We start from the raw sequence: 72,089 nt of genomic DNA, 5'->3' as shown, positions 1-72,089 counted from the left end.
GCATGCCTTCTCTATCTTATGTTTTTCATTTGAGTTAGGCTGATCCTTCTCTCCAAGTTGATAAAAATGCTTCTGGGATGTCCTCTCAACCAGTTGTAGCTCTCTGTAGTCAACAGTAATGCCCCCTGAAAACCTGGTGTAAACTGTCACTTGCATTTCCTTGATTTTCCTCCAAGTAATCACTCAGGTGCCCTAAGATAAACTTTCATAATCCCCTTGGGAGTATAACTGAGCTGACCCACTTCACCAGTCTGAGGTACAAACACAGTTACATCTATTTTATTTTTTCTATTTTATCACTTAAACCCCAACTAGTCTTCCTTAGAGAACTGCATACCAAGAGACGCTGCCTTTATAAAGTTCACAAGACTCCATGGGACCCTTTCCTTAAAATATCAGACTCCTACATTTACATAACTGAAGGGAACCACTTGTAATTTTTAAAGGGTAAAAAAGTGATCCAAAGGTAACATGTTATCTCTTCCTCTATACTTAGAAGAGACTAGAATGTTAATTTTGTAAAGTACATTATTTTCATTAGCAGTTAGGGGAGGGGGCCATTTCTTCAGAAATAAGTTTCAAAAACCTTGGTTTATGTATATAGTAAAGAAGAAAAAGAAGGTAGAGATGAGGGATCTAAAAGTCTGATCAACTTTTCCATCAGGAAAAGGGGGGAAATGCTCTTTTCTTTTTCCACACCTTCCATTTTCTTTCCCTTTTTAACTTCACCTCCCAGGAGAAGCCAAGACTGAGAGGAGAGATACTGGGCTGAACTGGAATAACTATACAAGCTGGATTAGAAGAGATTAAGCTGGCCAAAAGTGTAAATCATTTTTAATTTGCAGCCTTCCAAACTAGCCCTGACATCTCTCTTCAGGCATTGGCAAGCTACTCCACAGCCAGAGAGCTACAGGCAGCCTGCTGGGAATTTTAATGACACATCACCCGCCCTCAGCCAAGTACTCTTCCACACCCTCCTACCTCCATCACACTCAACCTGGTCCCAGAGGCGCCTAGAGTTTGGCATCCCACAAGGCCCTCCCTCCCTACCGTCAGTCTTTCACCAATGGCCCCAAGCCCAAGACTCCCCTTCCTGCCCACTCCAGACATCAACAGATCTCATGCTTTATCTGATCTCGGTTAACAACTCTGGATGAAAAAATGAAACCCAGCTTATTTATATCTTAGAAAGGAGTCTGTTAACCAAAATACATTTCTTGGAAATGGGATATGATTTATTAGGCTTCAAACTACTCCACAGTGATTTTGTCCCATCTAGTCAAGAGTGAAAAATACAGGACTCCCACATTACTCAGCTGAACACAGCTGCACCCCATGATAGTTTGATAAGTGACTTACACCAATAGTGTGGGACTCAATCAAACCAAAGAACCAAACGCTTCGTTTTCACAAGTGTATGCATATGTCCAAACCCATCAAATTTAGACATTAAATATGTGCTGTTTTTGTATATCAATTATACCTCAATAAATCTGTTTTTTAAAGGAGAAGAACCATCACTTAAAAGGAAGTGAGGTTTGACCAGCAAATTCTTCAAACCCTGATGGGAAGTGTAAGGACTTCATGTGCATATGGTAATAATTATAATAATAATGGTAGCTAAACATATACACATTTATAATATACTTTACATAGATTATCTCATTAAACGTATGCAATAATCTTATGAGAAAATTACTACTATCACAATTTCAGAAAGTAGGGAATTTCTGTTTTAACTAGTCCTCTAAGTATCAATGAACTTTTTTTTTTTACATCTTTATTGGAGTATAATTGGTTTACAGTGGTGTGTTAGTTTCTAACAAAGTGAATCAGTTATACATATATATGTGTTCCCATATCTCTTCCCTCTTGCGTCTCCCTCCTCCCACCCTCCCTATCCCACCCCTCTAGGTGGTCACAAAGCACCGAGCTGATCTCCCTGTGCTATGCGGCTGCTTCCCACTAGCTATCTACCTTACGTTTGGTAGTATATATATGTCCATGCCACTCTCTCACTTTGTCCCAGCTTACCCTTCACCCTCCCCGTATCCTCAAGTCCATTCTCTAGTAGGTCTGTGTCTTTATTCCCATCTTGCCCCTAGGTTCTTCATGACCATTTTTTTTTATATTCCATATGTATGTGTTAGCATACGATATTTGGTTTTCTCTTTCTGACTTACTTCACTCTGTATGACAGACTCTAGGTCCATCCACCTCATTACAAATAGCTCAATTTCGTTTCTTTTTATGGCTGAGTAATATTCCATTGTATATATGTGCCACATCTTCTTCAATGAACTTTTAATATTCTACTCTGAGGGCTGGAAAGATGGGACTTTAAGGCCTAGAAAGACTCATAATTAGAGTGGTTGGGCCCTTTTTCCCACACACCACACCGCAGGCAGCTACCTTCCATTTCCTGCAGCAGGCAGACCCAATCACATTCCATAGATGGGACCAAATGATTTCATATTGCTTTCAGCAAATATATGAAGAGATATATGATTAAAACAGACTTTTATTCCCATTTCTCAACGACTCCCACAATACTGCATTTACAGAACTCTCCACTTGAACAATTTTCCTTTCGTTTAAACTTCTCTGCAAGAAATACTGCCTCAGACACATTGCTATCACGTGGCCTTCCTAAAATAATCCACATAGGCACAGGTATTTACTAAAACAAAGACCATATTGTCTGGTATTAAAAACCAAGGCAGGGTATGAGAATTTAATCTCCAGCTAAGTAAGGACAGGACAACACTGAACATGTATCTGCAAGTAAAATACTACATAGAACACTCCCTAATCAAACTCTTTCCTGGGTGGCAACTTTCAAGAGAAGCCAACCTGAGGTGCCTTATTATAGTTTATACTTGTGCATATGAAATTATGTCACCTGCTAATGCTGTGTATTGCCTAACAAGAAAGTGTTCATGGTATGAAGTAGAGAATCAAAGTGTCCCAATGAGCTAAACATTTTGAAGAAGAAAAAATAAATGAATAAAAAGAGGGAAGTAGGAAAACCTCCTCAGCAAAGATATTTATCTTGAGTCACATTTCCTCCAGAACTTAATTTCCATCTTCTGTCTCCTTGCAAAGGATTATCTTTGAAAGTACTTGTTGCACAGTGAGTATAAGAGATTTCTAGAGGCATCTGAAAGCAGAGTCTTGGCTGAGGAAGCTTCTTCTTCCCCTCTTTTTTCAAATTTTATTTTATTAGGGTAAGAATACTTAACATGAAATCTACCTTCTTAACACAATTATTTTTAAGTGTACAAGATAGTATTGTTGACTACAGGTACTATGTTGTACATTCCATCTCTAGAACTTATTCATCTGCTTAACTGAAACTTAATGCCTGTTGATTAGTAACTCCTCATTTTCCCCTCCACCCAGACCCTGGAAATCACCATTCCAGTCTTTGATGCTATGAATCTGACTATTTTCGATACCTCATACAAGTGGAATCATGCCACACTTTTCTTTCTGTGACTGGCTTATTCCACTTAGCATAATGTCCTAAGGTCATCCATGTTGTTACATATTGCAAAATTTCCTTCTTTTTTAATGCCGAGTAATATTCCATTGTATATAGATGCCATATTTTCTTTATCTATTTATCCACTGATGGAAATTTAGTTGTTCCATTGCAAATAGTGCTGCAATGAACATAGGGTGCTAATATCACTCTGAGATCCTGATTTCAATTATTTTGAATAAATACCCAGGAGTGGTACTGCTGGATCATATGATACTTTTATTTTTAATTTTTGAACAACCTATTTTCCATAGCAACTACACCATTTTGCATTCCCACCAACAGTGTTCCAGGTTTCCAATTTCTCCATATCCTTGCCAACACTCTTTGTTTTTGTTTTTTTCATAATACCCACCCTGACAGGTGTGAGGTGATATCTAATTGTGGTTTTGATTTGTATTACATTCCAATTGCATTTTTTGAAGAAATAGAAAAAATAATTCCAAAATTCATATGTAATCACAAAGGACCACAAATAACCAAGCCAATATTTAAAAAGAAGAACAAAGCTGGAGGCATCACACTTCCTAAATTCAAAATATATTACAAATTTACAGCAATGAAAACAGTATGGTATTGGTATAAAGACAGATATATAGATCAAAGGAACAGAACAGACAGCCAAGAAATAAATCCAACATATACAGTCAGCTGATCTTTGACAAGGGTGCCAAGAACACACAATGGGGAGGATAACCTTTTCACAAATGGTGTTGGGAAAGTGGATGTCCACATGCAAAAGAATGATTTGGACCTTCATCTTATACCACACACAAAAATCAGTTCAAAATTGATTAAACACTTAAATGTAATGCCTGAAACTCTACAACTCCTAGAATAAAACAGGTTGAAATTTCATGACATTGGTCTTGGCAGTGATTTCATGGGTATGACACTAAAAGCACAAGTAACAAAAGAAAAAATAGGCAAGTGGAACTGCATCAAACTAAAAGCTTCTTCTGCACAGCAAAGGAAACAATCAACAGAGTGAAAAGGCAACTTGTGGAATGGGAGAAAACCATATATCTGATAAGAGGTTAATATCTGAAATATATAAGGATCTCACACACAACTCAAAGAAAAAAAAGGATTTAAAAATGGGCAAAGGAATTGAATAGATATTTCTTAAAAGAAGACCAAAGTTGCCTCTTCTTGCTCTACCTTTTATATTAGTGTTGAGCCGTAAGCACCTACAGGGTGAAGCATTAAGTGGTATTTTAATGTCTGGAGAATCCCTTAGGCTTTGACAACTGCCAGCTCTTTTAAGACATAAACTTTATCCATCTTTCTCATCCCCAGGCCCAGCACAATGCCTGACACTCAGGGAGGGGACAATTATTTGATTAACCTACTTGATTCAAAATTAATACCCATCTGATCTATGACCCTGCCCAGGAAGAGAAGCCTGTTGGGGTTAGGGAGTCAGCACAGTAGTAAGAGACCCAGAAGAACTGTCACATCCTTCCCAAGCAGCATGAGTAGAATGTTATTAACTAATAACACTAGACATGAAATACTTCTTGCTCTAAAGACAAGGGAAATTATTTTCCAAAAAACAGCAGAAAACAGAAAACAAATAATTAAGATAATTGTGCACACACCAAGAGAAGGTTAACAGTTAAGTTCTTTGCTGCTGAGCAATGTGAACTCATGAGGTCAATAGAAATTTGTTACTGAATGTTTCAGAACTGGTCCAAAAAGAAATCAACAACATCTCTGGAATCTAGAAAACTTGTGTGTTCTACCTGCAGGATAAATCTAGTCGTTTGGTTTTGTTTGATTTTATTCTTAATTTTAAAGAACGCCATTTTAGTCATTCTGGGCTTAATAATAGCTGAAGCAAAGAGCCATCCTTAGGAAAGGGGGAACCAGTTTCCCTCTCCAAGCTTCCTAGTTTGAGGAAGACAGCTTTTGCTGGAACACAAGGACATATATTTGGCATACCTTTCCTCAACCTAAAGTCTGGAATCTGTGGGAGGTCTCTCTCACTATTCAAGCAAAACGAAAACCTTTCATTCTCTTTTCATGTTTGCCCTTCCTCCCGCTCCCACTGCTACTTTGCAAAACCTGGTCCTCATTACCTCAAGAATGAGTCTGGCAACAAGACTTCTGGTTGCTCCAGATTTTTCTCCCAGGCTTCCCCTGTAGGTTACTTGTGCTTAGATTTCAGTTCCTTAAGAGCAGGTGCCATGTTTATTCATTTGTACTTCAAGCACCTTATGGAACCCCTAACACACAGTGAGGCTCCTTTAATGTTTAATTTGCGGTAAGTGAATAAGTGAGTGAGCTTCCTAAATATTGCTCATTGTGTTATTCCTCTGCTCAGATCTCATTAATGGCTGGCTACAGCCTACCTCGCCAATATGCAGTTCATTGTCATTCAAAGATTTCATGTTTGCAAATTTGCCTACTTGCTGAAATCTATTTGTAATCCCACAGTCAATACTAAGGCACTTTCAAGATCATGCATGAACATGCGCAAAGCAATGAAAAGTTTGAGTCACCCAGTGTGCATGCTCCCAGATGAGTTTGGACAAGGTGATGCTCTGCCTTCTTATTTCAGCTCTTAGACTGTAAAAAACTGTCCTTTTGTAGCCTATTTAGTGCCATGTTTTTCATATTTATGTGCTGTTTGTTGTTGATTTTGTTGTTTAAAAGGGCCCCTAAGCAGAGTGCCGAAGTGCTGTCTAGTGTTCCTAAGCCTAAGAAGGTTGTGATGTACCTTATGGAGAAAATACACATGCTGGATAATCTCTGTCCAGGCATGAGCAATAATGCTGCTGGCTATTAGTCTGATGTTAATGAATCAACAATATATATTAAATTTGAAGTCTTTAAACAGAAACACACCGAAAAAGTTAGGAAGAAAATGTTGTAAACAGAGGCTCACAGGAATAACACTGTACATCCCCTATGACAAACACTTCAGTATTTGCTAATTCATTGTTCATGATGACTTTATAGAACATATTTGCCACACATAATTAAAGTGGCATTTAGAGACAATTATAATTGTCTCCAATTGCTTCCCAGGGACCTGGCTGTGATATCCTTATTACCTCAGCCCTTCCCTTCCTTAGCAGGCAAGATGCTCCAGTCACCTTGACACCACCAGCCCATGCTTCTGAGGTCTGTGGTTCCTCTATGCCTTCTTTCATGTTGTTCTACCATGTGGACCACCAAAGTCCTCTTCAGACTGCACCTTCTCCATGAAGCCTTTCCTACAGAGTTCAGCCTCAATTAATAGACCCGTCTTAGAACTTTTAAAACTTATCTACATCACAGCATTTAGCATTTAATCATATGCAATCTTGATTTATTCCCTACTTAATTAATGTTATTTGCTACCCAGCTTGATTATAATCACCTTGAATGCAAGCATCCACCTCATATTTATATCAATTCCATTTATTTATGCTTATCTATGCATATACTTCCTACCTGATATGCCTAAATGGTTTTAAGCTGCCTTTTAAAATTATTATTATTATAGAATGGTAGAGCTATAAAGAGACTTAAAACTCCTCTATGCCACCTCTCTAATTTTATAGATGAAGAAACCAAGACCTAGCAAGTGATTTGCCCCAAAACATGTCATTTTTATGAAGTAGGTGTCATGATTCCCAAAGCTGGGCATTTTCCCCTCCTATAACTAGCTATAATGAAACTCTTTCCATTGCCATGTGTTTTATATAAATAAATTTTGCAATACTTACATTTATGAAAGTGAAAAATAGGAATTAAATGAATGCTGAACTCAATCTCATTCTAGAAAATATCCATGATCATCTATAGACACATAAACCAACTGAGGCAAAAAATAAACAGCTCCATGAGAGATTCATTTCCAACAAGATTTTACTTTTATGTTAAATGATTATGTTTCAATTTATTTTTGTTTTGGTCATTAGTATGCTATTTTTTGCATTCAAGTCTTGTAGTCACAGGAAACTTTAAAAATAATTTAAGCTCCACGGGGCTTCCCTGGTGGCGCAGTGGTTGAGAGTCCGCCTGCCGATGCAGGGGACACGGGTTCATGCCCTAGTCTGGGAAGATCCCACATGCCGCGGAGCGGCTGGGCCCGTGAGCCATGGCCGCTGAGCCTGTGCATCCGGAGCCTGTGCTCCGCAACGGGAGAGGCCACAACAGTGAGAGGCCCGCGTACCGCAAAAAAAAAAAAAAAAAAAAAAATTTAAGTTCCAGTGTATATTTTTGTAACAGAAAAGTGTGATAAGGTAATTAAGACAAGACTTTCAAAAATAAGACAATATATTAGCATAAACATAGGAAGGAAGAGTGGAATAGAAATATAAGTCCAAGAAACTAACAAAATAACATCAGACAGAAGGAGGGCCCAAAAACGGTGACATAGGAGGCTCCTGAACATCCCTCCTCCCACAGATGCAGTGAATGTACAGCTACATAAGGAGTATCCCTCTGAGAGAAATCCAGATACCAGCTGAGTGATTCTGCACGTTGAGCAAAAGAGAAAATACCCATACTGAAACAGGTAGGAAAGGCAGAGACACACTCTCACCATAAACCCCACCCCCAGAATAGAGTCATACAATTGAGACTCCTAACTTCTCCCTGAAGAGCAAAGGGTTTAGACCACACACCTAGTCCCCCTACTTTTATTACTACCTCATGAGAGATGACCCTCAAAACACTTAGCTCTGAAAGCCAACCAGGCTGGATTCCACAAAACCCTTAGGACTAGAGCAAACGAAGAAGCAGTTCCTAATGGCCATGCATCACATTTGGTATCCTGCCCGGCTCAGTGTGAAAGGAACAGGCAAAAATGCCTATCTTCCAGGCATTCTAGCCTTTCCCTGGAAAGGAAAAGGCTACTTTACAAGCTGCAGCCTGAGGGTCTGACTTCCAATTAGCATGATACTGGAAGCTGGCTACTATTCTTCATGGACCCCAGGGGAATCCAGTGGGCACTTCCTCTGCCTTCTCCCTTCAGCTCACTCCAACAAAAAAACCCAGTTCACTAGCATCTCTAAAAGAAGCTTGTACAAGTCTGGTGTCCCAGCTTTTGCATCTGTCACCAGAGAAACAGGCCCCCAGATTGCCTGGCCCTGATAGCCAAAGGGGCTTGTGTTCATGAATGCCACAGGACTATAGAAAACAAAGCAGCAGTTCTCAATGGACATGCAAGCACTCGCCAAAGCTATCCCCCCAGGGCTCAGCACAACATGAGCAGGCGAAAATGCCCATCTCCCATTCATTCACTGGAAGGGGTTTGATTGCATATTTCACAAGTTACCGCTTGAGAGTCCAGCTTCTGATTCGCACACAATTTGGTGCTGACTGTGATCCTCCCTGGAGTCCAAAAGAGTCAGTGGGCACTTTCTCCACCTTCTCCCTCCTGCTCACTCCAACAAAAACACCAAGTCACTGGTACCTCCCTATAAGGAGCTTGTACACATGTCTAGCACCCTAACTTTTACAGCTTGCACTGGAGGGACTGGCTCTCAATTTACCTAGCTCTGATAGCCAACAGGGCTTGCATTCATCAGTTCCACAGGATTATAGCAACAAAAGCAGTCTTTAAATAGATGCACCCCCAGCAACTATACACTCAGGCTCAATGCAGAGGTAACTCGCAGAAATACCCATCTCCCAGTTTCCCAGCTGCTGCCTGAGGGTTTGGTTTCTAACCAGCTTACATTGAGTTGCTAACTGTGACCCTCCCTTTTGGGACACTAATGGGTCTTGGCATACCCTCTACTATTCAGAGCTGCTAAGAACAAAGATGGAGGATTGGGCCATCACAAAGATTTGAGAGACAACCAGGAGCTTGGTCTGGGCTAATTGATGAGGTTAATCTACACAAGACTGGGAGAGGTGGCTGTTTTATCTAATGCATAGAAACCAATGCAGAGAGTCAAGGAAAATGGAGAAACAAGGGAATATGTTCCAAGGAAAAGAACAAGATAAATCTCTAGAAATCAATCTTAATGAAGCAGAGCTAAGTGACTTACCAATAGTTTAAAGTAATGGTCATAAGGATACTCACCAGGGTAAAGCATTAATGAACAAAGTAAGAATTTCAACATAAAGATAGAAAATATTAAAATGTACTAAAGATACCATAGAGCTGAAGAATACAATAACTGACTTAAAAACTCAATAAAAGGATTCAAACAGCAGACCAGATCAGTGGAACAAAGAATCAATGAGTTCAAAGACAGGGCACTGGAATTCATCTAGTCAAAGGAGCAAAAAAAAAAAAAATACAGTAAAGATAGCTTAAAGGACTTATGGGACAACGTCAATTGGACAACATCAACTGGATCAATATACTCTTCTCCTAGCAGAAGAGAGAGAGAAAGGGGCGGAAAGGTGATTCAAAGAAATATGGCCCCAATCTTTCCTAACCTGGGGAAAGAAACAAACATCCAGATCCAGGAAGCCCAAAGATACCAAAAGAGATGAATTTAAAGAGACCCCCACCAAGACATATTATAATCAAATTGTCAAAATTAAAGACAAGGAGGGAATCTTAAAAGCAAGAAGGGAAAAATAATTTGTTAAGTACAAGGGAGCCCCCAGAAACCTATCATCAGATTTTTCAGCAGAACTTTGCAGGCCATAAAGGAGTGGCACAGTACATTTAAAGTGCTGAAAGAAAAAAAACTGCCAGCCAAGAATACTTAAAGTGGCAAAATTGTTAAGAATTGAAAGAAAAAGAGTTTTCAAAACAAGCAAGAGCTGAAAGAGTTCAGCACCACTAGACCTGCCTTATAAGAAATATTAAAGGGAGTTCTCCAAGCTGAAGATGAAAATCCTTGAAAGTATATAACTCACTGGTAAAGGTAAATACACAGTTAGATTCAGAATACTCAAAGATTGTAACAGTAATGGGTAAATCACTTAACACTCTAGCATAAAACTTAAAAGACAAAAGTATTAACTATAAGAATTTTTTAATACAAAATAAAAAAGATGTAAATTGTGGGGCTTCCCTGGTGGCGCAGTGGTTGAGGGTCCGCCTGCCGATGCAGGGGACACGGGTTCGTGCCCCGGTCCGGAAGAATCCCACATGCCGCGGAGCGGCTAGGCCCGTGAGCCATGGCCACTGAGCCTGCGCGTCCGGAGCCTGTGCTCCGCAAAGGGAGAGGCCACAACAGTGAGAGGCCCGCGTACCACACACACACAAAAAAATGTAAATTGTGACATCAAACACATAATATGTGGGGAGGAGAGCGTAAAGACAGAGCTTTTGAATGCATTTGAAGTTATCTTAAAATAGACTGTTAAAACTATAACAGTTTAAAATGTCAGTAGGTACAACACACTAGAAATTATGTTTGCAACTACTAAAATATATGACAGATTGTGGATATCAACTTCAAATGTATGATGAGGTACCTAGATTTACCCAAGTATTTTAAGGGGTATGTGAGCAAAAACATTTGACCACCATTGCTCTAAGCTGTTTAAAGTTGTATCTTGACTAAAGGCACTCAAATTGTCTATCAGATGCAACTTGTTTGATGCCACCTGTTGCTCCTGCTCCAATATCACACCTCCCACTTGCCTCAATGCATTTGCCCTCTGCAGAACTGCTCACCTGAACTCACCCAGATTTCAGGAGTAACAGCAGAGGAAAAAAAAAAAAAAGATTATGGTAATTCAGTATCCCATAACCTAGAGAGACATGAGAATGTGGGTGGGGAGATTTCTGAAAGGAAGTGGGATCTGGATGTCCCTCTAAAAACCTGAGCATCTTGTGCCTAGCAAGTGGGCTCTCATGGTTACAACAATAAACCTCGTCTTTAAGGACTATTTTATGAAGGGTGCCTTGCACCCAGCTGATCAAGACTTCTGAGATCAGGAAGTAGGATGGAAAACTCAGCTCTTCTATCAGGGAAGATCACAAGGTGATGAAGGCTTTGAAGTTTCTCAAGGCAGGTAGTGTACAATCTTGGAGCAAACTTAGGGCCTCCTTTTCGAGGCACAGAAATTGGTTATGCAAGTGATGATTATAAAATACAAAATCATGCATTTCTGTAACTTAAATCCTTTCAATGATTTTCTGTAACTTTCAGGCTAACATTCAAACTCCTTAATTTAGCACTCAAGAACTTCACAGGTCAGCCCCTACCTTCCTCTCTAGCTTCATCTCTTAACACTCTCAGGAAACACAATGTATTCATTCCAGCCATCCCAAATGACCAGCAGATCTCAGCTGTGTCTGGCTACTGCCCCAACTCAGTGACTATACAAATGCTAGTGTGTCTGCTTGGAAAGCTCTTCCTACTTCTTCACCTAATTTCTCTTCCTTCGAGACACAACTCCAGCATCATCTCCCAGGCCTCAAAATTTGATATTTTTCCTTCTTTGTGCCCTCAAAGCAACTGTACTCCAGCATTCAGTACATTGTACTGTATTCACTCATTCATTTACTTGCTAGGTCTTCTTGTATAATTTCCTAGCAGACAAGGCCTGCTACCTTAGAGGTAAATCAATGAATGAAATAGGAAATAAATTAATATATAAATGAATAAACAAAAAGTCTATACAAGGAACAGGGAAATAGAGGGGTTGTGATTTTTAAAAATAGCAAGAAATGAGGAAGCAGGAAGAAAAGCCGGGTAGAAGTTGAAGAGACAGAGGGACAGATGAACATCACAACACACAGGCCTCTGTCCCTGCTCAGATGCCCATGGCCTGCTGTAACAGACCAGCAGGACTCACAAACCAGCCCTGCCCCACTTATTAGCTATGTGACCTGATATAAATTACTAACCCTAAGCCCCAGTTTCCTCATCTCTGAAATGGAGATAAGTATATTAACCTCCATCATAGAGTTGTTATGAAGATTAAATCAAGTAATGCTTATGATACAAGTGTGGTGCACATAATAAGCACATGACAAATTTTAGCTGAAAATGCATTTCTAGCTAATGCTGAGGAATAAAAGAAAAGCCTGTTTCTCAGGCCCAGTAAAGCACATAGCCTGGACTAGGACATTGGACTAATCTGATTTGGAATCATTCTCTGAGCTAGGACATTTTAGCTCAGTGCTGAAAGCAGCAAAGCAAACCTAAATCAGTAATGTTACCATCATTTGAATCCATTCTTTAGCTGAAAGATACATTAATTGTAAGCTTGAAGTTGAGGTCAAGAAGATTCATATATTTCTATGTTAATGATATAGTCTTAGTGTTTTGAGTTTAGAAAGAAAGCAAAAAATCATATGATATTGCCACATGAAAGATCTAAGGAACATCCAGCCCCACAGCAAAAGAAGCTTCACTTAATGGACCCTGTTCTTCTCAAGCCTCCTGAAGTTGCCAAAATATTCTTCACAAATGAACAGTCACAGTGTTTGCCTATTGACCCAACCACTGGGTAGGATTTGGAGGTAAAATATTATCCAGTTGGATTAATTATTATATCACATTGGACCAGATGCCTCTACCAGGCACCAGTTTTCTTGGTTGGTCACATATTAACAATCATCGTCTTGACATTCTAAACATTCTGCGTGATTAGTAGTTCCCGGCAGCAGTGACTGATAACAGTTACTGGAATCTCTGCTTACTGGGTGATTACGTAACATCTACACCTAGCTGCATGGCTAGTCATGATATTTTGTGATGTTTGGACTGAAGAGTCTCGTATTCACCAGATTGATCTTATTTGTTTCATGTTTTGCTTTTCCTACCTTTGTGCCTTTGCTCACTCTCTTTCCTCCACCCAAAATGACCTTTCTTCCTTCCAACTGTTCAAATTCTAGAAGTCTTTTAAGGTTCTAATCAAATGCTCCTTTTGTCTGTCAACCACCCAAGGAAAAAAATAGTTTGCTTTTGAATTCCCATTGTACTTTAATTTATTTTCTGTAGAATGCTTTTTGCTTTATATCCTGTATTTTCCTTACTAGCACAATGCCTTACCCACAAGTGTCACTAAATAAAATTTTATTGAAGTCATGAACTAGCGTTGTTCATGTTGTTCATGTTGTTAGTTATCCACTACAACTAAGGATACTATAGATTACTTGAAAATGTAAACAGACATATCATTTAATGAAAACACCTTACTCCCTGTGAGGAAATCCTGCTTTTTAACCAACAGCTAAGTCCCCTTCCTGTTCATGTGCCTCCCAAACGGTCTGGAAAAGAGATTCTAGGCAGAATAATTTCTAGAATTTCATCTCTGGCTTATCATAAAAATAGCTTGGCCTTGCTCTCACTTCTTTGATAGTGAAACACTGCTCTAAGTAGTAGCAGCAGAATTCAGAATTAGAGAAATTTGGAAATGATGGATTTAAGTTGATGCTTAAACTTAAGCTTTGGACTGAAAAAAAGAGCAAAGATGCTCTCCACTTGTTCCCCTTATTGATCTACTCATTCCCAAAACTGAGAGTCCTAGTGAGGTTACAGATGACCTAGAGCTAGAGGGTAAAATTGGGAAGATAATAGAGGATACTTATATGGACTCAGTATTAGATGATATTAAGGAATTATTTTCAAATTTGTCAGATTGAGTAGTGGCATGGAAATATAAAAGGCTTATCAGTTAGAGAGGCATGCGGCAAAATGATATGATTTCTGGGATTTGCTTTGAAATACTCAAGAGAAAAGAGGAGGAATGGAGAGAAATAACAAAATTGGGAAAATGTTAATAATTATTGAGTTGACTGATCAGTATATAGAAGCTCATTATACTATTCTCTATAGTTTTGTGTGCTAAACCATTTCTACACTGAAAGTTCTGAAAGACAAATAATCTTTTAAGGTAACAGTTATCCTCATATAGCTGATCTCCAAACTAGATGTTTGCCTAAAATGACAAATAAGGGTATGAAAGGGAGTTTTTATTATCTAGATCACCAGTCTGTGCCATTTGATTTAATCCACACTACTCCAAATCACTATTATTTAATGTTCTCTGTTAAGTCAGAAAGCTATACGTGTGTAACCTGGAAAAATATCTGTGCTTTTAATTTCAAATATACTACAGTTATGTACATTGTGTTCTTAATCAAGATTTCAGACATCCCAGTAACCCAGTTCTTTGGTGTTTTTTTGTTTGCTGTTTCTTGAAGTCACAGTTATGTTTTTTAAAAAATCAGTTATACTAAAAATGGGGGTACGGAAAGGGAGATCAGAAGTAGTCTACAGGTTAATAAATTTCCCAGCAGGATACCCTGGTAATAATCTACGTGAGCACCTAATAATTATTCAGCATATCTGACCCTAATTAAAATTTAGTTCTGAACTATTAATCAAACACTGTCTTCTGCAAAAGTTAGTTAATAACTCTGTACCTTTCTCTACCCTTATTTTTCTAACATCAGGCAAATATCAAAGAAATTCAGAACTTTTCCCCTTAGCTTTAACCAAAATAGCCCCAAATTTCTATTCACTGAGTAATCTAAGGCACCAAAGGCTTTATCGTGTTAAATGTTGCTTGCTGCCTTTTACAAATACCACCAAAGATTGGAATCCTCAGATATGTGAGGAACATATTTCTTCATTTCTATTTTCTCCTGGGATGAGCATATATTCCCCCCAAAATCTATACGTTTTTGATCCCAACTTTACCAAGTATCAAATGGTAGAATTTGGTAGAAGTAATTTTATTGATTTGTCTAATAGCACTGGCTTGAAAAAAATTAATTTATTGATTTGCTTAATAGAAACAGAATTTGCCTACTAGAACTTACTTCAGGAAAAGGAACATTCCAGTTAAAAAAAAATTTTTTTAAGCCTTAGTAAGCCCCTTTATTGTTGGCTACTTGCACAGAAGGGATTTTACAGTTTGGTGGCCTAACAGTGCTTCAACAGATCAAGGCTTTAAGAAATGGAACTGACGAAGCTAAGCTTAAAGGACCCAGCAAAAACTTTGAAACTGGTATCAGCCTACATTTTCACATTCCTCTGTATATCTCTGGCTATTGTAGACATCCAAATCCTTCAGAAAAAGTATCTAATTCAGCATTTCCTAAATATATTTATTTATAGAACTGAGATATTATTAATCATTACCTGAACAAAGGACTTCATGGTCAAGTGAAGTTGCAGAAATTCTGGGCCAAACAAAGTTCAAATATCTCTTCACTTTGGGACTTTCTAGTCTCTTTATTATGATAGTCGTATTATTAATTTTCAAGAAAGGGAATGTCATTAAGGATAGTGCAATGTTCAGAAATTATCTTGTGAAACTAGTGTTCCAAAAATATATTGATGGCTATGATCTGAAAATACACCCAGGTACACATACAAATACACACACACACACACACACACACACACTCACACATATAGATACAAACATACTAGAAGACATGAGTGAACCATTTTTTGCACTCGTATAAACAAGTATAAATCAACTAAAATTGTGTGCCAGCAAGACAAGGGATATCTCCCTTCCATTCAAAGAAACAAGAGAGATCTATTTTTCCAGCAGCCCTTCAGACTGTGGTTTTGGGCAGCTACTTCCTTCCTGCTCTAAAAACATCAAATCCAGGAACCGAGAAACTGATAAGGAAGGAGATGCCCTGCTTGCTGCTATGTCAACTCCAGGAAACTTACTAAGATCTGTCCCTGACTCCATAAAACCTGGAAATGAATTCATAGATAAATTACTTTTTTTTCTTTAGTTTCCTCAATTAGAGTAAAGCAAATCTCTCTTAGCTATCTCAAAGGCCATGGCTATCTACTCAAAGAACATTTAGTTTATACTGTGAGTAATAATAATTTAAAAAATACAAGGATGCCACAAAAAAAGAAAAAAGAAAATTACAGGCCAATATCATTGATGAACATAGATGCAAAAATCCTCAACAAAATATTAGCAAACCAAAATCAACAATACATTAAAAGGATCAAGTAGAATTATCCTAGAGATGCAAGGATGGTTCAATATTTCAAATTAATCAATGTGATACACCACATTGACAAAATGAAGAATAAAAAAATCACATGATCATCTCAATAGATGCAGAAAAAGCTTTTGACAAAATTCAACATCCATTTATGATAAAAACTCTCAACAAAATGGGTATAAAGGAAACATACCTCAACATAATAAAGGCCATATATGACAAGCTAACATCATACTTAAGAGTAAAAAGCTGAAGGCATTTCCTCTAAGATCAGGAACAAGACAAGGATGCCCAGTCTCACCATTCTTATTCAACGTACTATTGGAAGCCCTAGCCATGGAAATCAGACCAAAAAAAGAAATAAAAGGAATCCAAATTGAAAAGGAAGAAGTAAAACTGTCACTGTTTGCAGATGACATCATACTATATACAGAAAATCCTAAAGAAGCCACCAAGAAACTACTAGAGCTCATTAATGAATTCAGTAAAGTTACAGGATACAAAATTAATATACAGAAATCTGTTGCATTTCTATACACTAACAACAAACTATCAGAAAAATAAATTAAGGAAACAATCCCATTTACTATCACATCAAAAACAAAAAACAAAAACCTAGGAATAAACCTACCTAAGGAAAATTACAAGACACCGATGAAAGAAATTAAAGATGACACAAACAAATGGAAAGACATACCGTGCTCATGGATTGGAAGAATTATTATTGTTAAAATGATCATACTCCCCAAGGCAATCTACAGATTCAATACAATCCCTATCAAAATATCCATGGCATTTTTCACAGAACTAAAACAAATAATTCTAAAATTTGACTGAAAACACAAAAGACCCCAAATAGCAAAAAAAAAATCTTGAGAAAGAACAGTGCTGGAGGAATCATGCTCCCTGATTTTTGACTATAACACAAAGCTACAGTAATCGAAACAGTGTGATACTGGCACAAAACAGACACATAGATCAATGGAACAGAATAGACAGCTCAGAAATAAACCCACACTTACATGGTCTATTAGCCTATAACAAAGGAGGCAAGCATATAAAATGGGGAAAAGATAGCCTCTTCAATAAATGGTGTTGGGAAAACTGTACAGCTACATGTAAAAGAACCAAGCTGGACTACTTTCTCACACCATATATAAAAGTAAAATCAAAATGGATTAAAGACTTAAATATAAAATGTGAAACTATAAAAATCCCAGAAGAAAACAGGCAGTACACTCTTTAACACTGATCTTAGCAATGTATTTTTTCAATTTGTCTTCCCAAGGCAAGGGAAACAAAAGCAAAAATAAATAAATGGAACTACGACAAACTAAAAAGCTTTAGCACAGCCAAGGAAACTATCAATAAAATGAAAAGGAAGCCTACTAAATGGGAGAATATATTTGCAAATGATATATTCAATAAGGAGGTTAATATCAAAAAAATACAAATAACTCATACAACTCAACATCAAAAAAATGAAGAACCTAATTTAAAAATAGAGGATCTGAATAGACATTTTTCCAAAGAAAACACACAGATGGCTGACAGACACATGAAAAGATGCTCAACATCACTAATCATCCAGGAAATACAAGTCAAAACTGCAATGAGATACCACCTCACACCTGTCAGAATGGTTATATTCAAAAAGACAACAAATAAAAAGTGTTGCCAAGAATTCAGAGAAAATGGAACCCTCTTGCACTGCTGGTGGGTTTATAAATTGGTGCAGCCACTATGAAAAGCAATATGGAGGTTCTTCAAAAATTAAAAATAGAGCTGTCAAATGACCCAGTAATTTCACTTCTGGGTATTTACCTGAAGAAGACAAAACCACCAATTTGAAAAGATACATGCACCTCTATATTTATTGCAGAATTATTTATAATAGCCAAGATATGGAAGAAACCCAAATATCCATCAATAGACAAATTAATAAAGAAGATATGGCATACACATGCACACACACACAATGGAATATTACTCAGCCATAAAAAAGAAAAAATCTTGCCATTTGTGACAACATGGATAAATCTAGAGGATATTATGCTAAGTGAAATAAGCCAGAGAAATAAAAATGCCACATGATCTCACTTACATGTGGAGTCAAAAAACAAAACAAACAAGCAAAGCAAAAATAAGAACAGACTCATAGGTTCAGAGAACAAACAGGAGGTTGCCAGAAGGGAAAAGAGTGACGGAGGAAGGGCAAAATAGGTGTAGGAGATTAAGAGGTACCAACCTCCAGTTACATAGTAAATAAGTCATAGGGATGTAATATACAGCATAAGGAATATGATCAATATTGTAATAACTCTATATAGAGACAGATGGTTATTAGAAATCATGGTGATTAGTTCATAAAGTATATGTCAAATTATTATTTAGTACACACAAAACTAACATAATATTGTATGTCAACTATATTTCAATAAAATTATTTTTAATTTTTACATTTTTTAACTTAAGTGAATCTGCAAGTCATAAGTCCTAACAATTTCAAATATCGCAGTCCCTTTAAAGATTCTAAACTAGTAGTAGTCAGGACTAACTAGGAAAAAGGCATACTCAGCTAACACCTGTGGCTTTTGATGGAAAAATTCTGTTTCATCTTGATGCTGGGGTGGACAGGTACGTATGTTTACAGAGTCAATGGTGATCAGCCCAGCCCTTCACAACCTCTCTTCTATTGAAGACAAAATGACAATATATCTAAAGACATATATTGACTCATGGGTTTTCATCTTTTCCACTCTCTTTCCTCACAGTTTTACTTCTCTTCCATGCAGCCCAATGCAGCCTCTACCTGGATCATTCCACTGTAGTCTGGGTGCCAGCTTCAGCTCTACTTATACTATTGCTGAATCAGTCTAAGAGGGAACTATGTTGGCATTGGTTCCCAAGCCAACTGTAGTAGCTACTGGGGAAAGAATTGACAGTCAAATCTAAGCCCATGAAACTTAGGTAGGCAAAAGCTAGGTGCAGTCCTACAGGATGGAGGAACAGAGCTAAGGTTGAAGAGCAGAGGGTGGATTTCAACATGGCCAGAGATAAGATCCAACCATGACAACAATCTAGTACATTTGGAGAAGTGGAGATTGGGGAGGGGGTTAAAAGCAGCCAGAGACCACAAAGACCTACCTTCAAACTTGATATAACAAATGGAAACCTCTAGTTATGGCAGACCAGAGCAAACAGTAGGTTATCTGTAAGCACTGTTAAGGTATTCTTAGGCTATTTCCCCATGCTATTCTTCTAAGCAATACATACCTACAAATAACCTCTTCTAAACTTTTCTAGAATCATACACATTGAGAAAAACTACCTGGAGGTCATAACAAAAAAGATATGAATTGAATCTTTATATTTTGGGAGTAAACATCCTGATATGGATGAACTGGAAATGATTAATGCTTTTCTTCTTTCCTTGCCAAAAGACAGGCATTTGCTTAGCTGAATAGAGACAGAAAAGCCTGTTCTCTGTATATGGAATGGAATCCAAGCTATTTTTATAGGCAGAAAAATATCAAGTTCTCAGATTATCTATGGAAGTAATCCAACATTGGGTTAATACCATTCTCCTAGAGGTCTTCCATGGAAATATTTGACCTGCATTTATAACACGTCAAATACAAAGCTGGTTCAAGTGAATCCTCTGTCCCAGAACTCCACAAATACCACAGAAATATGAGGATGGGAACCACAGATAAATGTGGAGAAGCGAAAAGGAACACATAGAAGAAAACAAGGGGAAGATTTTGATGGGAGATTTAGATCCAAGGAGGACTTTTTAAATTTATTTTTTGATAGAATATTGAAACCCTGATAGAGTCTGACCATGCTGTTATGAAGGTGGCAGTCTCTGTGCCATCTTTCTGCCCAGTCTGCTTCCTTTTGTGGTCACATTTTATTCTTACACCCATGAGAATTTAATCCAACTAGACTTCTTGCATGCAACCCTTGTTTATTTAGTACAGATTATGTTAAAAATCTGTATTGAAAGAATGAGTAATTGAATTAATATATAGCTTAAATACTGTTTACCCTTTTGACTTTTCCACCTCTTTCCTTTATTTATCCTCTTTTTTCTGCAACGTTTTACCATTCATTTTGCACTTTGTAGATTGTACATGGAAAACTATTTTGGCAGTGTTAAAAAACAAAATTTAACTGAGTAAACTTTAAAGATCTTACTGGCTTTATTCAACAATTCATGAACTGGGCAACATCCCATCTAGCAGAAGAAAAGGAGCTCTGAGGAGCTATACAGAATGACAGACTTTTACAGACAGAAGGCAGCAGGAACAAGGAAGTTAGACAGGCAAAAACGTGGACTGGTTGTGGCAAGAGCACTTTCTTTTAGGGGGTGGCAGGGGTCTATCAGGCAGATAACCTCACTAGTACAGACCAGGTAATTCCAGATTGACTGGTGTAAGATTCCATTTCTGGGAGAGGATGAAACTGTAACTAATTGTCAGTTTGATGATGTGGGGGTTTAGCATAAGTGACCCCATTTGGGGGCCCATGGTCTTGTTTTTAACAGTTATATAATAAGGGAGGTTTTGTGGATTATTTGCATTCTGTGCATTCTGGATTTTTTTTGCTCTTTTTCTACCACATTCAATGAAAACCCCGAAAAAAGTGTATAGGTCATTTTATTTCTATATTTGTTAATGAAATTCAACAAACCCTTCTTTATAAATCCTTCTTTTTCCCACTTTACTTGAATTTGGAAGTCACAATAATGTCAATGTTTTCTTAACTTTAAATCTTACTCAAGAAATTTATAGCTCATTTTTCATGAATGCATATTTGATATCTCTGTTGGTTTTCGTAAACAATTATAGCAATACAGAAAAATACAAATAGCAGGATGAATATCTCCTAAGGTTCAGCATCCAGAAATTTCCAGTATTAGCATTTTAAGGAACATACACCTCAATTTTTCTCTGGGAATATACAGTTTTATATGAAGGGGATTTTTCTACTCAGGCTGTTTGAAACAATGTTTTTTCACTAAAGCATACGTTGGGCATAATTCCATATTCAAAATATAGAACTCCTTGCATCCTGCAAGGTTGAGTGTAATCTGGCCCCACCTACCTCCTGTCTCATCTGCAACTACTCTCCCCCTTACTCTTCCCACTTCTACTGACTTCCTTCTTATTCCTCAAGCACAAAAAGCTTCCTCCTACCTGAGGGCTTTTATATTTTGTGTCCTCATTCTTTTTTTTTTTTTTTTTTCTTCGGTACGCGGGCCTCTCACTGTTGTGGCTTCTCCCGTTGCGGAGCACAGGCTCCGGACGCGCAGGCTCAGCGGCCATGGCTCACGGGCCCAGCCGCTCCGCGGCATGTGGGATCCTCCCAGACCGGGTCACGAACCTGTGTCCCCTGCATCGGCAGGCGGACTCTCAACCACTGCGCCACCAGGGAAGCCCTGTGTCCTCATTCTTGTAATGCTCTTCCTCCAGTTCTTTGACAGGCCACCTCATGTTTGTTATTTAGGCCACCTCATGTTTGTTATTTATGTCTCACCTCTAATATCCTCCTCAGAGAGATATTCCATGACTTTTTCTGAAGGGGCCACCCAGTCACTCTGCATCTCATCACCCTGAGTTATTTTCATCATAGTTTTATCTCTGTTTGAAATTAACTTAATATTTTGTCAAACGATCAGGGTACTTTTTAGTGAATCCTTTAAACAGCAATTAGGAGATTAATAAACTGACCAAATAGCAATACCTCAAGCAAATCAAAACACTATCAGAACCAAGACTTCAAGGACAATGCGCATTACTGTGGAACTTACAGATCATCAACTTATATCTTCTAACAGGAAAAAAAAAGACACTGAATTTCCTCCAGAACATAGGAAGAATCATCACAGTTATTGCTTGTAAGTTAAAGCTTTAAGCCAGCTGGCCATAGCTTATATAAACTGTAGGAGAGCTGCTAAAATCTAAATTTTAGGCAACATAAGCTTCCAATCAGTTCAATTAACTTTATGTTGTAATAAATATTTAAAGCTCAGTTTAAATGATAAGGTCTCTAAGATATAAAAATAGTAATAAAATGCTTTTTTCCAAAACTCTGTCAATGGAATCTATAGCCAGATTTTCTATGAGTAATTGTAAATATAAATAATATTATCATTTGAGAAGAAATATTCATCTCTTCTATGAGGAAAAATTGAATTGTTAAAAACATTTGTAAATGATGACCTGGTTCAATTACTGTGAATACCTTGGAAATCAGATGGAAAAAGAGACCAATGATTTTAAAAGTCATTTAATAAAGAGCAATTCACTTAATTTAAAATAAAAATGAAACCACTATTTCGAGGGTTTTTTTTTTTTGGTTCTTTCTTAGTCATAAACGTGCAGGGCTCTAAGACTTATCGAGGAGTATTCATTAGTGCAGCCTGGAAAAAAAAATGTGAACATTAGGCACTAATGTCTGAAAATGTATACAATAAGAAACAAATGGTAGAAAAAAATTGCTCTAGGATTCACCACAAAGTGCTTGTAGTTCATTTAACTTAAAAACGTATTTTTCAATTTAAAAGATATTTGAAAATTAAACATTTCTTCTTCCTGCTGAATCATAATTTTTTAGGCAATTTGTGATCTGCAGTTGCTCCTGGGTAACTATTAAATATGGACTTGTTACCTCTACCCAGAACTTGAAACCATTAAGAGAGTAAAGTATTGTTAATTTCATGACTCTATAGAAAGTTCACCTGTGGAAACACCTGCTGTAATTCAAGCATTGCACTGAGCATTCTGAAATTGCCATGAAGTTAAATGGTGAGATAAATAATTTTGGAGATTGTTGTTTCGTACTCCTGGGGTGAATCAATTTTTCTGTCCTTTTACTAAGTACATTACAAGGACTCCAGTCTTCAGAGGTCTTCCCTTTACTCCCCAAATAACAATCAAAATCTCCCTTTCTACTTGCACAAAACAGTAGTCGGTCTTTTACAGGACCTTCCCTCTAAGTATTTTTAAGGGTCCCAATGTGTGCATATACACATTCCACAAATCTGTGTAGGTTATTATACATTCACTGTCAATTCAGGCAGATGCTCCAGGGATCTCTATTGCTGCACCTCTCAAAAGTCCAGGCTTTTTTACTGAAGACTAGAACATTATAAAGGGAAATTTAAAGTCAGATTAAGAAAGCTTAAAATTGGATATCAGTTATTTCTACTTCTGGAGACAACTGGTCATAGCTCTCCATTGGAAGTCTCTCACCTGGCCTGGTCCCTCTTTCGTGTTGCAGCTTGCTGCCATTTGCTAGGTCCACCTTACCTCTCATAGACAGAAGTATCACAAAGGAGCCCTCAGTTTCTATTGCTCCCCCACTTAATCAGCATATTATAAAATCTGCAGAAATACCACTCTGCCCACAACAGAGTCAAGGTTTCCTGTTATAGAACAGCTGAGCTTTTCCTTGTCCTTAACTTTTCCATTCCAGATGTTGGATTTATCTATACATAACTTGAAGAAGCATTAAAATTTTTCCCAAAAGAAAAGCACAACCTTGACCCAAAGATAAATTATGCCTCCACGCTTAGAGCAACAGAGAAAACCACTAACAGCTTTAAAATAGTAACCTGATAGTTTGAATGAATGAATTAGATCTACAATATGGATAGATCTGGAAAAAACTTTTAATGTTGTAGGATAATATATTATGAAATACTTCATGTAAATATATTTTATATAAATATGCAAATAGGCAGTAAGTATATAGAAACATGAGCAGGGAAGCTCTTCACCAATCTTAAAATATCAGTTGTCTCTGGGGAAGAAGAGAAGAGAATGGGATTGGGAATGTGATACAAATGAACCGTCAACTCTATAAGATTTTATTTTCAAAAAGAAAATGAAAACAAATATGGCAAAATATTAACATAAATCAAGGCAGTAGGTAAATGAATGAATAAATATATTTAGCAGTTCTGGTTCTGGTACTTACACAGTAACTTGTAGCAGAGAAACCCTCACATAGATACCAATCATAAACTCTGGGACAGGATATAAGACATAACTATTCAAAGTCACTGTAGAGTGACCAGAAGAAGGTAGAAAGTGAAAGAAGGGATTATACTGTGTATAATTTCAGTATATAAGGCATTTCCACTAAGGATATTCCCCAGTTTGCATGGCTTACTAGAATTCAAGCAGAAACTTACAGGCTTGTTGGTATGATCTGTCAGAGGACAGAGTTTGGCTCCAAGGATCCAGTGGAAAATTACAACTAGAAGGCTGAAAGAAATTAGTGGCTGTTTGATTTGCTGCACTCTGTAAGGAAGAAAGGTCTGAAGTCTGGAGTATAGTCTTGATAAACATCTTGGGCTTCCCACACACTCACCCAAACAAAACTGAAAACCGATCTTCTATCTACCAAACTTAAAATCAAATTTCAGTTTATCATCCAGTAATTTAATTTCTTACCATGTTATTATAACTAGACATAGTGAATGATACCTCATAGAGACTCTGGATTCTATTATCTTCCTCTGAACCATGTTGATTTGTTTTTCTAGCAGGCAATTAAATTACTAAATAAATCACCCCAGTTCCCAGGCAATCCCACAGTGGTGGCGGTGATGATGACAGCAGTGGCTGAGCAGAAAGGAGGGGGCTCCTTCTCTCTGGCCAGATGGCCTGATTCTTGTGGAGCCAAGAACGTACAAGGAATCCCATTGCTTTTTTCTCTTTATATAATGACTGCTTAACCCCAGGGGCAGAGACAATTACAGGAAATGTGCAAGAGAGCGGGGAGACTAAAGGCCTAGTTTATTGACAGAGGAATGCGAGGAGGGTTGGATATTGGGAGCCAGAAAGTATCAGGTACATTATAAAGAGGATGGAGCTAGAGAAAATGATCCATAAAGTTGTGTATGAATTTTTAGGCTCACTTTAAAGCTGTGACTCCATGGATCTAACCCCAAAGAGCACATCAAATGTTTTGATAACTAAACTCTAAGGCAGATCACTGACCAGATCACTGATCACTGACCAGGTCACTCACTGCCCACTGGTAAAACTCACACAGGACCAATCAGAAAAGCACTACACAGACTGAAAACTAACTTGACATGTAGCCATAGTCCACAGAAGGTCAGTAGGACCTGAACCTAACCAGGTTGATGTCCTGTTAAAAGAAAATAATTTTCCCATATGATTTAAATAAGACCTAGAGTCACATAACAGAATATTCAAACTATCCAAGATACATTCCAAAATTACTTAATACACAAAATGCTAGGAAAATTTGAACATCTAGAGAAGGAAAAGGCAATTGCCAGATGCTAACCCAAAGATGACATGGATGGTGAATTTCATATATCACCTATGAAGCAGCTATTGTAACTAAACTTCAAGAAGTAAAGTTAAGCACTCAAGAAACAAATAGAAATATGGGAGAAAAATCTTAGCATACAAATAGAATATGTAAAAAAATATTTAAAAACAAATGGAAATGTTAGAATTAAAAATATAATAAGCAAATTTTAAAATTCTCTGGATGAGCTCAATAGCAAAATGGAGGTGAAAAAGAAAGTCTTAATGAACTTGAAGACAGATCAATAGAAATTACCTAATATGAATAAAACAGAGAAAAACAAAATTTTTTTAAATAAGCAGAACCTCAAGGGGCTGTAGGACATTATCAGAAGATCTAATATTTATGCCATTTAAAACCCAAAAGAAGAGAGAAAAGAATAGGTACAGAGAAAAACATTTGAATAACTAATGGTTGAAAACTTCCTAAATTTGGAAAAAGACATAAACTTATAGAATCCCCAAAAGCTCAGTGAATCCCCAAGCAGGATAAACTAAATGAAATTTATGCCCAGACATGTCATCACCAAACTTCTGAAAACTAAAAACCAAAAAACTTTCTTGAAAACAACCAGAGAAAAGCAATACATTACATAGATGGCAACAACAATTTGAGGTGTCACAGATTTCTCATGAGAAATCATGGATGCCTGAAGGACATGGAAATAAAAGAATTGTCAATTAAGAGTCCTACATCCAGTGAAAATATCCTTCAAAAATGAAGAAGCAATTGAAACATTATCAGATGAAGAAAAACTAAAAGAATTTGTCAACAGCAGATTTACCCTGAAAGAAATGCTAAAGAAAGATCTTGAAGAAAGAAAGGAAAATGATATCAAAGGGAAGCTTGAAACTATGAAAGTAAAAGGAAGGTCAACAGAAATTATAGCTATCTGAATAAATACGAGACTATTTTTCTGCCAAGTTCTTTAGTTATGATGGATGAAAGCAAAAATGATAACATTGTCCCATGGGGTCTCAATGTATATCAGTATAATACACATGAAAATTACAACATTAAGGGTTCTATATGTGGTATGACTTCTACATCACATGTGAAGTGATAAAATATTAATTCTAATTAGACTATAAAAGTTAAATATATTATAATCTCTAGTGCAACCATTAAAATACACACAAAAACACACACACACAGATCAACAGAAATTACCTAATATGAAGAAAAAAGAGAAGAAAAGGTTTTTAAAAATAAGCAGAACCTCAAGGGGCTGTAGGACATTATCAGTCAAAAGCTCAATAAATAAATTAAAAGGGAATACTAAGAAAATACTCATCACAAAAGAAAACAGGAAAGTAGAAATAGAGGAACAAAAATTGGAGGAAAACAACAGAAAAAATAATAAAACAGTAGACCCATTTGTTTTAAACATATATAAATCTAAACATATAGATAATTATATTAAAAGTAAATGCTTTAAATACACCAATTTTAAAATGTAGATTTCAGAATGTACCAAAAAACAAAGACCCAACTACATGTTACAGCAAACCCACTATAAATATAATATTTATATTATTATAAATATAAAGTAAAAGAATAAAAATGGTATAGCATGCAAGTATTAACCAAGAGAAGATAGAAATGGCTATTAATACCGAGAAAAAGGAAGCTTATAACAAGTAAAAGTTAGTGGGGATAAAGAAAGACGTTACCTAATGATTCAAGGGTTAATTCACCAAGAATATAACAGTCTTAAACATGATTTATCCAACAACAAAGCCTCAAAATACATGAGATAAAATTTGATAGAATTAAAAAGAGAAGTCTCCAATTATAGTTGGAGACTTCAATGCTCTCATTCAATAATCAATAGAACAAATAAATTTTTTTAATTTAGCAGAAGTATCAAAGAATAAAACAATACTATTAATTAACTGGATCTAACTAATATTTATAAAATTCCACCAAAAGACAGAATACACATTCTGCTCAAGTGCAGATGAAACATACCTCAAGATAGACCACAACCTGGGTCAGAACACATCTTAACAACTCTTTTTAATGAAACCATATAAAATATATTCTCTGATCATAATGGGATTAAACTAGGAAGATAACTGGGAAATCTCCAAATGCATGGTAATTAAACAAAACAGTTCTAAATAACCTATGGCTCAAGAAGGGAGTTATAAGAGAAATTGGAAAATATTTTGAATTGAACAAAAATGAAAAATCAACATATTTCGTTCAATTGAACGAAAATGAAAAATCAACACTGCAGGATACAGCCAAGCAGTGTTTAGAGGAATATTTATGACTGATAAGAGGTTAATGTCCAAAATATATAAACAGCTTATGCAACTCAATATCAAACAAGCAAACAACATGATTCAAAAATGGGCAGAAGACCTGCATAGACATTTTTCCAAAGAAGACATACAGATGGCCAACAGGCACATGAAAAGATATTCAACATCACCAATCATCAGAGAAATGCAAGTCAAAACCACAATGAGACATCACCTCACTTCTGTCAAAATGGCTATTATCAAAAAGACCACAGGGCTTCCCTGGTGATACAGTGGTTAAGAATCTACCTGCCAATGAAGGGGACACGAGTTCAAGCCCTGGTCTGGGAAGATCCCACATGCTGTGGAGCAACTAAGCCCACGAGCCACAACTACTGAAGCCTGCATGTCACAGCTACTGAAGCCCGCACACCCTAGAGCCCATGCTCCGCAACAAGAGAAGCCACTGCAATGAGAAGCCCACGCACCACAATGAAGAGTAGTCCCCGTTTGCCACAACTAGAGAAAGCCCACACACAGCAACAAAGACCCAATGCAGCCAAAAATTAATTGATTAATTAATTTTAAAAAAATGTTTAAAGAACAAAAAGACCACAAATAACAAATGTTGGCAACGATGTAGAGAAAAGGGAACCCTCATACACCGTTGGTGGGAATGTAAATTGATTCAGCCACTGTGGAAAATATTATGGTGGTTCCTCAAAAAACTAAAATTCCAGTAATTTCACTCCTGGGTATATAGCTGAAGAAAACAAAAACACTAATTTGAAAAGATACATGCATCCCAATGTTCACAGCAGCATTATTTACAATAGCCAAGATATAGGAGCAATCTAAGTGTGCATCAACAGATGAATGGATAAAGAAGATGTGGTATATATACATATATATACACACACACACATACACACACACATATATACATGATGGAATACTATTCAGCCATAAAAAGGATAAAATTTTGCCATTTGCAACAATGTGGATGAATCTGGAGAGTATTATGCTTAGTGAAATAAGTCAGACAGATAAAGACAAATACTGTACGTTATCACTCATATGTGGGATCTAAAAAATAAAACAAATGAATGAATACAACAAAACAGAAACAGACTCACAGATATTGAGAACAAACTAGTGGTTACCAGTGCAGAGAAGGGAAGTGGCGAGGGGCAACATAGGCGTAGAGAATTAAGAGGTACAAACTAATACATATAAAAAAAAATAGGCTACAAGGATGTATTGTACAGCACAAGGAATATAGCTATTATTTTGTAATAACTTTACATGGAGTATAATCTATAAAAATTTTGAATCACTATGTTGTACACCTGAAACTAATATTGTAAATCAACTATACCTCAATAAAAAAGAAAAAAAACTTAAGAAATTTCTCAAATCAGCAATTTAAAAATCTACATCAAACTAGGGGAAAAAAAAGACCAAAATATACCCAAAGCAAGCAAAAGGAAGGAAATAAAGATAAGACCAGAAACCAATGAAACTGAAAACAAAAATAATACAGAAAAATGTTTTTAAAAACTGATTCTTTGAAACCAATAACAAAATTAATAAACCTCTAACCAGACTGACAAACAAAAAATGAGACAACACAAATTATCAATATGAGGGACAAAATAAGAGATTCTGCAGTCACCAAAAGGATAATAAGAGAAAACTAACAAACAACTCTACACACGTAAATTTGACAACTTAGGTGAAATGGATCAATTTTTCAAAAAACACAAACTATCACACTCACCTAATAGGAAATATATAATTTGAATGACTCTGTATAAAGAAATTGAATTCATAGTTTATAAACCTTCCTAAATTGAAAACTCTAGGCCCAGATGATTTCACTGGTGAATCTACCAAAGTTTTAAAGAAGAAATAACATCTATTCTACAAGTATCTTCCAGAAATTAGAAGAGGAAGTAACACTTCTCAGCTCATTCTGCAAAGCCAGTCTTACCCTGATACCAAAATCAGAAAAAAACAGTACAAGAAAAGAAAATTACAGACCAGTATACTTAATGGACATAAACACAAAAATCCTTAACAAAATATTAACAAAGTAAATCCAAGAAAAATATGAAAAGAATAACACACCACTACCAAGCGGGGTTCATTCCAAGAATGTAAGGTGGATTCACTATTTGAAAATCAATCAATGTAATCCAACATTCTAACAAGCTAAAGAAAAAAAAACACATTATCATATCAATTAATGTAGTAAAATCATTTGACAAAATTAAATTGTCTTTTATGATAAAAACTTCCAGAAAACTTGGAATAAAGGGGAACTTCCTTAACCTGAAAGGATGCATCTACAAAAACCCCACATCATACTCACTGGTAAAATACTGAATATTTTCCCTCTAAGATCAGGTACAAAGCAAAGATTTCCACTCTCATCACTCCTATCCAGTACTGTACTGTATGTTCTAGCAAGTGTAATAGGCAAGAGAAAGGAATAAAGACATACAGATTAGAAAACAGAGAAATAAAACTGACTCTATTTGCAAATGAAATGATTGTCTATGTAGAAAATTTGACGGAATTTTTTTAAAGAGGGGGTCTTCTAGAACTTTAAAGTTAACTTAGCAGGATCTCAGGATACAAATTCAACATTCAAATATTAATAGTATTTCTATATAGCAATGATAAATAAATAGTATTTCTATAATAAATAATTTTCAAAAATACCATAGAAAACAGCTCCAATAAATAAATAATTAAAAAGTGAAGTAAGTCAGACAAAGACAAATATCATATGATATCACTTACATGTAGAATTTTTTTTAAATGGTACAAATGGACTTATTTACAAAACAGAAATAGAGTCACCAATGTAGGAAAAAAGAACTTTTGGTTACCAGAGGGAAAGGAAGGGGAGGGATAAATTGGGAGATTGGGATTGACATATACACACTACTATATATATAATAGATAACTAATAAGGACCTACTGTATAGCACAGGGAACAGTACTCAATATTCTCTAATGGACTATATGGGAAAAGAATCTAAGAAAGAGTGGATATATGTACGTATATAGCTAATTCACTTTGCTATACACCTGAAACTAACACAACATTGTAAATCAACTACACTCCAATAAAATTTTTTAAAAAGTAAAAAAAGGAACAATTAGGTATAAATCTTAAAAAAATATGTACAGATGAGTATGCTGAAAACTGCAGAATGCTGATGGAAAAATTAAAGGAAATGTTAAATAAATGGAGATACATGACAAATACTCTTCAACAATTAAAAAGAAGGAACAAAGTAATAATGCGTGTGACAACATGGATGAATTTTTAAAACATCATGTTGAATGAAAGAAGTCAGACATGAAGGAGCATATTCTTTATTATTTCACTTATGTGATGCAAAATTAATCTATTTCTCAGAACAATGGTTGCCTATGGAGAGCAGTGACTGTCTTAAAGGAGGCATAGGGGATTTTGGGGGGTGATGGAAATGTTCTGTATCTTAATTTGTGTGGTAGTTATACAAAGGTATTCATTCATCAAAACTCATTCAATTTTACGCTTAGGATTTATGAATTTCACCATAAATAAATTTTATCTTAGGGCTTCCTTGGTGGCGCAGTGGTTGAGAATCTGCCTGCTGATGCAGGGGACACGGGTTCGTGCCCCGGTCCGGGAAGATCCCACATGCCGCGGAGCAGCTGGGCCCATGAGCCATGGCCACTGAGCCTGCGCGTCCGGAGCCTGTGCTCCGCAACGGGAGAGGCCACAAGAGTGAGAGGCCCGCGTACCACAAAAAAAAAAAAAAAAAAAAAATTATCTTAAATATTATTTAGTAATCTCTTCCCACTTCTAGGCATTTAAGCTTCAGAAATCTTAGCATCCAGACTCTAACCTTCCTGTTATAAATGCATCTAAAACCTCTGCATAATTTCTTACTGAACATCCTAAGAATATATTCTTGTTTCTTAATAACCTAATCCATTTGTCCTCCCTAAGAAGTTATATACTTTGAAAACAATTTTCTAGGCCATTATTTCCATAGAGAGAATATGTCTAATTACTTGTGTAATTAAACAGATTTCTTTTAAAGTTGGGGCTCTGGGGTCCTTCTTATATTAAAAATTTTCTGAAGTAGTTCCTCGATAAAATTTCAAACAAGTCTGGTGGCGGAGCTGTCTATGAAAGAAGCCAGAAGAGGTAGAAAGAATAGAATTAATATTTGGACCATTCGTTCCTAACTTGGGGTTTGAAAACGGACAGAACTCCGCAAGAACTCCAAGCTCCTGGTGAGCCTGTAGGGACAGTCTAATAGTGATAAGCACAGATTAGGAAGACAGCTGACAAGGATGAGTAAATGTGTTTTATTTCTTTTTTCACAACATTTCATCTTCTTTTTTGCATATAGGTCACCACTGAACCAAGGTGCTCTTATTAAAAGAAGGAACATTGGGTTTCCACTGATAAGGAAATCAGCCCTTCCATGTTAAGAGAGCATTACATATTGGTAATGAGAGAAAGAAAATGTCAGCAAAGTGTTAGAGCCCTCCTTTCACCTTTGAGATATGATCCCTTTCAAACATATCTTCATCCCTTTCAAAAAGCTTTTATGGAGTTTGCTGGCTTATGGCCACGGGTCCACTTTCCTACCCTTTCCCTGATGACTATCACCAGTTCTCTGGTCTCCCTGCTATTTAGGTGTCACAAGACAGGATTCTCCACCTCCACTGACCTCAAGACAACTTTCAGAGAGAGTTCTAAGTCATAACTTATACATAAAAACTTTAATTCTGATGCACATGTTTGTGATGGCAGGAATCTGTGGAAAATGAGTAAAGGAATAAATGGTACATGTGGTTTAACATAGTACAGAACAGAAATACCAGCTCCAGATTGGCAAGATGATTCATGATCTAAGCCAATTAGTTCATGGGAAAGAGCATTTCAGAGCTTTGGGTGACCACAAGAATGTAAGAACTCTAGAAACAGGCAGAAATCTTGGGGCAGGGGATTTTTCCATGGCTTGAAATGGTGAGCTGACAAACTTCTATCTCTAGAGTAACCATCTGGCATGGGGATGGCATGCGAAATATCACCACATTGATTTGGAGACCCTTCTAAAGATTCCAAATGGGAACCTATCTTCTGAACAACAGAAAGAATTTTCTGGCTTGTGCTGTGCTTAAAGAGATCATTTTCATTCTCATCTAGGATGCATGGCCCCCAACAGCCAGCAAGTGATTTAGGGAAATTTTCTGGTGCCAGTTAATGAGTACTTTCTGAACAGCCCAGCCTTAACATAAAACAGAAAAAAATTTATTATGCATCCCAGTAATACCAGGAAGGAAAATTCTATTTCTACGCCAATAAGTCCAACTAGCATTAAAAGAGAGGTCGTTGGGCTTGTTTGTTTGATTGATTGTTCCAAGGGTGACAGTACTTCTGAGGGTGGTGGGAAGAATGTCGTGTGGCTCCACCCTAGTTGAGGTTCAGTGAACTTGATGGTTACCCTCGTAAGCACCTTGATCTAGGCATTGATAGGGAAGAAAAACAATCATTATTCAAAATAAAAAATATAGAAAAGCTCGGGCTTCCCTGGTGGCGCAGTGGTTGAGAGTCTGCCTGCCGATGCAGGAGACACGGGTTCGTGCCCCAGTCCGGGAAGATCCCACATGCCGCGGAGCGGCTGGGCCTGTGGGCCATGGCCGCTGAGCCTGCGCGTCGCCGGAGCCTGTGCTCCGCAACGGGAGAGCCCACAACAGTGAGAGGCCCGCGAACAGCAAAAAAAAAAAAAAAAAAAAAAGGAAAAGCTTGAAATTACATATTAGGCAAAGTAATTACAGCCTTTCTTGAATTTTAAGCAAAGAAATCCCTTTCTGATAATTCTGAGTCAACATTCTCTTTTCCTTCATTTGGCTGTGTTCATCTGAGTAAAATAAGATCATGAAGGAAAAAACTAATCAGTATGGCTTACTATAGTCAATCTATTTAATCTACACAAAATTTCACGACACACGTTAATTTGCTAAATATAATATAACTTGTAATTTGTAAAGTACTTGTTACCAAAGTGATACTATACAAAGTGTGAACGAAGTGAAATGTATCTTTGGTTCCCCCACATGTTGCCTTTCTGTAATTTTTTTTCCCCATCTGGACATCACTATCCAATATGAAGGCCATGAGCCACATGAGGCTGTTTAAATTTTAATTAAAATTAAAATTTAAAATTCAGTTCCTCAGTCACATTAGCTACATTTCAAGTGCTCAGTTGTCACATATGTCTAATAATTACTGTAGTGAATAGTGCAGATAAACAACACCTTCATCACTGCAGAAAGTTCTAATGCACCATGCTGGTCTTGACTCTTAAAGTTTTTGTGATCCCCTCTGGCCAGCCTTCTCCCCAGCTGGGCCACGCCTTCCCAAGCATTTCCCCATGTTTTCCTTCCTTCTACTTTTACTCTCATAGTTTTCCTGAGCCTTCTTATGGTTCTCCATAGAAAATACTGTTTTGTAATTCCTTCTTTGAGGACCCTCCTTGAAACTTAAATAACTGGATAAACTAATCCATGCTTAAGCAATTTGTGGAGACAGAGAGTTATGTTGTTTCTCCGAAGCAACATATTTGCATTTTAGTAGAAGGCTTCTAGAGATTTCATGTATTTACACAAAGGGTTGACTCTAAAATGTGTGGCTTTAAGCACCATGGTAACCTGGAATATTTGGTGAACAAACCTCACAGTGCAAGAGCCTTTAGAGCACATTTCAAAGCATATTATCCTGTTGGCCTGCTCATCTACAATGGCCTTGGTTCACTATGTTGTTTTGTCTCCTAGGAGTGTTGGGGATCCTTAACTGTCACCACAAAAGTAGTAGCGTTATGCATCTGACAAGGAGTAGGGATAGTAGGTCAAAAGATATTTGTTTTGCTTGTAACTATGAAAATTTTTAGAGCTCAAGTTGGGGTTTGGGTACCATAATCCATTTATTCTTTGTCCATCCTGGGCTTCCTGCCAAGGCATCACACAAAAAACAATTAATAGCAAAATAAGAGAAATATAAGGTTCTTAATAACAGCTTAGCAGATGTTCCCTTCTCTCCCAACATAGGGCTCAGATAAAAACTGAACTGGCAAATGCAGCTTAGACCAGAAGACATTTTTTAAAAGAAAATACTGGATCAGAGAGAGGCAAGGAACTGGCCCCTGTGCCTGGGGCAACAGTCTTCTTTATCTGCTTACCACAAGCTGCAAGAAGTAAAAGTTAATATCCACCTCCTCAAAAGGCTTTGGTTCTCTTAATGTGTTCAAAAAAAAAAAAGGTAGAAGAGAAAAAGAGGGTAGCCAGAGCTGCCTCAGGAGCAAGTCATGTGCCATGCAGTGTTCCACTTTCTGGATTCAGCTGATTGTTTTCTTGTGGTGTCATTTAACTTGATCTCTAGACATAGAAATTTTTATATAACTGAAGTAAACTGCATCTTCACAAGAAAAATAATAAAATCAATAGCATCTCTCCAGTGTTTTCTTTATTTTGGATGTTAGGGTTTTTTTTAATATTATTTCTTATTTATCAAAGAATTAGATGCACATAGCTTTAATAGTGAAGTAATGCTAAAAGGATAACAAAAAAGCAGTACCCTGGCCTCACTGTAATCCTCCCCAGAGACTACCACTTTCATCTCTTTTTAGCTATTTCTTCTGGTAGTTACCTGAATATGTCTAAATACCCTTTTTATATTGATACTACTATCACTCTAAAAACATTTCATTATGGGAAGCGTCAAACACATACAAAAGTTAGAGTAGTATGATGCACCCACCCCACGGACCCATCACATGGCCAATCTCGATTCATCTATACAACCACCCATTTTTTCACCCACCCATCTCAACTGTATTCTTTAAATAAATACAAGATATATCACTTTAATTATAAATATCTCAATATATATCACTCAATGGACATCACTTTTAAAAAGTCTTTAACAAAATATAATCACAATACTATTATCACACATCCAGATTTAACAATTACTCCTAAATATTATCAAATACCCAGTTGTTGATGACATTTTTCTGATTGTCTCATAATTTTTTATATTTGATTTATATAAATCAAGATGCAAACAAGATTCTTTTTTTTCTGTGTCATTTAGGTCTCCTTTCTTTTAATCTATGGCAGTGGTTCTAAATTTCAGGTAATTTTGCTCCCAGGGAATATCTGGCAATGTCTGGAGTCATTTTTGGTGGTCACAACTTGGAGGCAAGGGCTTCAGAATTCCAATGACATCTAGTGGGTAGAGACCAGGGCTGCTGTTAAAAATCCAACAATGCACAGGATAACCCCAACAACAGAGAATTACCTGGCCCAAAATGTCAATAGTGACAAGGTTGAGAAACCCTAATCTATACAATATGGGATTCCATCCTTCCCCTCAACCCTGCTTATTTCTAGGTCATTTGACCCCTAGAGTTTTCCACCTTCTGGACTTTGCTGATTGCATCCCCATTTTGTCTTATAACATGTTCCTCATTCTCTATAACTTGTGTAAATTAGAAATAAAGAGGACACACATTAAAATATTAAACTGATAGAAAACATACTGAAGTATTAAAACTTCTGTGTGAAAATGTGAAGCAGGCAGTTGGATCATAGACTATTCTAAAATAGCCTAAGAAAAGGGCCTCAGAATAACGCTACTTAGTATGGTTTAAATATGAAGTTAATGACCAACAATGTAATTCTTGAATTCTCAGTGTCAGGCTGAGAAGTAGCCTGTAGAAGTCTATCGTCCTCCCATTTCCTTTTTGTGTGACCCTCTCCTGTAATAAGATGGAAATGTGCTCTTTTCCCTTGCAGGTCTACTCTTCACCCTGCTCTTGACCAGGAATGCTGGCCTGTGTACACAGCATCAATGGACTCCCTTGTCCTCTGTCTCTGGTCTGGCTCAGTCAATAAACATACCTGTTTTTCATTTGTGCTGAGAAAAAAATTCAAGAAAACATACTTAAATTTAAGGATGTCCAGAAGTTATATCACTTACATTTCTTACCCTTTCCTCTTTTTTTTTCTAGTTTTTATTATTGCTCCTCTTTAACTCTTACATCCTCAGGAATGTAGGGAATTAGGAAATTACGTCACTAACCAAAAGTTATTTAAAGGGGAAAACATTTTTCTCTATTGACTCACAACAGAGGAAGACAGCTGGAGTAACAGCTCCAGCTGGGCAAGGAACAGAGGCTTCCTTATAGTAACTGGACATGACTCACTGGCCTTGTTTGTGAGCACATATGAGACACCCCCTGAGTACACCTCAACACTTTGGGAGTCGGGGGACATTATAGCTTAATGGTGTCCTGCATTATCAGATGAGGTATGACAAAGCAAAACTGAGGTTACTTAAAGAAAAGCTCTTCTATCAGTGTGCAGTATCAAAATATGGAGCCATCTGCCTAAAGAACACTCCCTCAGAGGGGGGCACATCCTCATACCTAACCCGGCACTGACATAGAGTGGGCTCTTATAAATATTTGTTGAATTCAAATTCAATATGTCTTACTGAAATTTTTTCTCTCTCAAAAGCTTGAGGAAGCATAAAAGAGAGCCATTAATCTGTCATTCTTTCATTTTTGACTCAATTCCAGTCAAAAATGAAGAACTGCTTGGTGAAGCAGAAGTGATAGGAACATGTTAAAAAGTGAGCACTCTTTGGAGAACTGGTTGATTCCAGGGCTGGAGCAGGGAAAATACAAGAAGAGCATAAATCATCTTGAGGTCCTAGGCAATAAGGTAGTGCTCAAAAATATGCAAACATCCTTTATTTGAAGATGGCACAGGAAACTAAAAAGTACTCAACAGCCAAAGCTGAAAAACAGTTTATCAACAAAAACTAAAATTAATATAGAATTATAACCCTAATAATAAAATTAACATCCATGAATCCATCCTAACATAAATAAATAATTGAACAAATAAATAAATGAGGGAGAAGAGACAATTCTTCCTTATGAAAGCATTTCATGAAATATCACCTCATACCTGTTAGAATGGCTATTATCAAAAAGACAAGAAATGGGGATGATGGGGACAATGTGGAGAAAGGGAAAACTGATGCATTGTTCATGGGAATGCAAACTGGTGCAGCCATTATGGAAAGCAGTATAGGGATTTCCTCAAAAAATTAAAAATAGAACTCCCATATGATCCAGTAATCCCGCTTTTCGAAATATATCCAAAGGAAGTAAAAACAATATCTGGAAAAGATATCCGCACCCCATGCTCATTGCAGCATTCTGCACAACAGCCAAGACATGGAAACAACATAGGTGTCCACTGATGGATGAATGAATAAAGAAAATATTATATATATTTATATATTATATATATTTATATGTTATATAATTATATAATTCAGCCATATATCTTGCCATTTGTAACAACACAGATGGAGCTTGAGGGCATTATTCTAAGTGAAATAAGTCAGACAGAGAAAGACATATACTGTATAGTATCACTTATATGTAGAATTTTAAAAAGCCAAACTCATAAAAAAAGAGAGTAGATTGGTGGTTGCCAGGGGCTCAGGGTTTCAGGGGGTGGGGAGATCTCAAAGGACACAAACTTCTAGCTATAAGATGAGTAAATTCTGGGGATCTAAGGTACAGCATGGTGAGAGAATAAATCTTGAATGTTATCATCACACACACACAAATGGTAATTATGTGGGGGAATATAGGTGTTAACTAACCTTATTGTGCAGACTGATATTCATATATATTTTGCAATATATATGAATATCAATTACCATGTTTTATAACAAACTTACATATGTTACTTGTCAATAATATTTCAATAAAGCTGGAAAAAATATTTAGCTCAATTATATCTCCTTAGGTTTGGTTTAAATCAGGCTATTTTTTAAAAAAAGAAACATTTTAATTAACAAATAGAAAATAACAGAACACCATACTAGTAACTGCTGCAAGTAAGATGCACTGAAGGATGCCAAAATTAGTGGGTGAAAGTTTAAGCACAAACAAAATATTTGCACGTTCTCAAAGAAACTCCCACAAAACACTGAGTAATATGAAGGGGAAAACAGCAGCTTTCTAGTGGAGATCCTGAAAGACATAATCCTAGTTAAGTAATCAAAGTTAGCATCACTGGTAATAATCATATACCTCCTGATATGAAGCGCTGGGAAGGGCGCATCACATCTGTGATATCCTTTGCAACAACTCATAGCCTCAATCTAATCATGAGAAAACATCAGACAAACCCAAACATCAGACAACAACCCAAGGGTGTTCTACAAAAATAACTGACCAGTACTTTCCAAAATCATCAGGGTTGTAAAAGATAAGGAAAGACTAAGGAATTGTCACAGATTGGAAGATACTAAGGAAATGTGACAACTAAATGCAATGTATGATCCTTGATTGGACCTTGGAATAGAAAAAAAAAAAAAAAAAAGGACATTCATGGAAAAATGGATGCAATCCAAATTTTGTATTTCAGTTAATAGTAACTGAATTAAGGTTACTAAGCATTAATCTTAGTTTTGGTAATTGTTCTATGGTTATGTAAGCTGTTAACAAATAGAAGCTGGTAAAGGGTATATGGGAACTCACTGAGCTATTTCTGCAACTCTTCTTTAAATCTAAAATGATCTCAAAATATAGAAGTTTTTAAAATGTGATGAGCACATCTTGGAATTCCTAGGATAGGAGGACTGGAACACTACAAAATCAGCATACACTCATTTGTCATTGGGAAAAGAGTTTCCAAAAGTTCAGAGAAAAGACAGACATGATCTCACATCCAGAGATCCTGAAGGGAAAGTGATTCAAGAGAAAAAGTGAATTCTAATAAAAACATTAAAACGTATGAGAAACTTGTGAATCATCTTCCTGCCTCTTCCTTTCCCCCACACTCAAGCAGCCACCTAATCCTATCAATACTACCTTCTAAATGTCACTCAATTCGAACCCCTTCTCTCTATCACTCCACACTGAACTAGTTTTACTTTCATTGTCCTCTTGACTAATGATTTCCCCTCCACAAATTTTCCAAAGTCTAACATATCCTAAGTTGATGTCACCAGAATTGTTTTTCTAAAAGGAATCTATTTCCCTTCTCTGCTCAAGAACATTCAAGTTTATTCCATTTGGAAAAAATCCAAATCCCTTAGCAAACATTCACGGTCCCTCACCATTGAGCTGTTCCTTAACTTCAGTCTCATCTCTCTTCACTCACCCAAGAAGTACTCTATACTACAGCTGCAGGACTAGTTATGAAGCCCAGAATGTATCATCTGGCTTATGTTCATGTTATTCATGAATAGAATACCACATTATCCAGCTTCTCTGTCCTACAAATTCTTATTCATTCTTGCTCAAACATCATTTCTGTTCCAGACTTCTCTGATTTTGCACATCCTCCTTATGCCATTCTATATGCTCTGCAAGCAGAATTAATCCTGTCTCTCTGCTATGCTCCCCCAGAACATTGTGACTACTCTTAATAAGCATATGCTGTATTGCCTGTGGCTTGTAGTATACAAGTTTGATTACCTTAGTAGAGTATAAATCTTCTGATGACAAGGTTCATGTCTAATTCACTTAAGAATCTCCAGTCTGGACTCATGGCCTGGCACTTAAGAGTCAGTCAGCACCATTGGATGGGCTGAACCAATTTAAAATATAACCAAATCTGATTCCCAGGGATACAAAGAGAGAAACAGTTAAAGAAATATATATGGCTACATATATACCTGTTGAACTTAAATTTTTAAATGACATCAAAAAAAAAACTAGGAGGAAATAAAAACCCCATGATTGTAGATGGACATAAAAGAATAATATATTATTATAATTATTCTAACAAGAACACTAAAAACCAAAATATTCTAGGCTTGTGAAACAAAAAATGTCATTGACAACAGAAAGGACCCCATTAGCTACATCAACTTTAAGAAAAATAAGGAGAGCCAACTGTTTAGGAAAGATAAGAATAATGTCAAAGATGAAAAGTAGAAAACAAAATTACTCAACTCTTTTCTCACTTACATCTCTTTTTATCAAGGAAAATGATGTTCACATTATAAGAAAAATCTTGTTAAAGGAAATTAAACCAGGTTGATTTGAAAGAAACATTTATCAGTTATATCCCAGATTCAATATCCCAGCATTTGAAAACAACCGGCTGATATGAATCATTGACACAAAATCATTGTCAGAAATCTTAAAAAAATTATGAGTTGGTGTAGTGAAAAAAAAATGTAATTAAGAGCAAAGTGAGAGAGAGAGAGAGAGAGAGAGAGAAACCAATGTATTTCAGGAACCATGAGTCCCTCAACTTAATATTAAACTCCAATTAAATTATATACTAGTTATTAGAAAGATGGTTTGCCAGATATTATAAAGCTGTGCTGTCCAAAATCACAACCACTAGTCAAATCTTACTATTTAAATTTAAATTATTTAAAATTTTAAAAAATAAAAATAAGTTCCTGAGTCACACTAGCCACATCTTAAGTACTCAGTAGCCACATATGGCTGGTGGCTACCATACTGAACAGCACAGGTAATAGAATGTTCTATCATTGCAGAAAGTTCCATTGGACAGTGCTGTTAAAGAGAGTAGTGAGCACTGGAAGCCAGCGTCATTTACAGAGACTCTTATACTGAACTAATAATATTTCTATCATTTCATACGATTGTTATACTGTTGGAAACAGGAAGTATGTAGATATAGACTATACTGATTTCAAAAACACATCCAACAAAGCTTCTTATGAAACCCCAGTTGATAAAAATATAGAAATATGGACAAGGTATAATACAATTGAGCAAAAATTGTCCCCATAGACTGCTGATTAATAAACTAATATAATTTTGGAAGAATTATTTACTAGTTTTCTCCAAAATCCTGTCATTGGTCCTCTCTTGCTCAATGTTGTTATCAATAATTTGCTGACATATAAAAGGAAAAGCTATCAAGTTTTCAAATAAATAAATGACAGCAAGATTATTTCATAACTTTCTAGAGGACAATTTACTAAAACATATCATAACCTTTTACAATTTGACTTACTTCTTGAGTCACAGTTCCACTTCCTCAGGAAATAGTCACAGATGTTTGCAAGGATTTAGCTACATGGATGATAGCAAAATATTTGGGGAAAATCTAATTTTCAAATAATAAAAGACTAATTAAATAAACAGCAGTACGCTTGCATTGATCATCACTGTATTCCCTACAATACTATGTACTTCATGGATATTTTTAAAATATACCAAATAAAAGATGAATGAAGTGAGGGAAAAAGAAAATTATAAAATAAACTATATGGTATGATCATATGTATCATTCATATCTGGTATGGTAATAAATGCATATGTACTATATTTATGCATGTAGTACGTATATAAACATGTACCTAGAGAAGAAGACTAGACAGAGATACACTAAAATGCTAATAATATTTAATCCCTGGCAATGAGTTAGGGAACATTTTCGTGTTCTCCTTTTAACTCATCTATACAATGTTTTTTTTTGTTTTTTTTTTTGCGGTACGCCTCTCACTGTTGTGGCCTCTCCCGTTGCGGAGCACAGGCTCCGGACGCGCAGGCTCAGCGGCCATGGCTCATGGGCCCAGCCGCTCCGCGGCATGTGGGATCTTCCCGGACTGGGGCACGAACCCGTGTACCCTGCATCGGCAGGCGGACTCTCAACCACTGCGCCACCAGGGAAGCCCTCATCTATACTTTTTAAAAGTTCTGTCATGAAGAGATGATTCTTTAGCATAAGAACAACATTTTGAACAAGGAGCAATGGATAATATGTTTGATAAAAGAAGCAACATTTAAAAGGAAGAAAACACATTCAACAAACTAGAACAATGGACCAAAATTAACAAGAGGAAGGTTAATAGGCATATGTAGAAAGTCTAGTTTTTAAGTTCTAAAAATCCCCTGGAAAAACTACAGCTTGGAGAAGACTGACCTAACAATAAGTTTGTTAAAGTAAATGCACAAATTTTAAATGAATTTAGGTAGCATAATTTCCAAAAGAGTGATTACAAACCTAAATTACATTAACAGGATATCTTGCCCAGGACAGGAAGAGTGATGGTCCCTCTGTTCTTTTGGACTGATATGGCCATATCTGTTCACTAGTCTCCTTTTTTTATACAATGGAGTTTACCCAAGAAAACCAAAAATATGGGGAACCAGGAAACTGAAGGGACTGAAAATCCTACAACATAAGAAAAAGTTAGCAGAATTGGTGCTCTTTAGCTAAAATTGAAAAAACATAGGAACTCCTAGACAGCTGTCTTCACGTACAAAAGAAGGATTAGACAATATGTTAGGTCACTGATGCAGAGAAGATACAGGAGGTCAGATTTCCACTTAACATAAGGAAAACAGCAAGTTGTTACATAATACTGAGCAGAGTTCCCTGTGCTATACAGTAGGTCCTTGTTGGTTATCCATTTTATTTTTTATTGGAGTATAATTGCTTTACAATGTTGTGTTAGTTTCTGCTGTACAATGAAGTGAACAAGATATATGCATACATATATCCCCTCCCTCTTGAACCTCCCTCCCACCCCCACCCCACCCATCTAGGTCATCACAGAGCACCGAGCTGAGCTTCCTGTGCTTTATAGCAGGTTCCCACTAGCTATCTATTTTATGCATGGTAGTGTATATATGTCAATCCCAATCACCCAATTTGTCTCACCCTCCCCTTCCCTCCCTGTGTCCACATGTCCATTCTCTATGTCTGCATCTCTATTCCTGCCCTGGAAATAGGTTCATCTGTAAAATTGTGCTAGATTCCACATATATGTGTTAATATATGATATTTGTTTTTCTCTTTCTGGTTTAAATATAGCAGGTTTACATGTCAGTCCCAAACTCCCTAACTATCCCTTCCCCCCACCCTTACCCCCTGGTAACCATAAGTTCATTCTCTAAGTCTGTGAGTCTGTTTCTGTATTGTAAATAAGTTCATTGGTATCATTTCTTTTTAGTTTCCACAATATCATACGATATTTCTCTTTCTCTGTCTGACTTACTTTTCTCAGTATGACAAAAAATTTGTAAAAGAATAGATACATGTATTTGTATAACTGAATCACTTTGCTGTACACCTGAAACTATCACAACATTGTTAATCAACTATACTCGAATATAAAATAAAAAGTTAGGGCTTCCCTGGTGGTGCAGTGGTTGAGAGTCCGCCTGCCAATGCAGGGGACACGGGTTCGTGCCCCGGTCTGGGAAGATCCCACATGCCGTGGAGCAGCTGGGCCCGTGAGCCATGGCCGCTGAGCCTGCACGTCCGGAGCCTGTGCTCCGCAACGGGAGAGGCCACAACAGTGATAGGCCCGCATACCGCAAAAAAAATAAAAAGTTAAAAAAAAAAGAGCAAGTAAAAACTGCATTGAACTCACAAAACCTGCACACGAATGTTAATAGCAGCTTTATTGATCACTGCCAAAACTTGGAACCAACCAAGATGTCCTTCAATAGGTGAATGGATAAATAAGCTGTGGTACATCCAGACAATAGAATATTATTCAGTGCTAAAAAAACTGAGCTATCAAGGTATGAAAAGACATAAAAGAATATGAAATGCATATTACTGAAAGAAGACAGTCTGAAAAGGCTACATACTATGATTCCTACCATGCAACACTCTGAAAAAGACAAAACTATGGAGATAATAAAAAGATCAGAAACTTCCCTGGCGGTCCAGTGGTTAAGACTTTGCCTTCCAACGCAGGGGGTGTGGGTTCAATCCCTGGTCAGGGAGCTAAGATCCCCCATGCCTTGGGGCCAAAAAACCAAAACATAAAACAGAAGCAATATTGTAACAAATTCAAAAAGACTTTAAAAATGGTCCACATCAAAAAAAAAAAGAAAAGAAAACAAAAAAGATCAGGAGTCAGTGGGGAGGGAGGGAGGAATGGGCTAAGCACAGAGGATTTTTAGGGTAGAGAAATTATTATGCATAATAGTATAGCGGTGGACACATGCCATTACACATCTGCAAAATCCACAGAATGTACATCATCAAGAGTAAACCCTAATGTAAACTATGGACTTTGATAACGATGTCTCAATGTTGGCTCATCAATTATAACAAGTGTAACACTCTAGTGAGGATGTTGATAGTAGGGGAGACTCTGTGTATGTTTGGAGGGTGGTGGTTATGTAAAAAAAGAGCAAGTAAAAACTGCTGGGTTTTTTTACATAACTCTCTGTAAAACAGAGAGGTCCCCAGGCCTCACCAATGCTCAAGAAGTACAAATTCACACTGGTCTTAGAATACTTTAGTGGAAAATTTAGAGAAACACTTATTTGCTATGTGCCAAGAACTATATGCTCTTCAGGGGAGGATACATGGATGAACAAAGGCCCAGCTGTACCTTCAAAGAGCTGGCAGTTCAGAGGGATGACAGGCATGGATCCCTCATAGCAGAAGAACACTGATCTCTGATGGAGGAGAAACATGATTAACTTCCTGTACTAAGACAAGCATGGATTTCTTTCCTAGTTGTGGAACTAACTGCCATCCAACAGTACCATGCCAGTCCTGAGAATGTGATTTCATAAATGTCCTAAATAGGTAGCAATACCCAGGATCTGCTTTCTAGTGGGGAATTGCATGGTTGACCTTAACTGATAACTCTTAAGGGAAGATGATTTAAGCTAAAGCTTATTATATCCGTGGAAGGTCCATTCTTTACAGGTGCCATGGAAACAAACAGATATTCTGATTACTTTCCCTTTTATGCTTTCCTTTCTGAAGTATATTCATTGTCACACAGTGCGTGCTGAGGGAAAAAGAAGAAAAACAACTTATTTCCATTGTTGAAGAACTTGACACATTTTGCATATTGATGTGAATCAAAGAAAGAAAGGCAAGATGGAGTGAGCATGTGAGGAGAAGAAATGCTAAATATATAAAAATAATTGAATATATTTTGAAACCAATGGACTGTCATAAAAACTAAGGCATTTCTTTTTTTGCAGATTCACATAACCAATAAACTGAAACTAGTCAGAGATATATTCTACATGTCAGTCCACTTAAATCAAGCATGAAGACAAACTTACAAGCTAGAAACATCGACATCCTTGAGGTATCTGTCATTACACTGCCTGACACAGGTATACGTTGCCTCAAGGCTCCTCATTCACTGGACAAAGTAACTGCTCTCCCCTCCCCACTAAGTTACTCATAGAAACACTTTCCAAATGATAGCAAAATTGAGAGCAAGAAACTAGGGTCCAAATAGAACCCTGGGTTGCCAATGGCTCAAACAGGCCCAGTTTTCAAGCTCATTTATTCATTCTTCTGTTTATTTATTCAAAAAACACATACTGCGCTTCTATTACGTGCCAAGTACTGTGTTGTGTGAGTCCTTCCCCAGCTAGCTCCACCACAGTTCATTCATTCATCCTAAAAACTCTTATTCACATTGCCCTTCAGATAGCCATCTTTGACACCACAGCTTACACGGAGAAACCAAGGAAAATTACTTTTTTTTTTTTTTTTTTTGTTACGCGGGCCTCTCACTGCCGTGGCCCCTCCTGTTGCGGAGCACAGGCTCCGGATGCGCAGGCTCAGCAGCCATGACTCATGGGCCCAGCCCCTCAGCGGCATGTGGCATCCTCCCGGACCGGGGCACGAACCCGCGTCCCCTGCATCGGCAGGTGGACTCTCAACCACTGCGCCACCAGGGAAGCCCAGAAAATTACTATTTGATTCACAAAGCAAACAGTTCCAGTGCTTGAGCCTGGTCTACAATCCCAGGGCTGGGAGGCCAGCTTGGCAGGAAAGGGCATCCCGGTCCAAGACTCAGAGACTAACTCATCAGAAGCCCTCCTTGCAGAAGGTTCTGTTCATTCACACCAACAGATATAACTATATCTATTGCTTATGTCCATTTACAAAATCTTCCTAAAAGCAAATTTGATAGTGAAAGAGAACCTGGCACATCAAAAACCTAGTCACCATATTTACAGGTTCAATAGAAAGCTAAATGCACAGAATCTAGAGAATGCATGTGGGCACCTCCTTCCTGTGTCGGTCTGAGGTTTCTGTTTTTATTTTAAGTTTTGGGGGAGATGCATCTGTTTTCTCTCAATGTCATAGAAACAATTCATCTACAGGAAATCTATGGAAGTCAAGACTCCCACCTAATGAATACAGTCAGATAATAAGAAAACATCTTGGTGGGAATGTAAATTGATACAGCCACTATGGAGAATAGTATGGAGGTTCCTCAAAAAACTAAAAATAGAACTACAATTCGACCCAGTAATCCCACTACTGGGCATATACATTGAGAAAACCATAATTCAAAGAGTCATGTACCACAATGTTCATTGCAGCATTATTTACAATAGCCAGGACATGGAAGCAACATAAGTGTCCATCGACAGATGAATGGATAAAGATCTGGCACATATATACAGTGGAATATTACTCAGCCATAAAAAGAAATGGAGTTATTTTTAGTAAGGTGGTTGGACCTAGAGTCTGTCATACAGAGTGAAATAAGTCAGAAAGAGAAAAACAAATACCATATATATGCTAATGCATATATATGGAGTCTAAAAAAAATGGTTCTGATGAACCTAGGGGCAGGACAGGAATAAAGACGCAGACATAGAGAATGGACTTGAGGACAAGGGGAGTGGGAAGGGTAAGATGGGACGAAGTGAGAGAGTAGCACTGACATATATACACTAACAAATGTAAAAGAGATAGCTAGTGGGAAGCAGCCACATAGCACAGAGAGATCAGCTCCGTGCTTTGTGACCACCTAGAGGGGTGGGATAGGGAGGGTGGGAGGGAGACGCAAGAGGGAGGGGATATGGGGATATATGTATACATATAGCTGATTCACTTTGTTGTACAGCAGAAGCTAGCACAACATTGTAAAGCAATTATACTCCAATAAAGATGTTAAAAAAATTTTTTTAATAAAATAAAATAAATAAGAAAACACCTACCATAGGACCTTTCCTTATAGAAATGGTGCAGAAATATGACTATATTTCTATATTTTACCGGTGATGGGTTTGATTTTGTTTTTTGGTTTTGTTTTTGATTTTTACTATGGGAAACTTTCAATTTAGAAAAAGTAAGGCTAGAAGATGTGTCTAGTTCTTACTGAATGAAGAAGCAAGGAATCAGAATCTCCAGCAAACTTAGGATTAACTGCAAGGACACAGAACTTCTTACAGAGAATGTTCTCCTGGGCAATATGTGATGAATGCTCCCTCTTTCATGGAGGAATCAGAAAGAGTTGAGTTGTTGAAATGCAGACAGGCAGAGGAGGCCAACCTCATTACCTTCGAGTTCAAGCCCTGCAGGTATCTTTGTCTCTTTGCCTGTTTTGGGGTCTCAGCAACTGTCTAGGAGAAGGCAGGGTTTACCTGTTACACAGCAGTGGTTAAGATCAGGCCAACCGAGAAACAACAGATGCACAATAGATTACCGAGGTCTTTAGGAAATTGGCAGACACAGTGTGAGGAGTAGCTGGTTCTCTGAGGGCTTGGCAAAGATATTTTTCATCCAATTTTTCATTCACTCAAAAATATTTATTTAACATTTATTTAGCATCTTCATTGTACCTGGCCCTACCTTTAGCTATACAACAATGAACAAAATCTTTTTCCTTAATGAAGCTTACTTAGTTCTAATGGGGAAAATGAGGAAGGAGGAGAAAAAGAAGGAACAACAAAGAGCTGCTGACAAGAGTTCCCAAAGTCCTTTCAAAAAGTGTTTTCTAGTCCAGCAGATTTTATCCTGCTATCCTCCAGTTTCCAGTTTTCAAAAAGCCTATTTAATTGGTGAAAGGCTCAAACTGGCTTTTTGAGATAAAAGGCTATTTCCCAGCAGCATCCCAAAATTCATGTTATCATTTGGGAGCACACCAGTGTAACACCATTATTAATTTCTGGGCTTGCTGGGTGGTTTGTCTGCGCATCTCCATCATCCAAGTTTCTAGGAGTAGAGGGGAACAAAGTGGAACTTAAACAAGCCACACCTGCTGAGGCATTGGGAAATTGGATGACCTTGAACAGGTTACTTAATCTGAGTTTGGTCATATGTAAAATGTGGGAAATACTTACCTCATGATATGAAGATAAAATGAGATAATGTACAGAAAGTTGTAGAGTGTCTGGCACATGGCAAGTTCTTTTGAAATATTGCTGTTATTAATTGCTATTACTACTACTACTACTAACAGGGCTTGTCAGTCCCTCCTCAACAAACTACCAAATGACTTGCCAAGCAACGCCAAGAGATGCATGTGGGGCTGTGCTACCCTGGGAAAGTGAGAGGGAGTTATGGAAAACACCCTCCAGGAGCAATTGGAACACACAAGGATGGGTGTATCCAGATGTTATACCCACAGGAAGATATATATGGGTTTCAATGACCAGACCAAGATTGTGTCACCGAAAAAGCCAAATAACAATTCCCAGGAAATAAAAAGAGAATCTAGGTAATAAAATAAAATCTAACCTTTTTTCTCTTTTCCTTTGTGCTTAGTCTAGTGTCTCTTGCTCATAGGGTGCAACGTGCAGAGGCCTCGCGCAGACCTTCAGACCAGAGCTCCTCTTGCGAAAAGGCTGCAGGGACACCTCAGCTCAGCGGGCCATGCACGACACCGCAATTCAAGATGACGGCGGCAGGTTGTGTGCAGAGGTGTTGCATCAGGCACTGAGCTGAGCTTGCACCCTCATGCGAGAACCTGACCCCTCCCTGAAGAGATCCCTATAAAGCAGCACCCACCAGGGCTAGAGAGCTTTTATGCTCTAGGTTGTGAGCTCACATTTCTCCATTCTGTGCTCAAAGAATAAAGCTTCCTTTGCTTCTGAACTGAACTCAGTCTCTCTCGTTCTATTGGTTAGAAAGACAACAGGCAGAAGACCTTCAAGACGGCGGAAGAGTAAGACATGGAGATCATCTTCCTCCCCACAAATACATCAGAAATACATCTACATGTTGAACAACTCCTACAGAACACCTACTGAACGCTGGCAGAAGACCTCAGACCTCCCCAAAGACAAGAAACTCCCCACGTACCTGGGTAGGGTAAAAGAAAAAATAAAAAACAGAGACAAATAATAGGGACGGGACCTGCACAAGTGGGAGGGAGCTGTGAAGGAGGAAAGGTTTCTCCACACTAGGAAGCACCTTCGCGGGCGGAGACTACAGGTGGCGGAGGGGGGAAGCTTCGGAGCCGTGGAGGAGAGCGCAGCAACAGCGGTACGGAGGACAAAGCGGAGAGATTCCCGCACAGAGGATCCGTGCTGACCGGCACTTACCAGCCTGAGACGCTTGTCTGCTCACCCGCCGGGTCAGGAGGGGGCTGGGAGCTGAGGCTCGGGCTTCGGTCAGAGTGCAGGGAGATGACTGATAGCGTGAACACAGCCTGAACGGGGCTAGTGCGCCACAGCTAGACGGGAGGGAGTCCGGGAAAAAGTCTGGAACTGCTTAAGAGGAAAGAGACTTTTTCCTGGCTCTTTGTTTCCTGGTGCGTGAGGAGAGGGGATTAAGAGTGCCGCTTAAAGGAGCTCCAGAGACGGGCGCGAGCCGCGGCTAAAAGCGCAGACCCCAGAGATGGGGCATGAGACGCTAAGGCTGCTGCTGCCGCCACCAAGAAGCCTGTGTGCGAGCACAGGTCACTATCCACATCTGCCCTCCCGGGAGCCTGTGCAGCCCGCCACCGCCAGGGTCCCGGGATCCAGAGACAACTTCCCCGCGAGAACGCACGGCGCGCCTCAGGTTCGTGCAACGTCACGCCGGCCTCTGCCGCCGCAGGCCCGCCCCGCACTCCGTGCCCCTCCCTCCCCCAGGCCTGAGTGAGCCAGAGCCCCCGAATCACCTGCTCCCTTAACCCCGTCCTGTCTGAGTAAAGAACAGATGCCCTTCAGCGACCTACACACAGAGGCGGGGCCAAACCCAAAGCTGAGCCCCTGGGAGTTGTGCGAACAAAGGGAAAGGGAAATCCCTCCCAGCAGCCTCAGGAGCAGCAGATTAAAACTCCACCATCAACCTGATGTACCCTGCATCTCTGGAATACCTGAATAGACAATGAATCATCCCAAAATTGAGGCAGTGGACTTTGGGAGCAGCGATATTTTTTTTTTTTACCTTTTTCTCTTTTTGTGAGTGTGTATGTGTATGCTTCTGTGTGTGATTTGTCTGTATAGCTTTGCTTTTACCATTTGTCCTAGGGTTCTGTCTGCCTGTTTTTTTCTTTCTTTCTTTCTCCCTTTTATTCTGAGGCATGTGGATGACAGGATCCTGGTGCTCTGGCCGGGTGTCAGGCCTGTGCCTCTGAGGTGGGAGAGCTGAGTACAGGACACTGGTCCACCAGAGACCTCCCAGCTCCACGTAATATCAAACGGCAAAAGTCTCCCAGAGATCTCCATCTCAACGCCAAGACCCAGTTCCACTCAAAGACCAGCAAGCTACAGTGCTGGACACCCTGTGCCAAACAACTACCAAGACAGGAACACAACCCCACCCACTAGCTGAAAGGCAACCTAAAATCATAATAAGGTCACAGACACCCCAAAACACACCAACGGACTTGGACCTGCTCACCAGAAGGACAAGATCCAGCCTCATCCACCACAAAACAGGCACTAGTCCCCTCCACCAGGAAGCCTACACAACCCACTGAAACAACCTTAGCCACTGGGGGCAGACACCAAAAACAACGGGAACTAAGAACCTGCAGCCTGCGAAAAGGAGACCCCAAACATAGTAAGTTAAGCAAAATGAGAAGACAGACAAAAACGCAGCAGATGAAGGAGCAAGGTAAAAACCCACCAGACCAAACAAATGAAGAGGAAATAGGCAGTCTATCTGAAAAAGAATTCAGAGTAATGATAGTAAAGACGATCCAAAATCTTGGAAAAGAATGGAGAAAATACAAGAAGCATTTAAAAAGGACCTAGAAGAACTAAAGAGCAAACAAACAGTGATGAACAACACAATAAATGAAATTTAAAATTCTCTAGAAGGAATCAATAGCAGAATACTGAGGCAGGACAGATAAGTCACCTGGAAGATAAAATAGTGGAAATAACTACCTCAGAGCAGAATAAAGAAAAGAATTGAGGACAGTCTCAGACCTCTGGGACAACATTAAATGCACCAACATTCGAATTATAGGGGTCCGAGAAGAAGAAGAGAAAAAGAAAGGGACTAAGAAAATATTTGAAGAGATTATAGCTGAAAACTTCCCTAACATGGGAAAGGAAATAGTCAAGTCCAGGAAGTGCAGAGAGTCCCATACAGGATAAATCCAAGTAGAAACACGGCAAGACACATATTAATCAAACTATCAAAAATTAAATACAAAGAAAAAACATTAACAGCAGCAAGGGAAAAGCAACAAATAACATACAAGGGAATCTCCATAAGGTTAACAGCTGATCTTTAAGCAGAAACTCTGCAAGCCAGAACGGAGGGGCAGGACATATTTAAAGTGATGAAACGGAAAAACCTACAACCAAGAAATACACTACCCACCAAGGATCTCATTCAGATTTGATGGAGAAATTAAAAACTTTACAGGCAAGCAAAAGTTAAGAGAATTCACCACCACCAAACCAGATTTACAACAAATGCTAAAGGAACTTCTCTAGTCAGGAAACACAAGAGAAGGGAAACACCTACAATAACAAACCCAAAACAATTAAGAAAATGGTAATAGTAACATACATATCGATAATTACCTTAAATGTGAATGGATTAAATGCTCCAACCAATAAACATACTGGCTGAATGGATACAAAAACAAGACCCGTACATATGCTGTCTACAAGAGACCCACTTCAGACCTAGGAACACATACAGACTGAAAGTGAGGGGATGGAAAAAGATATTCCATGCAAATGGAAATCAAAATAAAGCTGGAGTAGCAATTCTCATATGAGACAAAATAGACTTTACAATAAAGACTACTACAAGAGACAAAGAAGGACACTACATAATAATCAAGGGATCAATCCAAGAAGAAGATATAACAATTGTAAATATTTATGCATGCAACATAGGAGCACCTCAGTACATAAGGCAAATGCTAAGAGCCATAAAAGGGGAAATCGACAGTAACACAATCATGGTACGGGACTTTTTAACACCCCATTTTCACCAATGAACAGATCATCCAAAATGAAAATAAATAAGGAAACACAAGCTTTAAATGATACAATAAACAGGATGGACTTAATTGATATTTATAGGACATTCCACCACAGACAACAAAATACACTTTCTTCTCAAGTGCTCATGGAACATTCTCCAGAATAGATCATATCTTGGGTCACAAATCAAACCTTGGTAAATTTAAGAAAATTGAAAGCTTATCAAGAATCTTTTCCGACCACAATGCTATGAGACTAGATATCCATTACAGGAATAATATCTGTAAAGTCACAAACACATGGAGGTTAAACTATACACTACTTAATAAGCAAGAGATCACTGAAGAAATCAAAGAGGAAATCAAAAAATACCTAGAACTGCCAGGTTCCCGGGAACCAGGGACAACTTCCCCGGGAGAACGCACGGCGGACCTCAGGCTGGTTCAACGTCACGCCGGCCTCTGACGCCGCAGGCCCACCCCGCACGCAGTGCCCCTCCTTCCGCCCCCCACCCCCGGCCTGAGTGAGCCAGAGCCCCCGAATCAGCGGCTCCTTTAACCCTGTCCTGTCTGAGCAAAAAACAGACGCCCTCCAGCGACCTACACGCAGAGGCAGGGCCAAATCCAAAGCTGAGCTCCTGTGAGCTGTGAGAACAAAGAAGAGAAAGGGAAATCTCTCCCAGCAGCCTCAGAAGCAGCGGATTAAAGCTCTACAATCAACTTGATATACCCTGCATCTATGGAATACCTGAATAGACAAGGAATGATCCCAAATTGAAGAGGTGGAATTTAGGAGCGAGATCTATGATTTTTTTTCTCTTTTCCTCTTTTTGTGAATGTGTACGTGTATGCTTCTGTGTGAGATCTTGTCTGTATACTCTTGCTTCCACCATTTGTCCTAGGGCTCTATCCGTCCATGGTTTTTTAAAAAAAATTTTTTTTCTCAATGATTAATTTTATTTGTAATAACTTTATTATACTTTACCTTCGTTCTTTCTTTCTTTCTTTCCTTCCTTCCCTCCTTTAGACAAGGAATCACCCCAAATTGAGGAGGTGGTCTCTGAGAGCAAAATTTATGATTTTTCCCCCTTTACCTCTTTTTGTGAAGGTGTATGTGTATGCTTCTGTGTAAGATTTTCTCTGTATAGCTTTGCTTCCAACATTTGTCCTAAGGTTCTATCCGTCCCTTTTTTTTTTTTTCTAAATATTTTTTAATTCAATAACTATATTATACTTTATTTTATTTTTACTGTATCTTCTTTCTTTCTGTCTTTTTTCCTTCTTTCCCTCCTTCCTTCCTTCCTTCCTCCCTCCCTCCCTCCCTCCTGTCTTTCCTTCTTTGCTTCTTTCTTCCTTCCTTCCTTTCCTCCTTTCCTTCTTTCTTTCCTCATACTTCTACTAATTCTCTCTACTTTTTCTCCCTTTTATTCTGAGCCGTGTGGATGAAAGGCTCTTGGTGCTCCAGCCAGGAGTCAGGGCTCTGCCTCTGAGGTAGGAGAGCCAACTTCAGGACACTGGTCAACAAGAGACCTCCCAGCTCCACATAATATTAAACGGCGGAAATCTCCCAGTGACCTCCATCTTAACACCAGCACCCAGCTTCACTCAACGACCAGCAATCCACAGTGCTAGACAACCTATGCCAAACAACTAGCAAAACAGGAACACAACCCCACCCATTAGCAGGGAGGCTGCCTAAAATCATAATAAGGCCACAGACACCCCAAAACACACCACCAGACGTGAACCTGCCCACTAAAGAGACAAGATCCAGCCTCATCCACCACAACACAGGCACTAGTCCCCTCCACCAGGAAGCCTACACAACCCACTGAACCAACCTTAGCCACTGGAGACAGACATCAAAAACAACGGGAACTACGAACGTGCAGCCTGCAAAAAGGAGACCCCCAAACACAGTAAGATGAGCAAAATGAGAAGACAGAAAAACACACAGCAGGTGAAGGAGCAAGATAAAAATACACCAGACCTAACAAATGAAGAGGAAATAGGCAGTCTACCTGAAAAAGAATTCAGAATAATGATAGTAAGGATGATCCGAAATCTTGGAAGTAGAATGGACAAAATGCAAGAAACAGTTAACAAGGACCTAGAAGAAATAAAGATGAAACAAGCAATGATGAACAACGCAATAAATGAAATTAAAAGTACTCTAGATGGGATCAATAACAGAATAACTGAGGCAGAAGAACGGATAAGTGACCTGGAAGATAAAATAGTGGAAATAACTACTGCAGAGCAGAATAAAGAAAAAAGAATGAAAAGAACTGAGGACAGTCTCAGAGACCTCTGGGACAACATTAAATGCACCAACATTCGAATTATAGGGGTTCCAGAAGAAGAAGAGAAAAAGAAAGGGACTGAGAAAATATTTGAAGAGATTATAGTTGAAAACTTCCCTAATATGGGAAAGGAAATAGTTAATCAAGTCCAGGAAGCACAGAGAGTCCCATACAGGATAAATACAAGGAGAAATACGCCAAGACACATATTAATCAAACTGTCAAAAATTAAATACAAAGAAAGCATATTAAAAGCAGCAAGGGAAAAACAATAAATAACACACAAGGGAATCCCCATAAGGTTAACAGCTGATCTCTCAGCAGAAACCCTACAAGCCAGAAGGGAGTGGCAGGACATACTGAAAGTGATGAAGGAGAAAAACCTGCAACCAAGACTACTCTACCCAGCAAGGATCTCATTCAGATTTGATGGAGAAATTAAAACCTTTACAGACAAGCAAAAGCTGAGAGAGTTCAGCACCACCAAACCAGCTTTACAACAAATGCTAAAGGAACTTCTCTAGACAAAGAACACAAGAGAAGGAAAAGACCTATAATAACGAACCCAAAACAATATAGAAAATGGGAATAGGAACATACATATCGATAATTACCTTAAATGTAAATGGACTAAATGCTCCCACCAAAAGACACAGATTGGCTGAATGGATACAAAAACAAGACCCTTATATATGCTGTCTACAAGAGACCCACTTCAGACCTAGAGACACATACAGACTGAAAATAAAGGGACGGAAAAAGATATTCCATGCAAATGGAAACCAAAAGAAAGCTGGAGTAGCAATTCTCATATCAGACAAAATAGACTTTAAAATAAGGACTATTACAAGAGACAAAGAAGGACACTACATAATGATCAAGGGATCGATCCAAGAAGAAGATATAACAATTGTAAATATTTATGCCCCCAACATAGGAGCACCTCAATACATAAGGCAAATACTAACAGCCATAAAAGGGGAGATCGACAGTAACACATTCATAGTAGGGGACTTTAACACCCCACTTTCACCCATGGACAGATCATCCAAAATGAAAATAAATAAGGAAACACAAGCTTTAAATGATACATTAAACAAGATGGACTTAATTGATATTTATAGGACACTCCATCCAAAAACAACAGAATACACATTTTTCTCAAGTGCTCATGGAACATTCTCCAGGATAGATCATATCTTGGGTCACAAATCAAGCCTTGGTAAATTTAAGAAAATTGAAATTGTATCAAGTATCTTTTCTGACCACAACGCCATGAGACTAGATATCAATTACAGGAAAAGATCTGTAAAAAATACAAACACATGGAGGCTAAACAATACACTACTTAATAATGAAGTGATCACTGAAGAAATCAAAGAGGAAATAAAAAAATACCTAGAAACAAATGACAATGGAGACACAACGACCCAAAACCTATGGGATGCAGCAAAAGCAGTTCTAAGGGGGAAGTTTATAGCAATACAAGCCCACCTTAAGAAGCAGGAAACATCTCGAATAAACAACCTAACCTTGCACCTCAAGCAATTAGAGAAAGAAGAACAAAAAAACCCCAAAGCTAGCAGAAGGAAAGAAATCATAAAAATCAGATCAGAAATAAATGAAAAAGAAATGAAAGAAACGATAGCAAAGATCAATAAAACTAAAAGCTGGTTCTTTGAGAAGATAAACAAAATAGATAAACCACTAGCCAGACTCATCAAGAAAAAAAGGGAGAAGACTCAAATCAATAGAATTAGAAATGAAAAAGGAGAAGTAACAACTGACACTGCAGAAATAAAAAAAATCATGAGAGATTACTACAAGCAACTCTATGCCAATAAAATGGACAATCTGGAAGAAATGGACAAATTCTTAGAAATGCACAACCTGCCAAGACTGAATCAGGAAGAAATAGAAAATATGAACAGACCAATCACAAGCACTGAAATTGAAACTGTGATTAAAAATCTTCCAACAAACAAAAGCCCAGGACCAGATGGCTTCACAGGTGAATTCTATCAAACGTTTAGAGAAGAGCTAACACCTATCCTTCTCAAACTCTTCCAAAATATAGCAGAGGGAGGAACACTCCCAAATTCCTTCTACGAGGCCACCATCACCTTGATACCAAAACCAGACAAGGATGTCACAAAGAAAGAAAACTACAGGCCAATATCACTGATGAACATAGATGCAAAAATCCTCAACAAAATACTAGAAAACAGAATCCAACAGCACATTAAAAGGATCATACACCATGATCAAGTGGGGTTTATTCCAGGAATGCAAGGATTCTTCAATATACGCAAATCTATCAATGTGATAAACCATATTAACAAATTGAAGGAGAAAAACCATATGATCATCTCAATAGATGCAGAGACAGCTTTCGACAAAATTCAACACCCATTTATGATAAAAACCCTGCAGAAAGTAGGCATAGAGGGAACTTTCCTCAACATAATAAAGGCCATATATGAAAAGCCCACAGCAAACATCATCCTCAATGGTGAAAAACTGAAAGCATTTCCACTAAGATCAGGAACAAGACAAGGTTGCCCACTCTCACCACTCTTATTCAACATAGTTTTGGAAGTTTTAGCCACAGCAATCAGAGAAGAAAAGGAAATAAAAGGAATCCAAATCGGAAAAGAAGAAGTAAAGCTGTCACTGTTTGCAGATGACATGATACTATACATAGAGAATCCTAAAGATACTACCAGAAAACTACTAGAGCTAATCAATGAATTTGGTAAAGTAGCAGGATACAAAGTTAATGCACAGAAATCTCTGGCATTCCTATATACTAATGATGAAAAATCTGAAAGTGAAATCAAGAAAACACTCCCATTTACCACTGCAACAAAAAGAATAAAATATCTAGGAATAAACCTACCTAAGGAGACGAAAGACCTGTATGCAGAAAATTATAAGACACTGATGAAAGAAATTAAAGATGATACAAATAGATGGAGAGATATACCATGTTCTTGGATGGGAAGAATCAACATTGTGAAAATGACTCTACTACCCAAAGCAATCTACAGATTCAATGCAATCCCTATCAAACTACCACTGGCATTTTTCACAGAACTAGAACAAAAAATTTCGCAATTTGTATGGAAACACAAAAGACCCCGAATAGCCAAAGCAATCTTGAGAACAAGAAAAGGAGCTGGAGGAATCAGGCTCCCTGACTTCAGACTATACTACAAAGCTACAGTAATCAAGACAGTATGGTACTGGCACAAAAACAGAAAGATAGATCAAAGGAACAGGATAGAAAGCCCAGAGATAAACCCACGCACATATGGACACCTTATCTTTGATAAAGGTGGCAGGAATGTACAGTGGAGAAAGGACAGCCTCTTCAATAAATGGTGCTGCGAAAACTGGACAGGTACATGTAAAAGTATGAGATTAGATCACTCCCTAACACCATACACAAAAATAAGCTCAAAATGGATTAAAGACCTAAATGTAAGGCCAGAAACTATCAAACTCTTAGAGGAAAACATAGGCAGAACACTCTATGACATAAATCACAGCAAGATCCTTTCTGACCCACCTCCTAGAGTAATGGAAATAAAAACAAAAATAAACAAATGGGACCTAATGAAACTTCAAAGCTTTTGCACAGCAAAGGAAACCATAATCAAGACCAAAAGACAACCCTCAGAATGGGAGAAAATATTTGCAAATGAAGCAACTGACAAAGGATTAATCTCCAAAATTTACAAGCAGCTCATGCAGCTCAATAACAAAAAAGCAAACAACCCAATCCAAAAATGGGCAGAAGACCTAAATAGACATTTCTCCAAAGAAGATATACAGAATGCCAACAAACACATGAAAGAATGCTCAACATCATTAATCATTAGAGAAATGCAAATCAAAACTACAATGAGATATCATCTCACACCAGTCAGAATGGCCATCATCAAAAAATCTAGAAACAATAAATGCTGGAGAGGGTGTGGAGAAAAGGGAACACTCTTGCACTGCTGGTGGGAATGTGAATTGGTTCAGCCACTATGGAGAACAGTATGGAGGTTCCTTAAAAAACTACAAATAGAACTACCATATGACCCAGCAATCCCACTACTGGGCATATACCCTGAGAAAACCAAAATTCAAAAAGAGTCATGTACCAAAATGTTCATTGCAGCTCTATTTACAATAGCCCGGAGATGGAAACAACCTAAGCGCCCATCATCGGATGAATGGATAAAGAAGATATGGCACATATATACAATGGAATATTACTCAGCCTTAAAAAGAAATGAAATTGAGCTATTTGTAATGAGATGGATAGACCTAGAGTCTGTCATACAGAATGAAGTAAGTCAGAAAGAAAAAGACAAATACCGTATGCTAACACATATATATGGAATTTACGGGGGAAAAAAAATGTCATGAAGAACCTAGGGGTAAGACAGGAATAAAGACGCAGACCTACTGGAGAACGGGCTTGAGGATAAGGGGAGGGGGAGGGGTGAGCTTTGACAGGGCGAGAGAGAGTCATGGACATATACACACTAACAAACGTAGTAAGGTAGATAGCTAGGGGGAAGCAGCCGCAAGGCACAGGGATATTAGCTCGGTGCTTTGTGACAGTCTAGAGGGGTGGGATAGGGAGAGTGGGAGGGAGGGAGACGCAAGAGGGAAGACATATGGGAACATATGTATATGTATAACTGATTCACTTTGTTATAAAGCAGAAACTAACACACCATTGTAAAGCAATTATACCCCAATAAAGATGTTTAAAAAAAAAATACCTAGAAATAAATGACAATGATAAAAGGATGACCCAAAAGCTATGGGATGCAGCAAAAGCAGTTCTAGGAGGGAAGTTTATAGCAATACAATCTTACCTTAAGAAACAACAAACATCTTAAATAAACAAGCTAATCTTACACCTAAAGCAATTAGAGAAAGAAGAAGAAGAAAACCCAAAGTTTGCAGAAGGAAAGAAATCATAAATTTCAGATGAGAAATAAATGAAAAAGAAATGAAGGAAAAAATAGCAAAGATCAATAAAACTAAAAGCTGGTTCTTTGAGAAGATAAACAAAATTGAAAAACCATTAGCCAGACTCATCAAGAAAAAAGGGAGAAGACTCAAATCAATAGAATAAGAAATGAAAAAGAACAAGTAACAACTTACACTGCAGAAACACAAAGGATCATGAGAGATTATTACAAGCAATTATATGCCAATAAAATGGATAACCTGGAAGAAATGGACAAATTCTTAGAAAAGCACAACCTTCTGAGACTGAACCAGGAAGAAATAGAAAATATAAACAGACCAATCACAAGCAGTGAAATTGAAACTGTAATTAAAAATCTTCCAACAAACAAAAGCCCAGGACCAGATGGCTTCACAGGCGAATTCTATCAAACATTTAGAGAGGAGGTCACACCTATCCTTCTCAAACTCTTCTAAGATATAGCAGAGGGAAGAACACTCCCAAACTCATTCTAAGAGGTCACAATCACCTTGATACCAAAACCAGACAAAGATGTCACAAAGAAAGAAAACTACAGGCCAATAACACTGATGAACATAGATGCAAAAAACTTCAACAAAATACTAGCAAAGAGTATCCAACAGCACATTAAAAGGATCATACACCACGATCAAGGGGGGGTTTATCCCAGGAATGCAAGGATTGTTCAATATATGAAAATCAATCAATGTGATACACCATAGTAACAAATTGAAGGAGAAAAACCATATGATCATCTCAACAGATGCAGAAAAAGCTTTCGACAAAATTCAATTCATGTTAAAAACACTCCAGAAAGTAGGCATAGAGGGAACTTTTCTAAACATAATAAGGGCCATATATGACAAAACCACAGCCAACATCATCCTCAATGGTGAAAAACTGAAACCATTTCCACTAAGATCAGGAACAAGACAAGGTTGCCCACTCTCACCATTATTATTCAACATTGTTTTGGAAGTTTTAGCCACAGCAATCAGAGAAGAAATAGAAATAATAGGAATCCAAATGGAAAAGAAGAAGTAAAGTTGTCACTGTTTGCAGATGACATGATACTATACATGGAGAATCTTAAATATGCTACCAGAAAACTACTAGAGATAATCAATGAATTTGGTAAAGTTGCAGGATACAAAATTAATGCACAGAAGTCTCCTGCATTCCTATACACTAGTGATGAAAAATCTGAAAGAGAAATTAAGGAAACACTCCCATTTACCATTGCAACAAAAAGAATAAAATACCTAGGAATAAACCTACCTAAGGAGACAAAAGACCTGTATGCAGAAAACTATAAGACACTGATGAAAGAAATTAAAGATGCTACAAACAGATGGAGAGATATACCATATACTTGGATTGGAAGAAGCAACATTGTGAAAAGACTATACTAACCAAAGCAATCTACAGATTCAATGCAATCCCTATCAAACTACCACTGGTATTTTTCACAGAACTTGAACAAAAAATTTTGCCATTTCTATGGAAACACAAAAGACCCCAAATAGCCAAAGCAATCTTGAGAAAGAAAAACAGAGCTAGAGGAATCAGTCTCCTGGGCTTCAGATTATACTACAAAGCTAAAGTAATCAAGACAGTATGGTACTGGCATAAAAACAGAAATATATATCAATGGAACAGGAAAGAAAGCCCAGAGATAAACCAACGCACATATGGTCACCTTATCTTTGATGAAGAAGGCAAGAATATACAATGGAGAAAAGACAGCCACTTCAATAAGTGGTGCTGGGAAAACTGGACAGCTACATGTAAAAGAATGAAATTAGAACACTCCCTAACACCATACACAAAAATAAACTCAAGATGGATTAAAGACCTAAATGTAAGGCCAGACACTATAAAACTCTTAGAGGAAAACATAGGCAGAACACTGTATGACATAAATCACAGCAAGATCCTTTTTGACCCAGCTCCTAGAGAAATGGAAATAAAAATAAACAAATGGTACCTAATGAAACATAAAAGCTTTTGCACAGCAAAGGAAACCATAAATAAGACGAAAAGACAACCCTCAGAATGGGAGAAAATATTTGCAAATGAAGCAACTGACAAAGGATTAATCTCCAAAATTTACAAGCATCTCATGCAGCTCAATATCAAAAAAACAAACAACCCAATCCAAAAATAGGCAGAAGACCTAAAGAGACATTTCTCCAAAGAAGATATACAGAGGGCCAACAAACACATGAAAGGATGCTCAACATCACTAATCATTAGAGAAATGCAAATCAAAACTACAATGAGGTATCACCTCACACCAGTGAGAATGGTCATCATCAAAAAGTCTACAAACAATAAATGCTGGAGAGGGTGTGGAGAAAAGGGAACTCTCTGGCACTGTTGGTGAGAATGTAAATTGATACAGCCACTATGGAGAACAGTAGGGAGGTTCCTTAAAAAACTAAAAATAGAACTACCATATGGCCTAGCAATCTCACTACTGGGCATATACCCTGAGAAAACCATAATTCAAAATGAGTCATCTACCTCAATGTTCATTGCAGCTCTATTTACAACAGCCAGGACATGGAGGCAACCTAAGTGTCCATCGACAGTTGAATGGATAAAGAAGATGTAGCACATATATACAATGGAATATTACTCAGCCATAAAAAGAAATGAAATTGAGTTATTTGTAGTGAGGTGGATGGACCTAGAGTCTTTCATACAGAGTGAAGTAAGTCAGAAAGAGAAAAACACGTACCGTATGCTAACACATATATATGGAATCTAAAAAAAAAAACAAAACGGTTATGAACTACCTAGGGGCAGGACAGGAATAAAGACACAGACCTGCTAGAGAATGGACTTGAGGATACGGGGAAGGGGAAGGGTAAGCTGGGACAAAGTGAGAGTTGCATGGACAAATATACGCTGCTAAATGTAAAATCAATAGCTAGTGGGAAGCAGCTGCATAGCACAGGGAAGTCAGCTCGGTGCTTTGTGACCACATAGTAGGGTGGGATAGGGAGGGTGGGAGTGAGGGAGATGCAAGAGGGAAGAGATATGGGGTTATATGTATATGTATAGCTGGTTCACTTTGTTATAAAGCAGAAAGTAACACACCATTGTAAAGCAATGTTACTCCAATTAAGATGTAAAATAAAATAAAATTGAGATATAATTGACCTATAGAATAAAAAAATAAGAAAGACACCAGGCAGAAGGACCCTTGTTGGGGACTAACTCAGGAGGGTCAGTAACAATTGCAACACATTTCAAACTCTTTCCCAAAGTGACTGAGAAGTAAGCCTGGAAGTTTCGTTGTAAGCCCTCCTCTAAGCGTTTTAAATTTGTAAAAACATTGTATGCTTCCTCAGAGTTGTTTAAGATTCTTGGCAGGCATGGCTGGGTTAATCTAAAAGGTACCAGGGCTTCCCTGGTGGCGCAGTGGTTGAGAGTCCGCCTGCCGATGCAGGGGACGCGGGTTCGTGCCCCGGTCCGGGAAGATCCCACATGCCGCGGAGCGGCTGGGCCCGTGAGCCATGGCCGCTGAGCCTGCGCGTCCGGAGCCTGTGCTCCGCAACGGGAGAGGCCACAACAGTGAGAGGCCCGCGTACCGCCAAAACAAAAACAAAAACAAAAACAAAAAAAAATAAAATAAAAAGTACCAAAACCATCGCAGTTACCCTCCCTGAAAAGAATCCCCTAGTGATTGACCAGTAACCAGGGAATGCCATAGACAGACAGCAGCACACTCTGCACAGGTCATCTGGTATGAGGCGAGGCAGGGTGGGATGTAAATGAAAGTGAACAAAAAGGCAAGGAGGGTAAATTAAAGTGCATCAAGGCATTGGTACATGAAAGCACTGAGGCACTGCTCTCTAATACTAAAGGTTGTCAGGGAACATAGAGAGTAAGCTACCTTTCTAAATCCACATCAAAAGGCAGGGGGGAATGCTTATAATTCTGTTCAGGATAAAATAGTCAAAGGAGAAAAGAGGCAAGGACGCAGCAAAATGCACGCAGATGAGATCCACTTAGATCAAAGGGTTGTAAAGGGTGTTCACAGTGAAATGCTTGTGAGGAAGCTCAGGCTTTCAGGGAGGCAGGAAGGATCACCAGATTCTCACCCCTGGTGAGGTCACACAGTGACACTGAGGTGAAAAGAAAGTGGCCATCTTAGATTTTATAAGAAAATGTGAAAATTGCCTGAATCATAGCAAAACTGTCACTAATGCCTTTGTAGAATACACAGATGAGCATGTGGTCAAGAAATCTCAAACCTGGGCTTCCCTGGTGGCGCAATGGTTAAGAATCCTCCTGCCAATGCAGGGGACACAGGTTCGAGTCCTGGTCTGGGATGATCCCACATGCCACGGAGCAACTAAGCCCATGCACCACAACTACTGAGCCCACGTGCTACAACTACTGAAGCCCACGTGCCTAGAGCCCGTGCTCTGCAACAAGAGAAGCCACCGCAATAAGCCCGCGCACCACAACGAAGAGTAGCCCGTGGTCGACGCAACTAAAGAAAGCCTGTGCGCGGCAACGAAGACCCAATGCAGCCAAAAGTTAAAATAAAATTAATTAATTTAAAAAAAAGAAAAGAAATCTCAAACCTGTCCACAGACGTGAAATATTTGGGGATGAAGGAAGCTCTGCTTTCACCAGGATGAAGCCTTGAGGCTCAACAAGCCATGTGTATATAAGTTTTTACTACCAGGTTAGGGCAGATGGGCAAATCAGACAGATCATTACAACCTGCCAGAAAATGGTGATGTCTAGAGTGTAGCCCCAAGACCCTGGCTTGAGTAGGTGCAAATCAGAAAAGCAGCTTGATTTTCTCCTGCCCCTCTGGGCTGCATGGAGCCCACAGCGGCTATGGAAATCTTAGAAGGAAGGCTCCAATTTGTGGGAACCAGTGGTGGCTCATGGGATGGTACTGAGGGTTCTGAGATGCCTCCTATAGGATTCAGACTTGCCCAATTACATTTAGGAAACTGAAGAATGTGCTGATAGAAGCCCATTTTTTGTGTGCCTGAGAAGCCTCTAAGGAGAAAACCCATGTCGAAGAAGGAGTTATGTGTAATGAGCTCCACTAATCACAGAGAGTTATATTAAGGGATGGATGGGGGTGTGTGAGCCCAATATGGTGGCTTTAATTCTGGTAAGTCCCAGTTGGACTCATGTTTGAGTCCTGGAGAAAGGAAGGAGATTGAGTAAAAATCTGAAAAGGGAGTTTAAAATTCAATAAGCCCTCAGCACGGCTTTGAGGCCACATTCCCAGAGTTATGACACAGCAAAAAAAAAAAAAAAAAAGGTGTTTTCCCCTTTACCACAGCTTGCCCCACCCCACATCAGTGGCTCCTCTGGGATTCCACGATCCACTAGTGCCTGGAGGAACTGGAAGGATCCAGCAGTGCTGCCCTTTAATAGCTAAGTAGTTTGTGAGCACATGTGACACTGTCTCTGATGGCAAAAAATATTCAGGGCGCATTATAAGCAATTGAAGTTCTGTGAGAACAGAGGGGCCAGGGCCTGTGTAATTGTGATTATTCTGTTATAATGAGAAAATATCATGTTCTTGTTAATCATGTGGGCTCAGGAATCGAATGACCTGCGTTCAAATCAGTTTCCACAATAATTGGCTGTGTGACATGTGCAAACAATTCACCAACATCTCTGGGTCTCAGTTTTCACATCTATTAAGAAGGGATAACAGCAAAACCTAACTCACAGAATTCTTGGGAGGATTAAATAAGCAAAAGGTTTGGAAGGGTTTCCAGCACATAAAAAGGGCTCAACAAATATTAGGTTTGTTTCTTGTGTTTTGACTAATAAGTGTACCCACTGGCTGGGGATTGCTAAGAAAATATGTGAAAGAAATAATTTCTTCACCAAAACCGGAAAAGATTTCTATCACTCACATCAAATCCTCTTCCACAATCAGTCTTGAGGGAGCTTCTGGGATCTCTACTAGGGTTCATTGATGCATATACAGGTACTTCCTGTTCCAGAAATCACATAAAGGAGCTTACAGTGAGATATATGATCTCTAAAATATTTTAAATAGGTTTAAATAAGGATAGGAGCATAAAATGGAACCAAGAAAGAGCTAAAAAAATACACACTTGCTAGCTGAGATATATAATAGAGAGGTCAAAGGTCCTCCAAGATAGACAGAATCCTGTTTTTGTTTTGTTTTCTTTTGTTTTAAAATAAGAAGCAAATTTTTTTTACATCTTTAATGGAGTATAATTGCTTTACAATGTTGTGTTCATTTCTGCTGTGCAACAAAGTGAATCAGCTATATGTATAAATAATACCCTCCCTCTTGAGCTTCCCTCCCATCCTCCCTATCCCACCCCTGCAGGTGGTCACAAAGCACCGAGCTGATCTCCCTGTGCTATGCAGCAGGGTCCCACTAGCTATCTATTTTACATTTAGTACTGTATATATGTCATTGCCACTGTCTCACTTCGTCCCAGCCTCCCCTTCTCCACCTGTGTCCTCAAGTCCATTCTCTACGTCTGCATCTTTATTCCTGCCCTGCCACTAGGTTCATCAGTACCATTTTTCTAGATTCCATATATATGCATTAGCATACGGTATTTGTTTTTTTCTCTCTGACTTACTTCACTCTATATGACAGACTCTAGGTCCACCCACCTTACTACAAATAACTTCATTCCTTTTTATGGCTGAGTAATATTCCATTGTATATATGTGCCACATCTTCTTTATCCATTCATCTGTCGATGGACACTTAGGTTGCTTCCATGTCCTGGCTATTGTAAACAGTGCGGCAATAAACATTGTGGTACACGTATCTTTTTGAATTATGGTTTTCTCAGGGTATATGCCCAGTAGTGGGGTTGCTGAGTCATATAGTAGTTCTATTTTTAGTTTTTTTGTTGTTGTTGCGGTACGCGGGCCTCTCATTGCTGTGGCCTCTCCCGTTGCGGAGCACAGGCTCCAGACGCGCAGGCTCAGCGGCCATGGCTCACGGGCCCAGCCGCTCCGCGGCATGTGGGATCTTCCCAGACCGGGGCACGAACCCATGTCCCCTGCATCGGCAGGCGGACTCTCAACCACTGTGCCACCAGGGAAGCCCTATTTTTAGTTTTTTTAAGGAACTTCCATACTGTTCTCCATAGTGGCTGTATCGATTTACATTCCCACCAACAGTGCAGGAGGTTTCCCTTTTCTCCACACCCTCTCCAGCATTTATTGTTTGTAGATTTTTTGATGATGGCCATTCTGACTAGTGTGAGGTGATACCTCTCTGAGGTTTTGACTTGCATTTCTCTAATGATTAGAGATGTTGAGCATCTTTTCATGTGTTTTTTGGCAATCTGTATGTCTACTTTGGAGAAATGTCTATTTAGGTCTTCTGCCCATTTTTGGATTGGGTTGTTTACTTTTTGGATATTGAGCTGTATAAGCTACTTGTATATTTTAGAGATTAATCCCTTGTCAGTTGCTTCATTTGCAAATATTTGAGGTTGTCTTTTTGTCTTGTTTATGGTTAGAATCCTATTTTGATGTGCCCTAATCTGGAAGGGATGATGCAGTAGGGAAAATTGATATTAATGTTGCCCTTTTTATATTCCAAGTGCACAAATGTGATGGAGATAAGCATATAGGTGCTGTCCCACTATGCGGCCCATGTACAGAGCCCTATCAAAATATGAGAAGGAAGTAATGAATTCCAATTCTGTTTCTCTGCCTCAGTAACACTGTATGAAACCAACTCCTTGGGCCAACTTAAATATGGACACCTAGGGAGTAAAAGACAAGCTTAAAGAAGCAATTAGTATGTGTGCTTATCAGAGGAGTCAAACACCTTCGTGTATTTTAAATACTCTATTATATCATTTAGGAATGATTCATCAGTTGTCAATAGAAATCACTATACAAAGTGGATACATTAAAGAATTGTCATTAGAGTGTGTATAGGTTGCCATGCAAAAAATTTGTCCTGAATGATCAAAGTCAGTTGGACAGTGTTGGATTATTAAAGCTGGGTAGAAATTTGGCAAACATAAAAATATGTCCCCGGGGCTTCCCTGGTGGCTCAGTGGTTGAGAGTACGCCTGCCAATGCAGGGGACACGGGTTCATGCCCCAGTCCGGGAAGATCCCACATGCCGCGGAGCGGCTGGGCCCGTGAGCCATGGCCGCTGAGCCTGTGCGTCCAGAGCCTGTGATCCGCAATGGGAGAGGCCACAACAGTGAGAGGCCTGCGTACCGCAAAAAAAAAAAAAAAGATGTCCCCTGAAACCTGAAAGAGGCAATATTATTTTACAATTTTAAAGAAAAAAGTATTTAAAACATGAAGCTTAATTTGCCTGGAGTATGTGATCATTCTCTCAGGAATATGGAAGAGACTGGAAGAGATGGGATAGTGACAAAACACAAATTCTCACTGTGTTTTAATGTATAATGAGTTTTATGCACATTGCCCGAAGGATCTGAATTCAAAATTCAAATCAAATGCCGTCACAAAGTGGTTGGGAAGAGATTTGCAAATAAGCACTTTAATAACCATACGGGATCCTCAGTCTGTCTATTTAGCCAGACTTTCATCCTCTGCCTCCTCCACAAAGTATATGGGAGAATACAGACAGAGCATATTGTCCCTACTATTACCCCCAATCAGACCCTACTTTGAGTTTCTTTAACCCAATGACAGCTCCATTCTCAGACTCAGAGTCCTGTGCCTTCTATCCCAGCCATGTTTCTTACATGAATCTTCTGTTTGCTCTCATAACCCTTCACCTGACTTACTATGATGTCCATCTGAATGTCCCTGGCTTCTGCTCCACCCTCCATGTAACTCATGTTATGCATTGTGACCACAGTGATCTAGAACCCTAGCTTTTTAAAGAGGCAGGTAAATTTACTGTCCATCTTTCTTACAACAGATAGTGGAGCAGCACTGATTTATAAATTTGAGACAGAAGTAAAGAAATGAACTCCAATTCTGTTTTCCGGCCTCAGTGACACGCTATGAGACCAACTCCTTGGACCAACATAAGTATAGAAATTTAGGGAGTTAAAGGGAAGCTTAAAGAAGCAATTAGTATGGGTGCTGATCAGAGGATGTCTGTCTCTGTCACTGTGAAATACAACATAAATATTGAAAGGAAGAAATACAAATAGTGCATCTCTTAACACCCTACTCTTTTTTTACTTAAATATCTTTATTGGAGTATAATTGCTTTACAATGATATATTAGTTTCTGCTTTATAACAAAGTGAATCAGCTATACATATACATATATCCCCATATCCCCTCCCTCTTGTGTCTCCCTCCCACCCTCTATATCCCACCCCTCTATGTGGTCACAAAGCACCCAGCTGATCTCCCTGTGCTATGCAGCTGCTTCTCACTAGCTATCGATTTTACATTTGGTAGTATATATAAGTCCATGCCACTCTCTCACTTCGTCCCAACTTACCCTTCCCCCTCCCCGTGTCCTCAAGTCCATTCTCTGCATCTGTGTCTTTAATCCTGTCTTGCCCCTAGGTTCTCAAGAACCTTTTTTTTTTACATTCCATATATGTGTGTTAGCATACAGTATTTATTTTTCTCTTTCTGACTTACTTCACTCTGTATGACAGTCTCTAGGTCCATTCACCTCACTACAAATAACTCAATTTCATTTCTTTTTATGGCTGAGAAATATCCCATTGTATATATGTGCCATATCTTCTTTATCCATTCATCTGTCGATGGACACTTAGGTTGCTTCCATGTCCTGGTTATTGTAAATAGAGCTGCAATAAACACTGTGGTACATGACTCTTTTTGAATTATGGTTTTCTCAGGGTATATGCCCAGTAGTGAGATTGCTGGGTCGTATGGTAGTTCTATTTTTAGTTTTTTAAGGAACCTCCCTACTGTTCTCCATAGTGGCTGTATCAATTTACATTCCCACCAACAGTGCAAGAGGGTTCCCTTTTCTCCACACCCTCTCCAGCATTTATTATTTGTAGATTTTTTGATGATGGCCATTCTGACTGTTGTGAGGTGATACCTCATTGTAGTTTTGATTTGCATTTCTCTAATGATTAGTGATGTTGAGCATCCTTTCATGTGTTTGTTGGCCATCTGTATATCTTCTTTGGAGAAATGTCTATTTAGGTCTTCTGTCCATTTTTGGATTGGGTTGTTTGTTTTTTTGATATTGAGCTGCATGAATTGCTTGTAAATTTTGGAGAATAATCCTTTGTCAGTTGCTTCATTTGCAAATATTTTCTCCCATTCTGGAGATTGTGTTTTCATCTTCTTTATGGATTCCTTTGCTGCGCAAAAGCTTTTAAGTTTCATTTGGTCCCATTTGTTTATTTTTGCTTTTATTTCCATTTCTCTAGGAGCTGGGTCAAAAAGGATCTTGCTGTGATTTATGTCATACAGTGTTCTGCCTATGTTTTCCTCTAAGAGTTTTATAGTGTCTGGCCTTATATTTAGGTCTTTAATCCATCTTGAGTTTATTTTTGTGTATGGTGTTAGGAGTGTTCTAATTTCATTCTTTTACATGTAGCTGTCCAGTTTTCCCAGCACCACTTATTGAAGTGGCTGTCTTTTCTCCATTGTATATCCTTGCTTCCTTTATCAAAAATAAGGTGACCATATGTGCGTCGGTTTATCTCTGGGCTTTCTATCCTGTTCCATTGATCTATATTTCTGTTTTTGTGCCAGTACCATACTGTCTTGATTACTGTAGATTTGTAGTGTAGTCTGAAGTCTGGAAGTCTGATTCCTTCAGCTCTGTTCTCTTTCTCAAGATTGCTTTGGCTATTTGGGGTCTTTTGTGTTTCCATACAAATTGTGAAATTTTTTGTTCAAGTTCTGTGAAAAATGTCAGTGGTTGTATGATAGGGATTGCATTGAATCTGTAGATTGCTTTGAGTAGTATAGTCATTTTCACAATGTTGATTCTTCCAATCCAAGAACATGGTATATCTCTCCATCTGTTTGTAACATCTTTAGTTTTTTCATCAGTGTCTTACAGTTTTCTGCATACAGGTCTTTAGTCTCCTTAGGTAGGTTTATTCCTAGGTATTTTATTCTTTTTATCACAATGGTAAATGGGAATGTTTCCTTAATTTCTCTTTCAGATTTTTCATCATTAGTGTATAGAAATGCAAGAGATTTCTGTGCATTAATTTTGTACCCTGCTACTTTACCAAATTCATTGACTAGCTCTAGTAGTTTTCTGGTAGCATATTTAGGATTCTCTATGTATAGTATCATGTCATCTGCAAACAGTGACAGCTTTACTTCTTCTTTTCCGATTTGGATTCCTATTATTTCCTTTTCCTCTCTGATTGATGTGGCTAAAACTTCCAAAACTATGTTGAATAATAGTGGTGAGAGTGGACAACATGCCTTGTTCCTGATCTTAGAGGAAATAGTTTCAGTTTTTCACCACTGAGAATGATGTTGGCTGTGGGTTTGTCAAATATGGCCTTTATTATGTTGAGAAAAGTTCCCTCTATGCCTACCTTCTGGAGGGTTTTTTTCATAAATGGGTGTTGAATATTTTCGAAAGCTTTTTCTGGATCTATTGAGATGATCATATGGTTT

The sequence above is a fragment of the Delphinapterus leucas genome, chromosome 4, assembly GCF_059928025.1.
Source record: "Delphinapterus leucas isolate spDelLeu-1000000601 "Yukka" chromosome 4, BTC_Dleu_Yukka2, whole genome shotgun sequence".
Classification (NCBI taxonomy): domain Eukaryota; kingdom Metazoa; phylum Chordata; class Mammalia; order Artiodactyla; family Monodontidae; genus Delphinapterus; species Delphinapterus leucas.
This window is presented reverse-complemented; position numbering follows the sequence as displayed.